Source organism: Amblyomma maculatum, chromosome 1, assembly GCF_055883805.1.
Source record: "Amblyomma maculatum isolate TAMU_Amacu chromosome 1, ASM5588380v1, whole genome shotgun sequence".
Lineage (NCBI taxonomy): Eukaryota > Metazoa > Arthropoda > Arachnida > Ixodida > Ixodidae > Amblyomma > Amblyomma maculatum.
The window spans coordinates 405,410,713-405,482,801 of NC_139344.1; the positions used below are offsets into that span (position 1 = coordinate 405,410,713).

General features: G+C 48.6%; 1 protein-coding gene across 2 annotated transcripts; it reads left to right on the forward strand.

Annotated features, from left to right (window-relative positions):
- The first annotated feature begins 11,867 nt into the window (after positions 1 to 11,867).
- MAPk-Ak2 (MAP kinase-activated protein kinase 2) lies at positions 11,868 to 44,974 on the forward strand. Of its 2 annotated transcripts, XM_084595990.1 has the most exons (11): positions 11,868 to 11,940; positions 13,087 to 13,405; positions 14,908 to 15,047; positions 17,227 to 17,291; positions 20,423 to 20,502; positions 30,184 to 30,310; positions 32,695 to 32,770; positions 36,748 to 36,872; positions 37,335 to 37,420; positions 43,624 to 43,704; positions 44,340 to 44,974. In XM_084595990.1, exons 2-11 carry the CDS (start codon positions 13,241 to 13,243, stop codon positions 44,460 to 44,462), a joined length of 1,068 nt encoding a protein of 355 aa, XP_084452116.1. In that variant the 5' UTR covers positions 11,868 to 11,940; positions 13,087 to 13,240; the 3' UTR covers positions 44,463 to 44,974. The 2 variants fall into 2 exon arrangements, with proteins under 2 accessions (XP_084452116.1, XP_084452110.1); XM_084595984.1 differs by lacking the exon at positions 11,868 to 11,940 and having other exon boundaries at positions 12,960 to 13,405.
- The last annotated feature ends 27,115 nt before the right edge of the window (positions 44,975 to 72,089 follow it).

A 72,089-nucleotide genomic window follows, 5' to 3' on the forward strand; every position in this document is an offset into this window, starting at 1 on the left:
ACCAAGGCCCATTCCTTGTCTCGACTAGCCTCCAATGCGTTCCTGTGTATTCCAAACCGATGGAGCTGCCTGAGTACGCGACGTTATTGCCTGAAATCGCTCGCCGGCGGTATGTTGAAAAGTTAGTAGTTGACGGGGGCCAATACCCCGACCCCTTCCTTTTGAAGGACTGAAAAAATGACCCCAAATTGTGGCCGAATGTTCGTTTTGGTGACATATGCGTGTATCTTGTTCAGACGCCCGCCCTAGCTACGCCACGGATGGCTTAAGTCCTATCGCTCGTTGAAGGCTTACGTTCTTGCAGCGGAAGGGCATGTGCGCCAAGTTTTCATTGCCGACGCTGGCTTAAAGTCTTGCTTTTTAAAAGCTAAAGCGGCGCCGTCGCAGAGGACCACCGGCAAGCTATATGAAGCCTGGACGCTTTTGCACAAGGACGGAATCGTACAAGCAGTCCATTGCACATGCATGGCCGGGTAAGCTGTGTTCGGTGTGACGTCGAGCAATAGCGTTTTAACAGGTTACTTTGATGGGCAGGAATATAAATGGATGCGGCAGATTGGAAGTGCAGTACACGCAAATCGTCCCGAATATATCCTTCACGCGTGAAATCAGGATCTCGTATTTTTTTATCGTGTTATAAGGTTTTCGACGTCGCTGGTTCGATCCCGGCCGCGGTTGCAGCGGCGGCAACTTATCGATGGGGCCAAAGTTGAAAGCGTGCTCTTGTGTTATGAAGTGTCAGGCCTTAGGTGGCCAAAATGCTCCGGATCCGTGTTATGCGACGTCCCTCACAACCCATGTGCCGCCTGAGCACTTCAGACCCTGCCTATCTAGCCTTTACGCTTGCAAGTCTAGCCTTTACACTTGTAAGTCGTACTATGCTACCAGTTTGCTGCAATTAAAATGCTTATTACCTTCTATCATCCCTGTGCACGCTGAACGTTTTCTAGAGGTTCTGGCACTTTAGTTGCTGCAATAGCTCGAATGGTAATCTTCAAGTTTCAAAGTGTGCGCGCTCTTGTAATGTTTGACATTTAATAGTAATAAACATTTATCTTTTAGTTTAGTCACACATGTAGCTTATTTACTCTTCAAAGTGGAAATGCTCGTTTAATCTGGACTCATTCGGTCCACTAGTTCACAGCTTTGTGAGTGGAACAATCAGTTCCGTGAAAGTGTACGTAACAATTTTTTATTCCCTCTAACTACTTGATCTTTATTACCTTAGTTTTAGCTTAAACTCTCCGACAACATACCTTACTAGTTGCTACTTACCATTGAGATGAGGTGCATATATATGAGCTAAACAGAGGTTGCGTTGAACACCCTTTTTGAGGAAACATGAAAAAATGTTAACGAAGAAGGTAAATAATGAGGTACGGCTTGCCTTCTCAAAGCCCCTACTTCTATGGGTACTAAACAACCTGCAGTCAAACAGTTTCATGTAAATCACCAGATAGTGTAATAAGTCCAGTGAATGATAAACTAGCTGAACTCTAGTACAAATCAGCATGGGCAAGTTCCGCAGATCCGGTCTGTGGGCTTCCATTTATCTCGGCGCAGTGCGTGCACACACGCTCTCAGACATTCGTCCCGTGGAAAACGAAAAAAGCGTATACCAGAGCCTTTCTTGGCGCGGTTGGTGCATCCCACTGCACAGCAGCTCGTAGGCATTACGATTCAGGGTCGAGGCAAAGGTCCCAATGCCCGCAATGAAGATTATTGTTGCTCGCGCAGCGAACCTCTATGCGAACGCATACATTCAGGCGACTGTTTTGCCCATCGGCGTCTGCGGCGCAAACCGGAAACGTCACCACCGTGACGTCACTCGCATCGCGTGACGTACCCGAGGAGAGGTCTATTAGCAGTGATGTTAGGTGAGTGGGGGGCGCTTGCATGAGTGGGGGCAACACACATGCTCGGATTTTTACGGTAGCCGCCTCCTGGGTGGTGATAAATTGTCACGTTCGTAAAGTGACCACGAAGACCTTCTAGCAGGTTTGACAGGCCAGTTCACGCAGCAAGCGGGACAGCAGCACAGGCACCACCAGACAAGGTCCAACGGAGCGCGCACCCCTCAAACTCCTCTTCTTTCTTTTGAACACTTTCCGTAACACTTCCCCCGCCGCAGACGAAGCCCTTAGGGCGCGTCACTCGTCAGGACGACGATGGCATGTTTTGAGTCTCGCAACGTGAATGACCTCGGTGCGGGCCGAGCATGGGGCACTTTTGATGAGGCGCGCAATCCAATAGGTAAGGTTTATCCAAGATCACATAGGAATCGGCATAGTGCACGAGCATTTTCTGGCTCAAACCACGCTTCCGTGTTGGGCGCCAAAGCCAGACCAACTCGCCAGGGAGATAGGTGACGTGTCGATAATGGGTGTCGTAGCAGGATTTCGAGCGTTGTTGGAGGCGAGCATTCTCAGGCGGACTATCCGGCGGGCTTCTTCAGCCCGGAAGATAACCTCGGCAACTCCAGGATCGGCGTCTTGGAAGAATGGAAGGATGCTGACGATGGTGTGTCGAGGAGACCGGGCATACAGAAGAAAAAACGGACTGTAATGTGTTGTTTCCTGTTGAGCGGTATTATTGTGTATGTTATGAATGGTAGTACGGAGCCCCAATTCTTGAAAGCATGCTGGGGATTGCCCGGTTGGTTCGCTCAGTGAGTCCATTTGTTTCAGGATGATGCGGTTAAGTGTGTCATAAATACGGTGTGCAGATGTGAAGGAGCTCTTCCACAATATCTGCGGTGAACTGGGGACCTCGATAGCTGATCAACACTCATGGTGGCCTATGACGAAGTACAGCGAAGTGTAAAAGGAAGAGGGAGACCTGGTGTGCTGTAACCGACGGAAGAGCTGCCGTTTCATAATAACGCATGTGATACTCAGTGCATATAACGATCCGGCGGTTACATCCATGAGATTTGGGAAAGGGCCCCAGTAAGCCTACGCTGACCTGCTCAAAAGGAAATCTTGGCGGTTTCACAATGTGTAGGAGACCAGGGAGGCAACTAATGGGATGCTTGTGACTGGAACACTGATCACAGCTCGCCACCTACTTCTCAGTGGTTTCTCGCATCCGTGGACAATAGAAACGTTCTTAGATGCGGTGGAGTATCCTTGCGGATCCCAGGTGTCCCGAATTGAGATCATGCATGGAGCGCACAACAGAGGATCGTAGGCTCTAGGGTACCACAATAAAGTAGCGGAGGCCAGTGCCACAATAGTCCTTGTACAAAACGCCGCCACGTACACAAAAAGGACGGGAAGCTGCGGAGTCCTCTGCGGCGGTAAAGAATGGCTTCAATTTCTCGTCCTGCCGCTGCTCAGTGCGAAACTTGCGGGCGTCGTGGAATGCAGATATTACAACGGCAATGTAGTCTTCAAAATTGTTGACGTCACATGTCACATTCTGTCGTCGCAACAGACAAACGTGGTGGACAGTCCGCATCAGCATGCCGGCGCCCGCTCTTGTATGACACCGTTAAATCAAATTCTTGCAAACTGACTGCCTACCGCGCAAGGCGGCCAGACGGGTGGCGGAGGTTGATCAGCCAACACAGGGAATGATGGCCAGTGATCACAGTGAATGGGTGTCCGCACAAATAGCACCGAAACCGCTGAACTACGAAAACTACTGCGAGGCACTCTTGCTCAGTAATTGTGTAACTGTGCGCCAGTTTATTAAGGAGCGACTGGCGTAAGCTATAAAATGTTCCTTGTCGCAATAACAGCACCGATGCCAACACCACTGGCGTCAGTATGCACTTCTGTGGGGCCAGAAGGTTTGAAATGCCGAAGCATTGGATGCGATGTTAGTAGAAACATTAGTTTGCGAAAAGGAGAGTCACAATCGTATTGTCCACTCATAAGGGGCGTCTTTGTGGAGACGGCACGTGCGCGTGTGAGTAATCTCAGCAAAACGCGGAATGGAGCGGCGAAAATATGAGCAAAGACTGAGGAAACGTCGAAGTTCCTTTACATTCTGAGGCGTGGAAATGACGCAACTACCGCGGTATTTTGTGGGTCAGGTCGGACGCCCTCACGTTCAGCAAGGTGGCCAAGAACCAAAGTCTGCCGTTCACCGAAGCGACGCTATTTCCCATTCAATACGAGACCAGCGTTTTTCAGACAGTCCAGTACAAGCGCAAGACGTTCATTGTGCTCACGGAATGTCCGGCCAAAATGGCATCGAGGTAGTCCATACATATATGCCATTTTCAGTCATGCAGGATGGCATCCATAAATCTCTGGAAAGTTCCAGGAGCATTGCGCAGCCCGAACGCTATTACATTAAATTCTTCTTGTCCTGAGGGTGCATAGGTGTCTGCCAATATTCCGACCGCAGATCAACGGGTGAAAAGTATGACGCGGAGTACACGCAGTCTCGAGCGCCATCGATACAGGGGAGAGGATAAACGTCTTTCTTAGTTACAGCATTCAAACGGCGATAGTCCATGCAAAAGCGCCATGTACCATCTTTTTTTCTTGAGTAGGATGACAGGAGCAGCCCAAGGACTGCATGACTTTTGTCCAGCATATCCCGAGCCTGTTCACTGATCACCTGGCGTTCTGTCGGTGACACTGTATACGGCTTCTGTCGAACTAGGTGTGAGTAACCTGTATCATTGCGATGTCGGGTATGTATCAGGGGAATGCACTGTGAACTACTAGTCTCCGAAAAGTTAAAGATGGACGAGTACTTGAAAAGTAAAGTTTCCAATGTCTCAGGCTGTTCGTGGGTTAGAGATTTGCTGACCATTCGGTGCCGTTGTGATCCAGGCGCTGGAGCAAAGTAACTCTGTTAGGCGCGTTTTTTATCAAAGCCACTGACGGAGCAGCATCTTGGCTACAAGTGACAATCTTCATATTCACGTGCAAAATCACCGTTTGCGAAGAGAAGTTGATGGCCCACAGACGTAAGCCTCCCTTAACCACCGACAGCACGCAGTGAGGAACAACAATCAGGTTCTTGGATCAATTGTAATGAAGCGGCGCCACCGTAGCATCGAAGGTGTCGGAAGCACGACTGGGGCACAAACCTGGGACGCACACCATAGAAAGGGCTGGACAATCGTATCCTGTGACACACAAAACACATCCTCCTGCTCTGGGGACTCTTATAAGAGCCCAGACGGAAGGAAACTGTCAATCCAGAGCTCTCCGGAGTGACAGTCTACCACAGCACCACACATTCGCAAAAATATCAATACCGAGAATCACGTCATGCGTACAACGCTTTCGCGATGTACGCATGACGTGATTATAGAAGACGACGTACACGACGACCATGTGTCTTGTGTTCAGCATCGACATAAATGGAAACAATGTCCGACGATCGACTTGTTACTCTTTGAAGCAGTTGGGAAATTGCCAAGGAGATCCGCCGCAATTCGGTGAACGGGCTTGGTCGCGGTAATATAGAATTCAGTTGCCCAGCTGGCCTGATCGGCGGCATCTTCGCTGACACTCGCGACACGATCCCATGTATTGTGCAAAGGCTGCAGCTAACTGCGGCTAGTAATATTTTTTTCTGCAGTTAACGTGCGTGGAAGTCCAAGATGTCCGTCGGCTCATCGTGGAACGGCGGCAGAATTCTCTCTGAGGTTTTTGGGAAAAGATGGGCGATCAATTGACTGCAACATTCTTCATGCGGATATCACTGTCTAAGCCCACGTGCGCCATCTGACGCCTGAATAGAGGAGGGGAAGCGGTCTTGCTTTCGAGGTAGTCGATTAGAGTTTGAAACTCGAGGTCCGGGTGTTGCCGTTGTGCAAACCTGCTGGTACTGAACGGACCCAAGAAAGCACCATCGTCATATCGTAACAGTTGTTGCGCAGAAGAGTAGCACAGAAGAACTACTGCAGCAGCTGAAAAAGGGCACCTGCACTTCTACGTCATCTACCTCTACTGCCTGTGGAGCCTTTCTTCTTTTACACACATAATAGACGTGTCACCGTCCCGTCCTCTGCAGCACCTCCCCGATGCGGTGTTACCGCCGGACAGAAGGGCGAAGAGAAAAAGCGCACAGGACTTGTCGCACATCACACAATGACCGCAGTCAGCGTGAAAGTCAGTCGGGAGGTCGCTCGTAATAGGATGTCTTTCGCACAACATGCACAACGTAGTTGCGCTGGCTGCTGTACAATGAGCGAGCTGGTCAGGTTGGTGCAACTTGGTACGTTACGTAGCTCAAGCGACGGACAAAAAGAAAGGGAGGAGGGGGTCTGGGGGGGGGGGGGGGGGCAAAATAGCAGCGCAGTAATGTTTCAAACAGCCCGCGGCGACGAACAGAAGTCCAGACCCCACATGGCCGTCTGATGTGTAGGTAACGAAGCGGAAGGTTGTAGCGATCAGTATCGATCTGCTGCCGACGGTGTATTCGTTGTCGAGCTAGTTGCCTCACTTCCTCCGCGCGCTTAACGCAAGTGACAGTATCGCGGTTAAGTTCAGTCTGACTGTCAGGGTCAGTCTCACTGTCAGGGTCAACGGGTAGCATAGCTCCCAGCGGAGTGGAAACCTGGCGAACAAAGACTAACTAGAACGGAGTGAGCCACGTCATCTCTTGCTATCCCGTATTATACGCTAATGTTACGTATGGAAGAATTCGATCCCATGTTTTGTGCTCTATATCAACATACATGGAAAGCATGTCGGTCATGGTCCTGTTGAGGCGTTCCACCACGCCATTTATCTACAGGTGGTGCGCCATTGTACAGGGTGAGTGAAGCGGGCTGTAAACGCAGCTCCACGGTCTATAATGATAGCTGCAGAAACGCCATAACGCTGGACGATGTTGTGCACAAATAATTTGGCAACTTCAGCTGCCGTGCCGCATGCTAGCGACATAGTCTCGGCGTACCATGTTAAGTAATCAGTCACGACAACATTCCACTGTTTTCCAGTGTACGACTTCCAAAAGGACCGAGGAGGTCCATGCCAATATACTGGAAAGAGATGTTTGGTGTCGCTATTGGCTGCAGAAAGCCGGGGCACCTTACACATTTTTTCAGACCGTCGGGTCTGCCACGAACGCCATTTTCTCACGGTCTCGCTCGTTCACCTTTATCTGCCAATATCCACTTCTCAGACTAAAAAGAAGACATTGACGTCGCATAGTCGGTCAAGCGCATCATCAATCCGGATGAGTGGGTATACATCCTTTTTAGTAACGTTATTCAGTTTCCTGTAATCAACAGAGAACCGCCGTTTTGTCTTTCTTTTCTAACATGACCACCGACGACGTCCAGTTTTGTTGGCGGCTGTATAACATCGTCTGGAAGCATTTCATCGACATATGTTCTAATAGCCTCAAGTTCGTTAGGCGAAGCACGGTATGGATGCTGGCAAACTGGTAGTGTGGCCACGTCGCTGACGTTGCGATGCTTGGCTACAGGTGTACGTCCGACCTTAGAGCCAGTCGCGAAACAATGCTCGAAATCAGCTAGCAGGGACGGCAGAAGATTCTTCTGATGCGATGGCAAGCCTGGATTAATTTTAAGGCAATAGCCTTTAATGGCGCATGCTCGCTAACTGCGTCCGTCTGTCCGTCCGTAATGCTTTAAGTGGGAGGCGGTAGCTAGCAGCTGACATGGCCGAGCACTAGCTGACTGGATGTAGGGATTCCTGCCATTGCATTTGGCAGCAGCTGCCAACTCGGGCCTCTCCTTTCATATGGGAGGGTAAAATCAGAATCATGCCTGACAAGACCCTTGCATTCATGTTATCTCTAGGCCACCCTGTCACGTTAATATGGCTCGGTTAAAGCAGGGCTCTATATATTGGCTGATAGCTTACGCTATCGCGTCATCGCAAAGGTGGGAGTGAAAACAAAGAGAAAGATGTGCCGTAGTGCAGAGCTTCGGCCTACCGCGTGATAGTGGCTTTCGCTTCATCGCAGTTTAGTAATCCAAAGTGCCCCTAGAATGTTTAACCTTATCAAGGGCTTTGCATGGTACAGCATCATCGTTAAATGTGTCTCTACGCAGCACATATTCGGCAACCTATCCACACCATAAAGGAAGGCGACAGCCGTTCCCTAGCATAGGGGCTGAATCTCATTGGTGATGTTCATCAGGAAAACACTCGCAACATCCATCATGCAGTTTGACAAGACTGCGTGCGATAGCTACTCCCTTCTCTAACAGCGAATGGTGGCTGTCCAGAATGCCTTCGTAGTCGTGAAACGAGACATTTTTCACTAGGACCAGCACACTGGACCGTAGTGGCAGCATTACGTCGTCTTCTCGACAATACGCAGAGCATTTATTCCTGGATCTTCTGTGCCACTATGCGCCACAGCCTGTTTCGTCGAGAACTTGACTCGTGCTTCCTGTAGGTCGATGACAGCACCGTTCGCTTGCGGAAAGTCGAGGCCTAGGATCAAATGCCTCGGACCCTCACGCAAGACGAGCTAACCGACGTAGAGAGACCGCGTGGATACGAATTCGGGCTATGCACCTTTTGGCCGGAGTGATGAGGTGACCTTCAGCCGTGCGAATGCTAGGGCCCAAAACTGGCATTAAAACTTTGCACAGAGCCTGGGCGAGGGCATGGCTCTTCCCTGAATAGTCTGCACCATGCAGTATCAAGTAAAGCGATCGCGTCAATTCTATCAATCGTCACACACAGATCAGAGGTAGCGCTTCGGATGCTGTCGCTACCCAGCCCCTGTGAGAAATCAGCGTATAGGCGGCGGAGGATCTTCAGTTTTCCCGACATCATCGGTCTTGCCTCCAGAGGCCGCTGGAATTAGTTTTCCCGGCGTAGACCGACAGAACGCCGCTCAGGTATGGCGGCTCGGCGAGGTATTGGAGAACGGTAACGCAGAGAAGACGAAGATCGAGAATCATAGCAGTCGATCGTATGTCACAGGATTCTGACTGGCCAATAGATGGGCTTCGATCTCTAGTGACCGTTCACCGTTCCACGAGCAAGGATTGTCGTGTGCGAAACCGAGCAGACCAACTCAGCGGTACGGGCACGCCCTGTAAATATGACCCGCCTCACCACAGTGGTAGCACAGGGGCCGAATGCCCGGTGCACGCCACACACTTCCGTGGCCGCCGATGGGCTCCAAGAGCAGGCACGCGGGCAAGATTGGGCTGCTGCACTGCTTGATTCGTGGTGTTCACGTCGTAGCCGGCTGCTGGTGCTGGTACCTGACAGCGGATAGATGTGCAGGTAGGGTTGACGTCAAGCTGGTGAGGAACGTCAGAGAACTGCTGCTGGACTGAACGCTTGTCCCGGATGACTTCAGACAGCGATATAATAGAAAACGCGCTGGAAGACAGCAGGAGGGCTTGCAGTTTTTCTCTGACGATCAACCCGATAGGTCACGTAAAACGGTCACATCGCTTTCTAGCAGCGTCGACAATACGCTTATGTCCCGATCGCACTGGCGGGTGATTTGCAAGAGTTGTTCCCATGATGATCTCGTTGGTGAGAAATTCCTCCGGACAGAGCCCGCGAACAGCTCTTGATTTACACCACGCATGAAGTGGCGAAATTTCTTCTCTGCCATGGAGGAGCGGCAGCTGGCTTGAACATTTGTGTCATGTCATCCACATACAAGCGGACGCTTTCGTTCGTCCACTGGTTAAGGGAGTGTAGCGTTGCTTCAGCTTTCTCCCAGCGGTCTGCGTTGGCGAATGTAGCTAAGCAATTTCGGCGAAACGTCTCCTAAGTAGACAGGGTGCTCTCGCGGTTCTTGAATCAAATCCTAGCAGAGTCCTCGAGGGCAAAGTTGACGCTATAGAGCTACGGTCGTCACTTCTGCCGCTGTAGTAGGCGATCCGCTCCACTGTGTCTAGCCAGTCTTCCGCATTTTCGTACTCGCCGTCGTGGAAAGATGGCATGTGTTCGCGGCGTGTAGTAGAAGATAGGCGCCGTGGACCTACTATATGTGGCCATTTTCAGTGTGACTGTCGGTCGAGGCTGAATCGTCCTCGGGGGGTTGGTTGGCAAGAGGTTTGAATTCAGGTGACTCACCACAGAGGCGGCCCAAAAGCTACAAGCTAGACCAAGCCTACCTTGCGGCATTTTGCACTTTTTAAAATAGCTCACCGTCTCAGTGATGATTTAATTAGATCACCACACGTTTTGGACTTTGTTTTCTTTGTTTCTAAAACTTGCTGCCTTGTTATTGTGCCTGCCCGCAAGGTTTCCGGCTGTTCTGAAGCCTCTGCAGAATAACTCTGAAACGAGAAACAACGACACATAAACTTATTGTATGCAATATCGCGAAAACAATCAATTCAGTAGTATGCAAATAATCATATATAAGCTATATACCTAGAGGTAGCCAATCACTTTTCATGCGCACGTTCGCTTTCGAGGCTGCAATCAGTAAACTGCTTCGCTACATAGCAAAAGTTTGGTTTTTATAACCATATATCTCAGCTGTTGGTTCTATCTGTGCTGTACAATAATAGATAAAAAAAAAGTGCTGGACAATGCTGGCATCTTTCTTTTCTTTTTTTTTAATTTGTGTTATCTGACATGAATTAGCTTTGGAGTCTGATTCTGGGCATTAAAAAATGCTGGTAAATGGCTAGTATCTCTTCCTAACGAGATCAGCTCGCCTGTAACCCCCTCTGTTCGTGCACAGAACATGAATAAACCTAACTGCACCATATCCGGGTCCGCACGAACAGGATACTTTATCTTAACACATCTTCCTTGTAATTTCTGCACACTTTCAACGCGCTCAAACTGGTTAATATATTGGTGAAACATCTTTCATTATTGGGCAATAAACTGGCGAATGAGCTATAACATTACAATGTATAACTCTTACAAGTGCTCATAAAGCACATTCGTTGACATCGCGGCTGCAATCACGCAACGCCTTAATTCCGCAGGATGCAGCTGATATTTCATAGGACTTGATTTCAGGAGCTCGCACGTAGCACAAATGTCTAACGAAAAAATATTTCACTGCTTATAATGTCTCATCACGCTGTACTGCTGTAGGCCGAATCATAGCCTCCTCTAGTATGGCCGAATACACACGCACATTTGCAAAGCTTTTCAAGACGAACGACCGCACGCGCGCTGCCTGCAGCGCATAGCCGATGTTAACCAGGCGATAACTTTTTGTACAATACTGAACAAAAGAAAACCTACTTTACGAAATTCGCTAGCCTTCACAGCACTGTTAAAACACAACGCTATCAAAACACTGGAAGCAAAAGAGTTGCCTGTGGAGCTAGCCGTCGGCGGTCTGCAAGCGGATCGAGGACGGCCTGTTGTTTCTGCCGCTCATTAATCAATGGCCTTCAGAATATCCTGTATCCCATTCCAGAGGAGTTACCGCAGCTTGAGGCAATGCACGACAACGTTTTTTCAGCGATATGAGCGCTATACTATTGACGAAATACAGGTTGAAACCGCACGCCAGCCAGGAACAGCTGCACAAACGAAACCATGCACGTACCACGTGCCGTGAACGAAACCACAGGCAGAAAATACCCGGAAATCTTGCCAGAGCTCGAAATTCGCCTGATAAAGAAAGCCACATCGCTCCATCCGTGATGCATAGTGATGCAATATCCACTGTCGTTTGCAATATACAGGGTCTTCAATATTTGAGGGCCGAGTTTTAGAACATTTCTATGCAAAATCTACTACCCCATTCGAGCTGAAATAACGTTCACAAAGTAGCAAAATATAGTAGCAAAAATACCTAGATTTTCCGGAATCGACGGAAAACTGCTCTCGGCGGCGTGCACAATTTTCGCAGAGTCGAAAAGCTTCTTTGACATGGTGCGTCATCTGTCGAATAGCGAGGCAAGCGCCATTCCGGCACTTGGCGCGCTTTCCTCGCTGTTCGACAGATAGCGCACAATGTCAAAGCAGCTTTTTTTACTTTCTTCTGCGAAAATTGTGCACGCCGCCGAGAGCAGTTTTCCTTCGATTCCGGAAAATCTAGGTAAGTACCGATGTTGAATCACTTATCAGATAACGTAGACCGTATTTTGCTACTTTGTGAACGTTATTGCAGCTCGAATGTGGTAGTATATTTTGCATAAGAATGTTTTTAAAACCCGGCCCCCAAATATTCAAGGCCCTGTACATATTCTAGTTTGCAAACTTGCACATTGTTGTTAAATGCTAACACGCTGGCAAATGAAATCAGTCGGAAAGTTGCAATAGCAAAAATTTTTCGCTGTAACTAAGATGAAAAAGAAGGACAAACAAAGTAATTTTTTTCAGAATGCAGTACCGGCACTGGCGGCATAGAGTTAATACACAAACATACCGGCAGTACCGGCCTAATCAGATGCATACCGAAACAAGTATCTTTTTGAAGCGGAGTTTCCCAACTGGTATGATAAAAAAAATTGTTCCTAACAGAATCCTCACAAATGCACTTTCATGCCTTAAAAGTGAACAATATATCCTTCTGTATTTGCGACGCATCGCGATTCAAAATGCTTTCAGTCAACGTTGTCTTCTTTTTTTTTTTTTTCTGCCTCTGTACAGCACGGGTTAAGTGCAGAAACAAGTACACTGATTTCACCAAAGAGAAGGTCTCCCGATCACTGCAGGCACCATGCAGGCAAAAATTTGCTTGTAAACCTTCCCTCCTGCAGCGAAACGGACCGTGCCATTGAAAACGAAACGGATCACAGCGCCCCTAATGTGTACGCGACCGCTGTAGCAAACCGAGGGGAGCCACGACACTTAAAACTGTCTAAAACGAAGAGTCTTATTCTTCGATAACAACATCATTCCTACGGAAAGTTTTGTTCTTCCCATAACTGAACGTGTATGGCCCTAAGAATAACCTCTTTGATTAAAATAATGGGGGGAATCACTTTTCGCAATAGGCATATACTAGCGCCACTACACCACTATTGTTTCTATCCTAGTGGCTAAAGGCATGAACTAAAATATACGCGCTGTAGTGCTATGTGTGGATCGTGGCTGTGCGATCTGCCTCACCCACATTCGAGAGAGAAGGTGCGGAGGGCACAGCGAAAAGTAGTGGTGGTAGTAGTAGCGTCAGCGTCTTTCGGATTTGTTGCATGGATTGGGGGATTTCACCTTTGCTCGACACTGGCTGTCACTTCAGGGTTTCTCCCGAGTACTGCTGCAGTCGTCGGCTGGGTGGCCCTCAGCTGTGTCCGCAGGCGCTTGACGAGCGCAACGCCGCCAATGTCATCGTTCTCCTGAGGCAGGTCGTCTTCTGTCTCCGCGCTCTACTCAGTACCGTGCTTGAGAGCAACATGAACGATTTCGCCAAGTTGGGCAACGCGCGGCCGCCGCTGCACCCCAAATCGTCGCCGATCACGCAGGATTACTCCATATCGGACCATGTGCTTGGACTCGGCATTAACGGCAAAGTGGTCCAGTGTCACGACAAGGCGAAAGGTTCCAAGTTCGCCCTCAAAGTGAGTGCCACGTCTATTTTTGTGCCTCCGAGGTTCGGCTCGTCGGTCGCCTCTCGGGCTGATAGCGGAAATCGTCATCTTGTGCTGCGATAACCGGCGGGCCCGCCGCGGCTTCTTTATGCTGGTGGAATGCAGATCGGGGGTAGATGCGTCGTAACCGTGGCTGTCGCTCTGCGCTCATCGCTTGACTAACCTTCCCGGCGTCGCGCATCGCTTCGCTGCGGATTGCGTCGCGCGCAGGCCAAACTCTGCGATCTCTGCCATTGTCGACCTTGTGCAGACCTGCACGGAAATATATGTGGATCTTTTCGGATGACTTTGGGCACTGCTTATCGCTGCTTGTATTGCTGCCGCGAGTTGGCAGTACCTCAATGCACTCCTGGCTGGCACCTTAGATAGCAGCGAGGACTGCACAAATGAGGACTCAAGTGCTTGTGTTGTAGCATTGTGCGCTGGTGACGCAGTTTTGTATTTCTAGGATCGCTGAGTTTCCGCCACCAGCATCAGTGCTCGTGCTTTTTCTTACTGTGTTTTCTTGGGCGTTGGTTTCTCTTAGATGCAAAAAAGAAAAAGCCGCTTCGTGACTATCTACTTTGGAATACTTTTGGATAGCTGGCAGTTTGGAGAATTAAATCGGCCAGTTTTGGCACTTGTTGTCATAATGGTCCAGCGACTGCTGTTGCTTCCATAAGAACCAATTCGTTGGAAGTTGACGGCGTTCAAAGCTGGAAAAAAAAAAAAAAAAAGAAGAAGAAGAAGAAGAAAAAAAAAGTAAAGAACGCGGCCTTGAATTCTCACTCGTCTGTTATCCTCTTGAGACCCAGGATGCATTGGGGTCACAGTTTTTCCTCACTCGTTCAAAATAAGTCGACAGGATTGCGTAGGTGAAAAGTGTTTTCTCCACTGTACTACTTGTTCCAGCCCAGTATGAGGTCCACTATACTAGGCTCAGAAATATATAAGGCTAAAGTAAGCGTGTGTATGAATTAGATTTTGGCTCCTGTGTGCTTGCTTAATTTTGATATAAAACCAAAGCTATGCTTTCAAACTATGTAAAAACATCAAAGACAATGCCTGCTTCTCAGGCAGATGCATCAATGCCGCCATGTTAAACATTGCAATTCTGCAACTTATTTCTCCAGTGTGTTTTGGTGGGAGTTTGTACAGTTTAGTTTCATCAGTGCTGCATAGTTGCCATCAAGAGATGTTTAGCATATTGGACAAATTGGTTTTGTAAGGATGAATGCCTTGGTGTAGGAATATTGGGGCAAAAGCGTATGCCCCACCTTTGGGACAAAATTCTCATAACCCAGTATTAGGTGATTGTGGTGCCTTCTAGTCCGTGTGGAATCGTTCCATTCTAGGATCGTGCTGGAAAAGTGCAGCTGAGGTCGCATTTTGCTTTGGCTAGAGCATTCCCTGTCATCAACAGGGTTCTGTTGCACTAGTGGTTGACGTACAAAGCTGGTTGAGAGTACTGTGGCTTGGCTTGAATGCGGCAGGTTCTTCGAGATAATGTGAAGGCTCGTCGCGAGGTGGACCTCCATTGGCGGGCCAGCAACTGCCGGCACATTGTGAACATCGTGGATGTCTATGAGAATGTCTACGGTGGAAACCGCTGCCTACTCGTGGTCATGGAGTGGTGAGTGAACCTTGTTCGTGTTTCAAAGAATTCACCATGGAACATGTTTTTAAATTTCACAATGAGGGATTTTTTTCAAGGCATTTGTATTGTTTAAGTAGTGCATTCATTTGACATTTGTTTTCCAAGACGTCACAGAATCCTTGGTCTGAGACAAGAAATCACATTTGTTTTTCAACTTACTCTGTTGTCTGCCTTCTAACATTATGCGAGTCATTTCCCATGCAGTCCAAGTTGAACCCTTTTCGTCAACCCCATAGCTCTCTTGTCTTGTTCATCCTTGCATTGCTGTGTGATAGTGTAGTGTTGATAGTACTTTAAGTAAACAAAGTTAAAATTCCTCAAGCAGCTTTAGCATTTTGCCCCATGCAGGAGGAGAGGGTTATTGCCAAGCTTTCAGAGTATCTTCGATTGCTTAGCGTGCTGTTTGACCTCTTTTGTAACAACATGGAGAATCAAAATACTTGATGCATGTCTTTTGCAAAGTGCAATTATTAATCACTGTTCAGTCCTGCGATTCACTGCATAAAATCATTCCGTCTGGGTCAGAGGCTGGTATGGCTGAGGGGAAGGGATTTCCTTGCGTGAATTCCGCATTCTAGTTGCGTTCCTCTTGACGGAGCAGAGAGCGAAAGCCTTTCAGAAGTGCGCATTTTGTATGAGCTGCTCAATTATAGCACACAATGGGGCCTTGTGACGGCGACACAGTTTTTCCCGCGCACTTGACTTTATGTGGGGAACAAAAACAGTGGGGTGACTAGCGAGCGTTTTAACCAAGAGGGAATGTTTATTTTTCCTTCTTCCGGTGCTTGAGGCCTTCACTCCAAGGACCACTTCTCAGACGCTGTGTGTAATTTCTCAGTCACAATAATGCGGCTCCTTGTAGCACAAGGAACAAAAAAAGAAAGTAATGCTTCAAGCACGTAAGGGTGAAGGAGGGCAATACATCACAATGCTGACTTCAGCTGGTTCTTCCATTTCCGAAAGGCAGACGTATATGCATGCACAGAAGGGAAGGGAGGTCAGCTGGAGAACTGCCAAGTTCGCATGCACAGCACACAACAAAATTACAAACACGGATCCAAAGGACGAGATAAACACAAACACATTAGGTGGAAGGAATACAGCCAAAAAGGCCATTATAAGGTTACAAAGAATAATACTAAAAGAAGCATGTCAGAGCCATAGGGGACAAATAAAAACATAATAGGCGTTAAAATCGTAGAAATGAAACAACCTTAAATGCCGTGAAGAGGTGCACGTGACAAAAGCACTAACTAAATGGAAGTATGATTAAGATGCATGTTTTGTTAGTACCATGGAGGGAGTGCTGATGCAGCTTGGGACAAAAATTTGCTGTCAGGCCCAAGAAATTGGCACTGAAACTTCTGGCCCCTGTCAGGCAAGTAGGCAGTCATGCTCCAGACTGAATTTGCTCAGAAGGTGGTCTCAAGTTTTTTTCTTGCGGTATAGCTTAGATGACAAACATTTATATAATTCCTTTGAAGCTTGTTGAAAACAACTGCCTGCAGAAGATTTACTGTTTGTTACGGGTTATTATTTTTGAAAATGGGTCTTTAGGGGCCTTTTAGGTAATTCAATTCATTTTATGTCGCCAAATACATGGTTGGAGCACTTGGGAAAAAGCCTGCTCAGTGCAGCTTTGATGAGAAATCAGTCCTACAGCTCCTTGCTTGACGTCTGTGAAAGCTGTTGAAATTTTGTGTTTTCACAGTTTGTCATACTGAGCAAGTGGAGCTTTGGATTAGTTATACAGGGAGGTGTCTAGTGCAGCGTCCCTCACTTGACTCATCCTGGCTGTTGCCTCTGCCATTGCGAACTCACCTCAACTGCTGGTTTGACTGTATGCAAATCTGGGATGACCTGCAGTGCTGCTATCAAGATAGCCACTAACACTGCCTGAGTGAAGCAGCTCCAAAAGACTGGCGTTATTATGAGGTCGTTTGCCCACCCTTTGTTTGCACAGGCAAATCTGGAAAATAGTGGGCAAGGTCTGTGTGTAATTACCCCGAATAAAAGGAACCAGCAGTTAAGGCTAGAAAACCGCTTAACGCGAAAGATTATTGAACTCTGTACATGCAGGAGACAGAAATTGAAGTGTTCACAGAAAGATGGTTGTCCAGTCGGGTGACCTCTCAATTTTTCTGTTCCCACACAGCATGGAAGGTGGCGAGTTGTTCCAGAGGATCCAGGAGCGAGCCGAGGGTGCCTTCACCGAACGAGGCAAGCATCAAAGCTTTTGCTATACAAAGCACACGTTGCTCTTTTTTTCTGCCGCATATTGTGGCGCTGGCTTACGAAGCAAGGTTTAGTTTTGGATCAGTCGACATCCGAAAACGCCATATTCTGTGCCCAGCTTTCTGAGTTCATTCATGAAGTTTGCGACATGTTATTGAATCGACAAAAATAATTTCCATTAATATTTGTAGGTAAAAAGTTTTTTCAAGTGATATCCCATTGAATTCTTTTCAGGCGAGTGTGAAAGTAAGCACCATTAAAAACATTGTAGAAAAATAATATGTTTTACTTTTACGCATCAAACTTTCTTATAATAAAAATTGCGCAATGCATTCTGCTTTTGTATGCAGAAAGAAAGTTGCAGCACCGAACATTTTGCACATTTTAATTAAGTATTTTAACCTGAAAACCATCATTTTTGCTATTCTTTCTAAAACTCTACGCAACAATTATGATCAATATAAAATTGTCAAGCGGCCCTTTGCAACATGTTGACTGGAAGGTAGCAAATATATTCCTGGAACAAAAATGCCCCAAGTTACAAATTTTAGTATTTGGCCACATTTTCAGCTATAAATTTCGTACAGTAGTGTTCCTAGTAAAAATGTAAAATGTGGCATGATTGTTAACTAGGTTTTTATGACGTTGGTCTTCTTCTTTTTGGGAGACAGAAAAAAACAAACTTGGAAGCTGCACCACTAGATGTGGTCGTTGTTCCATAGTGCTATGGACAGAGTTGCTGTGCCGCCGTTGCTCACAATCTGTCGGTTCGCCCATGTACCCACACCTTGAGCGTAGCCAACATTGGCTCTTCTCATGGGCTGTGTTCACAAGAGCAGTGGAAAAGCAAAGTCGCCTCTGCTTTCTCGTACCAACCTCTCTTCTGGAACCGACTCTGTCCACATAGTAAAGAAGACATAATGCAGTTGCAGCATATAGAAACAACCAAAAAACTCCGGCAAATATCTTTGAGTGACAATACAATGAAACTATATGCCATGCCACATTTTGCATTTTTACTAGAAATTTACGGCTGAAATCATGGTTTAACAAAACTTGAAGATGGGCTAGATGGTGCATCGCAATTTGATGAAAGGTAAAAGCGCACAGGAAGACACACACTCGAGTGAAGACAACACAGGGCATGCGCTTTTAAAGGGAGACATGCGCAGCACATATCAATAACACAAAGACAGAGTTAAAATAAAGAAAACAAAATATTACAAAACACGATCAAAAAAGCTGATATCTGCCTTCCAGAGCCGCACCGACGTATCGCTCTTACACTTATCTTCCCTTCCAAAAGTCCACACGCTGTCTTATCGGCCTCTGCCCAGGATCTTAATGTCACTCAGTCGCGGCTCGCACGCATTGCGGTTTGCGCATTCGGCTGCCAAATTTGTCCCTCCACCGCAAATGCCGTGTCCTGTGTCGTGAGCGTGTCCTGTGTTGTCTGCACTCGAGTGTGTGTCTTCCTGAACGCTTTTACCATTCGTCAAGTTGAAATCATGACAGAGCACTTTTCCGTAACTGCAAAGGAAGAGCAAGGATATGATGCTCCTTTGCCATGTTGAAACAGGGCAATGGAACAGGGAAGAATACACTCCATGGAGTGCATTGGAAATTGGGGAAGTATTTTTAAAGGCCCACTGTCCACCCTCTGGTCGAAAATATTTTCTTCCCTGGTGACTGTGAGACTTTGCCCCCAGAACGCAAGGCTGCAAAATGTTTTTGAAGAGTAATTAATAACGCAGTTACAGCCACCACAATCACCCGATTTTGTCATGCTACTCTCCTCCCATTCCCTCGCAGAGGTTTTTCATTCTCTTGCTCGGTCGTCTAGCCTCCGCAAGACAGATTCCCCTTCCTCCTCCGCGTTTGGCGGGAGGTGGGGTGTGGCACTCTGCGTGCTCGAAAAAAAGAAGGGCGAGGAAGTGCGCGCCTCTGTATTCAGTCCGGCCGTGGCGAGGCAAAAGCGCGCAGTGAGCTCGCCCATTCTTTACCCGTCAGTCAGCGAGATGGACCAATAGATGTCGTTTGCGACTCCAACGTCAGCGTTGCCGCTCATAAAAAAACGGGAAAGCTGGTTTTCTGAAGAGGAGGATGAGAGAGCTTTGATTTGTATTTTTGCTGCTTTGCGGCGTGCATATCGCCGTAGCATTTTGCACAGACTATCTCCTGTACCTGATCGAAGCGCTGGGCTTCTTTGCTTAAAAGGTCATTCCCTGGACAGTGGCCCTTAAAGGAAGTATGCCAGCAGTGCTCAAATGGCCTTTTCTCTTCCTCACACTTCTGGCCACTTCACCCACCAAGTTTTGCAGCCATGAAGCAATGCAGTGCTATGTGAACCACTCCTTAAAGTGTTCTATTTTTATGGGACAGGCGGTTTCTGCAGGCATATCACGAACATGATTTTGCCGTTATTCCACGTGATGAGCAAATTTTGTGCCTTCCGGAGTATTTTGTAAACATTGTGACCATTTCTAGTCTTGTGGTGTTGTTGCTGCATCAAGCAGAGCATTGCCCTTGGGCCAAAACCGAGTTTGGGTTTTGCTGTGGTGTTATTGTTTTGAAATGTTCTGCTTCACTCTCGGATAGGAGGGTTTTTATTCTAGACTCCAAGAAATGAGTGGTGATAATGAACTAATAATGATGGTGGGGGTAGGGGTTTTTTCTTTTTTCTTTTTTTTTTTTAATAATCAAAAAGAAGGAAAAGAGTATTGCCGGCCGTGGCAACTGCTATCTAAAAAACTGAAGCACTTGAGCGGCGGCCGGCGGGAAAGAACAGGGGATAGGGAGAGGATCGATAGCGAGGGGAAGTATAGAGGGGAGCGATAAGAAGAAAGGACAGGGGGAGCTTTGTACATCATTTACAAAGTACAGACGGTCAACGAATTCGCTTCGCTCGCGCTCAAGTGTCCGAGCACTGTCCAGAAATGCCGAACTAATATTGCCCCCAACTCTTCTGGTGCACGGAATGATGGTCAGCCCAGACAGCTGTAAAACCTATTTTCTGTCTGGGTTTTTTTCTTAACCTCTGCATTGTTCTTCAGTTTATGAAGAATAATGAAAAAAAAAAAAAAAAACACTGAAGGATCATGTGGGCCTATTTACAGAGGCGGCCGAAATCATCCGGGATATCTGCAAAGCTGTGGCCCACCTTCATCGCATGAACATTGCTCACAGGGACCTGAAGGTAATGGGATGTGCCATGTACATTTATTTATTTATTTACTATATATACAGTTAAACCTCTGCATAATAAACCTCTATGTAGCGAATTCCTCGAAGTCTTTCAAATCCCCAGTGTCGCCCTCATCGAAGCGCATTTATTTGAAAACTGCGTCTATCGAACATGTTGCGGCGGTTGACCTTGATAAAACGAACTCGGTACACCGGCTATTTCTTAGGTAGTGCTGAATTACTGTGCATTTGGCAGAACCGCTGAAGTTTCTGGAAGATAAAACACATATTGACATGAGAGGAATGTCTATGATCGCAACTAGCAAGTGCAGTTGATACAACACGCCACGTTCCAGCACCAATAGCGATCAATGTGGCAAACGTTACAGTCTCCGCTGCTTTCGCCTTTGAAGCTTAGCACTGCAGTAGTGCAACAAAAGCAGCAGAAAACAGCAGGACAAAGAAAAAAAAAAATTAAAAGGGTTCAACACTGCTGAACTGAACGAAGTGAAAGCTCTGGCTGCGGGCGACTGAGCGGTGCATCGAACAGAACCAGCATTCACTTGAACGCATCAAAATTCACTGGCGTTCTAGGCGGAATCTACTTTCATGTCCTGCACATGCGATGCGGGCGGACGCTTTCATGCTCTACTCGGTTAGCTCTTCGTGGCTGCATGCACATGCACAGTGCAGAAACTGCCTTTCTCAGTAGTGAGTGCAGTGGCAGAGCACCTGTGGAATGGCACAGCTGGTGACCGCATGGTGACCTTGGCTTTACATGGTGTAGTGAAGCTTTCGCTTCAATAAGACTTAAGGTCTATTCACACTTGGGACTCTCGAAGGACGCGCGACTGGCAGTCGCATGCGACCAGAGAGCAACCGATGTTCACACTTGCGAATGCGACTTGCGGGTTGCTTTCCACATCGTGTCTAACTTGACTGTTCACCACATAGTGTAAAGCTAACTTACTTTCACGTGAGCTGAGCTGCTGATTGGTTTAACAGTTGGCGACAGTTAACTTTCTTATATATATATATATAAATTATATAATATAATAAATATTATATTATATTATAATTATATAATATAATATAATATAATAAATTATATAATATATATATATATATATATATAGATCATGTGGTGTTCCAGATGGTCCGTTGATCCGGGGACACGTTTCAGGAAACGGACGGGACAACTTTTCGAGCGCTACGGGCCTTTATTGAACGGGTCAAAAACACATTTCGCTTTTGCGAACACAGTTCGCGACTTCCTGCCACAAGTCGTAAGTCGGCAGTCAGTCTGTCTAACACATTTCGCTTTTGCGAACACAGTTCGCGACTTCCTGCCACAAGTCGTAAGTCGGCAGTCAGTCTGTCTACCCGTCTCTCCGTCTCTGTCCCTCAAACACCCGTATTAAGTATACATTTTCAACATCCTGGTTACCGACTTCGTGGCCAATCGGAGAAAAAGAGCTTCTTCGAGCCAATCAGAATGACAAAGCCACATTTCAAATAGCCAATGCAACATCGGCACCTCCGAGATTGGTCCTTCGCGAGCCCCGCGTGCCTCCCACCAATCGTTCGCCCTTTCCCCCTGTGGAGACGACGCACAGATACTCTCTCAAAATCAGGGGCGAGACAAAACACATTAGCAAAGACACATGAACACCCTTTCACTTTCACCAGCAATGCATACACTTGAGAGGGCACACAGGGCTTCGCCCTTTCCCCCTGTGGAGACGACGCACAGATACTCTCAAAATCAGGGGCGGGACCAAACAAATTAGCAAAGACACGTGAACGCCACTTTCACTTTCACCAGCAATGCATACACGTGGGAGGGTACACAGGGCTTCGCCCTTTCCCCCTGTGGAAACGACACACTGATTCTCAAAATCAGGGGCGAGGCAAAACAAATTAGCAAAAACACGTGAACGCCACTTTCACTTTCACCAGCCATGCATACACGTGCAAGGGCACACAGGGCAGCAAGAAATACGAGGGTAGTGTCCGGACCCCGCTGGCCGTAAGAAGAGCGGTGAAAAAGAAGAGAATTTATTGCTACCACCTCATCAATACGGGCGCCGTTTGCTGCGGCGATGTTCCGTCAACCGACAGCACCGGATGTGCCCTCCTGTTCTCCCGCGTCTTGGCCGGCTGAGCGAGAGCGCCGCGGGGATATTTATGTTCACGCGAGAGTTGACAGTTCGACGACGCGGTGCGCGCCTTTCCGCTCAAATTCTACGAAGGCATCGCATTAGAAACGGCACCCTCGGCTCGCGCCGCGCAGCCAGAAACACCAGACCGCTTGTGTGTAAACGGCGCGCTTCCCGAGCGACCGTCCGTTTTCGTGTTGTGTTTTGACCGCTTACGGTTGCGTCGGTGCCGTCCCATCGGTAATGCGCTGAGCAGGGAAGTCATAAACCTTCGCCCGTTATTGGTCTGAGCTGACAGGTTAAACGACGACGCGGTTCGCTCTCCGCAGTCTCCGCGTCGCCGGCACGCCTGACTTGTACGGATCTGTTTTTGAAACTGAAACAATGTGTGCTACTCGTAAGACGACCCTGGGTTTCCCACGCGGCTGCAACAGCAACCAGCACACTCTTCCGGTCGCACAGGCCAAAGGTCACTGTAGCGTGCACATTTGCAGGCCCCTTAAGTGGTACGAGCGGCAGATGCGGCGCAGGTTGTTTTCCCCGAGAGTCATAATTCTCGCGTCTGGCGCCGAGATGCCTATTCTGTCTCACGGTCCGACCAAAACCTTCCAAGGTCTCAGCCCCGAACTCCCGGTCAAATAACCTTTCCTCGAGTATTTCAAGTTCAACGGGCGCCCGGACGCGGACTCATAAAAAACCCCTGACAACAAAGTTAACAACCAGAAATAAAAGACAAACAGAATAAGCGAGCCGGCTGTTTTGGAGTGCTCCCCTCCTCCACAACGGCCCAGCAACTTAACACCTTCCCACTAAGAATGTTGTGCGTACACTTGCTGTCCGCACAACACTTGTCCCGCGCTACGTGGGGAAACATCTTGGGCATACAGAGCAAAAGCGTAAACAAAGCAGCGCCCATCGACATGACCATGGGGTCTGAAGTAGAAATCTGAAAAATCTAGGAACTTTGCCACTGAAGCGCCACACAACTTCGTGCCTCACTGTACCGGCTGACTCACACATTACATTGCCGCTTACAGGGGTACAGCATAATTCACAATCACAGCTCTAACAAAAAAACAACAAAAACAAAAAAAAAGACTAACCTCAATAGTATCGGACACTGGTCACCACGACGCACACACAATACAGTCCAACACTCCGTGCAAGGACGTGCGTGCCCTGAACGAAAATATTTCGTGCGCGTTTGCAAACGGTAAATAAATTATACAGCAGACAATGCGACACAGCTTGACATACACAACACCAAACCAAGAAATAAACACAGCATGATCAAGCACAAAGAGCAGAAGTTCACACAATACACATGTGCCGCACAGGAATGCTTGTCCACTCCCTGTTCCAAGTCTATCAATAGTCCCGTTCCTCCCCTCTCAGTCACTGCCTCAGCGCGTGGTAGAGCCACAGGAGACATTTACGCCTGTCACAAACTGGCAGTGGCAGAGTGGGTTAAGGCTGCAAACATTCAGCGCACAGCGCTTGCCACCGGGATCAAATGCCTTGACTGCTCGCACGGCATAGACAAGCCGCAGCATGCAGGATACTCGCACGCGCCCTGCTTTCTGGCTGTGCTGTTCTCCTGCATCGCAGAAAACGCTAGCTGATTGCTTACTCGGCGCACACGCTTCCGCGAAAGCGCGAACCAGAATGCACCCAAAATTTGTCTCTGGGGCTATCTTGCCTGGCTCAAAGAGCTCACTCTCTGGAGGCTCCGCCTTAAAGATCCATCCTTTGAGCAGATGCGTAACGAGGTCCCAACACCGGTCGTGTTCCATCGCTAGCTGCGGCAATACTTTGCTGTTTTCAAAGCGTGGGACGCAATTTCCGTCGCCATCGCTCAGAGCATGCCTCGGACTCCGCTTATCTACATCTTTGCATGAACCCGTGTTTTCTGGGTCAGGATCGCCCCGTTTATCCAGCTGTTCGGCTTCTGGCTTCTCGGATGTTACTACTGAAGTCGCGATCACTGTCTTTGCTGTGCCGGTCTCGGCACATCCTGCCTGGCACACTGCTGCTCCGGTTGGGAACACAGGTTCCGCGCTCGCGCCAACCAAGCATTGCGCGTCTTTGCTCTCATTCGCGTTATTATCTATAGCATGGTGAGCACCTTCGGCTACTTCGCGAGACTCGACCTACACATTTCGATCAATGGCGGTCACTCTTGCAGGCGCCTCCGTAGAGCACACCTCTACCTCAGAGATAGGAGACTGCCTGTTTCTCTCAACACCGGTTGTTTCCACAACCCGAGGCTCCTCGACGCAAACATCTGCGCTCTCCGAATCACTGGAAGTAACAGCACTTTCTACAGGAATCTGGCATTCTTCTTTTACGTTCTCTGCACGAACGAACTTAATGCCCCTGCTGCTGCTAACCTCACCAACTGCCTCGATCAGCGTTTGATCAGGGCAGTTTACGCTAGTGTGCACCTGAATCTGCACCGGCTCCGGTAGCTCCCGCGCCGCTCTCCGTGAGCGCTCTTCTTCAAACCGTATCCTTTCCTGCCTGAGATCTTCCTCGGCTATGGCTAACTGCCGCAGCAGATCGCGTATATCCGCTTCGCTTCTCTCCTTTTCCTCTCTTTCCTTAGCTCGCTCAGTCTCTGACATTGGCGCATACCAAGCGTCGTGTGCACCGTCATATTCCGCCCACGAACAAAATGGAGCCATTCCGAGATGCTTCACATCAACCCTGCGGCTCACGTGCATACGCTGAGGCAAGTGAAGTGAGAGAGGAGAAACTCACTCAGTTGTTGGCGCTGTCATGAAGCCTTGGCTTCTGAGTCCTCTACTTTCGCCGATTCTTTGCGGTCGGTGGCATCGATCCACGGAGCACCTCAACTTCATTCTACCTTGTCGTTGCTCCGCGAGGGTCTGGTGGTCTCCTTCCAAGTTCCACCTCTTCGCTTCTTCGAGCTACGGAAGCCTTCTCGAAGATGTTCCTTGTTTCCACCGAACGCCCAGTCGCTGTGGTGTTCAGCTGTAGCTGTGAGGCCGCTCACCGGGATGTCGCCGCCGTTTGAACCGTGACTGCCGGACCTCTCTTCAGGGTGTCCTCCTCCTCAGCTCGTGCCCCGTAGCGCCGATGTCCTTGTCCGCTCCGCAGAAAGCCGCCGGATCGTCCTGCTCGACTGCGCCAGCTAACTTTCTTATATATATATATATATATATATATAGATGATGTGGTGTTCCAGATGGTCCGTTGATCCGGGGACACGTTGCAGGAAACGGACGGGACAACTTTTCGAGCGCTACGGGCACTTTATTGAACGGGTCAAAAACACATTTCGCTTTTGCGAACACAGTTCGCGACTTCCTGCCACAAGTCGTAAGTCGGCTGTCAGTCTGTCTACCCGTCTCTCCGTCTCTGTCCCTCAAACACCTGTATTAAGTATACATTTTCAACATCCTGGTTACCGACTTCGTGGCCAATCGGAGAAAAAGAGCTTCTTCGAGCCAATCAGAATGACAAAGCCGCATTTCAAATAGCCAATGCAACATCGGCACCTCCGAGATTGGTCCTTCGCGAGCCCCGCGTGCCTCCCACCAATCGTTCGCCCTTTCCCCCTGTGGAGACGACGCACAGATACTCTCTCAAAATCAGGGGCGAGACAAAACACATTAGCAAAGACACATGAACACCCTTTCACTTTCACCAGCAATGCATACACGTGAGAGGGCACACAGGGCTTCGCCCTTTCCCCCTGTGGAGACGACGCACAGATACTCTCAAAATCAGGGGCGGGACCAAACAAATTAGCAAAGACACGTGAACGCCACTTTCACTTTCACCAGCAATGCATACACGTGGGAGGGTACACAGGGCTTCGCCCTTTCCCCCTGTGGAGATGACACACTGATTCTCAAAATCAGGGGCGATGCAAAACAAATTAGCAAAAACACGTGAACGCCACTTTCACTTTCACCAGCCATGCATACACGTGCAAGGGCACACAGGGCAGCAAGAAATACGAGGGTAGTGTCCGGACCCCGCTGGCCATAAGAAGAGCGGTGAAAAAGAAGAGAATTTATTGCTACCATCTCATCAACACGGGCGCCGTTTGCTGCGGCGATGTTCCGTCAACCGACAGCACCGGATGTGCCCTCCTGTTCTCCCGCGTCTTGGCCGGCTGAGCGAGAGCGCCGCGGGGATATTTATGTTCACGCGAGAGTTGACAGTTCGACGGTGCGGTGCGCGCCTTTCCGCTCAAATTCTACGAAGGCATCGCATTAGAAACGGCACCCCCGGCTCGCGCCGCGCAGCCAGGAACACCAGACCGCTTGTGTGTAAACGGCGCGCTTCCCGAGTGACCGTCCGTTTTCGTGTTGTGTTTTGACCGCTTACGGTTGCGTCGGTGCCATCCCATCGGTAATGCGCTGAGTAGGGAAGTCATAAACCTTCGCCCGTTATTGGTCTGAGCTGACAGGTTAAACGACGACGCGGTTCGCTCTCCACAGTCTCCGCGTCGCCGGGACGCCTGACTTGTACGGATCTGTTTTTGAAACTGAAACAACGTGTGCTACTCGTAAGACGACCCTGGGTTTCCCACGTGGCTGCAACAGCAACCAGCACACTCTTCCGGTCGCACAGGCCAAAGGTCACTGTAGCGTGCACATTTGCAGGCCCTTTAAGTGGTACGAGCGGCAGATGCGGCGCAGGTTGTTTTCCCCGAGAGTCATAATTCTCGCGTCTGGCGCCGAGATGCCTATTCTGTCTCACGGTCCGACCAAAACCTTCCAAGGTCTCAGCCCCGAACTCCCGGTCAAATAACCTTTCCTCGAGTATTTCAAGTTCAACGGGCGCCCGGACGCGGACTCATAAAAAACCCCTGACAACAAAGTTAACAACCAGAAATAAAAGACAAACAGAATAAGCGAGCCGGCTGTTTTGGAGTGCTCCCCTCCTCCACAACGGCCCAGCAACTTAACAGCGACCAGCAGTCGTACGACTGGAAATCGAGTAGTGTCCAAACAGCCCACGGCAGTCGCTTTTCGATTGATGCAACCATTTGCGACTGTCGCTTTTCGTCCAAAACGGTCGCGCGACCGCTGCGAGTCGAGAGTGTGAATGGGCCTTCACAGCAGGGGAACTCATCGCAGTCACTTGGTTGCGCGCGAGGTGCCGGTGTGTGAAATCTCAACGCGTTGGTAGCAGAAATAGAGGAGTGGGCCAACAACCCGAGACGAATTGTCCATTTTCCGAGGTAGCAATGGCAATCGGACTCAGAGAGGGAGCATGGGAGAAGATGCAGGCACCCCCTACCCTGCAGCAGAGTGACCACGCGTGGTGTCCTCTAGCTTGGCCATAGTGCTTACACCACCTACCTTTACCCGCCCCTCTCATAGACACGTCATGTCAAGTAATAGAGATTTACTGTAAAGACTTACAAGGTAATTTTTCTTGCATTTAATATATATATTTTTTTTGCTCTTCATTGTCTTTTTCAGTCTTCATGCGAAAACTGCACATAACAAAAAAATCGCCAACTTACAATCTTGTTATAACCAGGTTTATTCATGTACTGCAGGCCCTAGCAGAAGGGCAATAATAACAGCATTGCAATCAAATTGCAATATGACTACACAGCCCTCCACAACAACACCCTTCATATCCTGGGTTGCTTTGGTGTTCAGTTCAGTTCAGGCGTTCAGTCGTGTCCGACTCTTCGTGACCCTATGGACCATGTCACGCCACGCTTTCCGGTCTCTCACTATCTTCTTAACATCACATAGCTTCATCTGCAACGCCTCGAGAATGCCATCTAACCATCGCGTTCGCGTTGGTGTTATAAGGTAATAAAATGAAATGAGAGCTATTGAAAGGAAGGTATACATTAAACATGTTGGTTCCAGATAAGTTTATTAGTTTTAGTAGCCCCAAGGTATGTATGCTCACTGACTTGAGTCAGAGGCTGCAATGGAAGACTGTACTTGAATGAATGTATCATTCTCTTGTTTGGTATTTTTACCAGGACTGTTTTTCAGGGCTCAGTTTCTTGTCCCACTCATTGGACCATGCATTAAGACTGTAGGTGTCCCAATTTTGCTGCACTTTCCACAGTAGTTCACGAAAGTATTATGCTGGCCGAATTGCGTGTAAAAGACTAAAGTGCATAAATGGTTTGCCTGCCATATATCTGTTGCATACTTCAACTCGTGTGCAAGATTGCGCTATCTCGTTAGAGAGCTTTAGTGTACCACGACCTGTTACCATGATCCACCAACGTCTTCCACTGTGCAAGGCTAGATCCCCTTGCCGCCGTTAGGTGGCGTCACAGGCTGGAAGCCAGCACACAGACCTGCCTTGTCAGGACCAATGAGCGCGTGCGCACCGCCCACTCTCAGTAGAGTGTCACGGTGATGGATCATGAATCACAGTATGCTAGAACTCTCTATTCAATGCTATGTTCAAGGGACTTGCATCTCTTGTCTGGCAGTGGCCACATGAAACTTCTAAGTTTGAAAAGGGGAAGAGAATTTGATTTTATGTCTTATTGTGCAAAGTTTCTTGAGTCAACTGTCACTGAATTAGAGAGGTAACGACGAAGCGTATGTACTTATAATTCCGACTACCACGCAGAGCTTTATACAGGATGTGTATGTCATCCAAGCTGGCACCGTTGTACCGCAAGTGTGTTGCCACCAAGTAGAGCAGAAAAGCCTAATAACTTTCAGCTTGGATTTACTTTGAACTCGCATTCACTGTCAATGGAGTGATTGTCAGAGGCAGACACTGGCAGCCTAATAGATGAAGGCAACTTCCAATCTGTTAGTTGGAGTGTCGCTGATTCTGCCTCATGCTAATGCAAAGGAGAAAAGAAGAAACGGGTCATCACAAATGCTGCAATCAACCACCACGATCACCTAGCATACAGGAAATGTGGCAAGCATGAGAAATGCGGTTCACTAAACCGAGCATGGCTGGTATGAAGCACGCCCAGGAAATTGCGCTACTTGCGTGAGAAACTTTGTGCAGTGCATTGGCTGCACCGGGAGGCCAGGTGCAAGCACTGCCTGTGCTGGTGCAGTCTGTCCGGACTCAAGATTAATCTCATAGAACAGAGTGCAAGACGCCTAGTTATCACATTGGCAATAACATTGATATATATGCGAAAAACGGAAGACTTTATGATCCACATGAACAGTAACTGCCTGCTCCTGTGCAGCTCAGGGTGTCCTCTTTACAAATCAACAGGAGCACACTACAAACCACAAAACAAACAAGAAGCGCACTAAGGAAGGTGGCAACTCTGCTCGAAAGAGCATTTCGTGGGGAGGTGACATATCCCCTTGGTTATTCTCTGTACCAGCCACTTTTCATTACGCCAGCCATGCACGGCGCTTGTTTCTTGTTTTCTGGGTAGCATGTGAGTTTGGACACACTCCCCAGAGGGCGGCACATGTTGCTGCTGCCGGTAAGGTGCTATTGCTGCATTTTGCTGCTCTGGTATGTAAAATGAGTGTCCCCTTTCTTTGCGTGTTTGTCTACAGGAGTGTTTTTTTTTTTTCCTTTTCTTACAGCCTGAAAATCTTCTGTACACCAAGCCGGGTGACAGTGCGGTTCTCAAGTTGACAGACTTTGGCTTTGCCAAGGAAACCACCAATTTCAATTCGTTACAGACGCCATGCTACACACCATATTATGTTGGTGAGTTGATGCATGGTAGTGAATTGTGGAAGGAACCTTGCTCAGGGTGAAAACATTTGGTTTAAACACGTGGGGGCATCACGGCACGTCGTTTAGGGACGTGTATAGCAGTGGATTGGTTTTGTTTTTTTTTTGGCGGGGTCTGACATGTGGCACACGAGAGATGGCCCAAAGAGAGCATTTGCCAGTACTGAAGGAAACATATGACTGGCAAGCATAGGATGACCGCAGCTGAGCTGGCATCTGGCTAGTCATATGACTAAGTGTAGCTGAATGACATTTTATTTATTTGTAGCATTCTTTCAGACACGGTCTTGGATGACAGGGCAAAAGGCAGATGCTTTCTGACTGACGAGGGCCCTGTCACCCATATACACAGGTCGGCAAGTGCAAGGGATGGATTAAATTGTTATACAAGTGGTAATGAAAACAGACACTACACAATTTCATGTTTTCTCACATGTATATACGTTTGTAAGAAGACGGAAAATACTCATGGCATTGAAAGCGGCAGCACGTAAGTTTTGAAGGACTTTTTAAAACTCCTAAGCGATATAAATTGCTACATGATACCTAGGAAAGATGGGTGGGTGTTCAGAAAGTTAGAGATTAAGTGCATCAGTTTGGGTACCATAACTCGTTCTTACAGGTGAGCAGTTTGAACAAGCTCGTAACGTGTATTACTGGGCAAGCGCAAGCTGGATATTCTAGATGAATCTAGTATAGTTTGGTTTCCGATATATGCGGCAAGCTTCAGCTCGTATAACTGGTTAGCTTTAAGCCCGTTGTGCCTTAGAAACACTGGGGCAGTGTGTTGCAGCTGCTCAAGGTTTTCAATGCAGTGCATGGCTCGTTTTTGGAGAACAGCCTATCTGTCAATGTTAGCCTTTGTGGTAGAAACCCAGATCAGTAAGCAGTAGTTAAGGTGAGACTGGGTAAGGGTATTAGTACAACTGACTCTTAACCAGATAGGGATTAAGTGCCTGATTTTGTGCAGCATGCCTGCGGATCTAGATGTGCTCGCATGTGTCTTGTTTATGTGAGGCTCCCAGCTCAAATGCTCCTCGAAGTGAACGCCTAAGAACTTAAATACAGTGTCAATAAATTTAATATTAGTTAATGCGTCATCAGGTTTATTTCTAGATTTAATGATAACACATTTCGTTTTATCAACATTTAGCTGTATTTGGTTTTCGCACAACCATGTGTTAGCTCGGCATGCAAGGCAGTCAGATTATTGCCTGAGAAAAACAAGCTGGTATCATCAGCGTAGATGATGATATCTGGGGGGAGTGGAAAATGTATAGCGTTGTTGATGTATATAATAAAAAGCAACGGCCCTAAGCTGAAGCCCTATGGAACGCCATATGTTATCCCTTTTAGCTGAGAATGAAAATTATTTCAGCATGTGTATTGAAATCTTCCGGATAAATAAGTGCAGATCAGCCGGAGCGCTTCGCCTCGAATGCCATGAAATGGGAATTTCCGGAACAGAATATGGTGCTTAATTGAATCAAAGGCCTTCTTGAAATCTGAAAACAATCCGACAGTAAAAAGATTATGCTCAAAATTATTCAGAAGTTTTTCTTTAGCATTAAGTAATGCCTTTTCGGTGGATCTTTTTGCACGAAAGCCATATTGCTCTTCAGCAAAGACTTCCTTTCCTTCAAGGAACTTGAGTAACCTTGTTTTTAGGAGAGGCTCTAAATCTTTTGAGAACACAGGCAAGACTAAGATGGGTCGGTAGTTGTTTGTGTCATTACGACGGCCTCCATTATATATTAACCACTACTTTTCCTGTCCTCATGCCATCAGGAAAATTCCCAGTAATTAAAGCCTCGTATTGCAAAGGAGCACATATATATCAGCGACGGCTATAACGGGCTCGGCTTTGAGGTCATCATCTCGAGCTGCTGTGTTTTTTTTTAAAGATATGAGGAAGGAAAAGATTTCAGCTTCCGAACAAGGGTCTAGAAAAATCGAGTTTTGGCTTTTGGCACATATGTATGTTTCTACTACTTGTCCAGCACCACAGAATTGCGTATGGTGCACATGTTCTTTTAGCCATGATGATGCAAGGCTGCCCAATTATTTTGAGTTGTTTCTAGTTCTGTTTACTCAGTGGTGACAAAGTACTGAACCAACCAACCTTCGGTACCCTTTTTTCATTTCATTTTATTACCTTAAAGACCCCTTTCGGGGTATTACCTACATTTTCATGCTCTACAAGGGAATCTAGGCCCTGCAAGGACATGCAAGGTGTGGTACTCATGCAGTAGTGCTTGCACCTCAGCACTGTCTGACCAGCAATGTCGAGCAGGAAGTGGGGCGTTCTAGTGTTATCCCTTTGACAAGGGCGTGCAATCTTTTTGTCTGTCTTGCAGCTCCCGAGGTCCTGGGTCCTGAGCGGTACGACAAGTCCTGCGACATGTGGTCTCTAGGTGTCATCATGTACATACTGTGAGTCCCGAGGACAGAGCTGTCCAGAATAATGGTGGTGATTCATCCCTCTGCATGTGTTTGTGCACGTGCTTCATGGTGGCATCTTTCATTCTTTGTAACCATGAGGGAAGTGTTTCAATGAACGTATGAACTAAGGGGCAAATGGTTTCGCATGATGGGGGCAAACGGGTGCAACATGGCACTTTTCCTATAGGAGCGTTGTCATACAGTGCCTCTTTATGTATGCAAATTTCATCCGCCCCAGGGCCTGCTTTCTTTAGCTTGTAAGCACCTCAAAATTTAGAGTGACAGTCAATAAGTGAAAGGGGGCTGCAGCTTCGTCAAGCTGTGTCTCACAGCTTTTATGGCAACTCCTGTGTCCTGCGTATGTTTATGCCAGGCAGAAATATTTGAATTTGGACACATTAAATTCTTAAATAAAGGAGGCAGCCAGGGCTCCATCACTATTTGCCAGTGCCCCCTTTCTACATGGAGAAATCTGAAAAACTTGTGCATTGTTTGTTTGCGTACATGTGGTACATATTAATCTCCCTTTCTGACTCCTCAACACTGTCACATTTGAAAAATATAAAATGGCCATGGTTAAAGATTCTAGAACTCCGTTATAGTAAATTCACTTATAATAAAAACTCTGATATTTGTAAAGACATTTTCAGTAAAAACTCTGTTATAGTAAAAATTAAAAATCTATTATGCATGCCGAATGCATACTACCAGCCAGACCAAATTCCAGGGGGCTTGAAATTATTAGTAACAACATTAGCGAAGACTGATTGCGCGTTTGGTAGTGGGATAACGGGTGGCTTGGGATTATCTTTTATTTACAAGGAAAAAGGGTCACCCTAAGCGGTGTCAAATGTTATGATGCATGCACCGTTTTCTTCGGTATGCAGCTGTCCGCATTCTCATTCGTGCCTGCTTACCTTACTTCCTCCAAAACTCTACCTTTGCAACATTTTACGAAGCATCCCCCACTGTGTTTTTCTTTTCTTCTTCAATATTTATTTATCCTGGCGGTGCAGTTTAGATTATAGTTCAAATTAACAAGGTTTTACCTTTTTAACAACGTAACATTGTAACATTACTGTTTTTGGCTAGCCAGTCACCGGCAGTCCAAGACAAGTCAGTGCCAGCTTCACGCCATCTTTATGTCATTGTGTTTATGTCATTGTGCTTGTGCCTTTTTGTGACCACGCGATGTCAAAATGCAAAATGCTGACATTGCTTGATAAGCAAATAGCTGCTTCATAAAGTAGATCTCAGCAATATGAAACATGAAGACATTGCCGAAAGGTACGGGATATTGGAAGCAACCATCTCGGTCATAGTGAAAAGCAGGGAGAAAGTGGAAGACGGCTTTGTCAACGGAGCTAGTGCAAATAGACATAAGTTAAGCTCCTGTACGCAAGAAGCCTCAAACGATTTGTTCGACTGATTTAAGCGGCAGAATGGCATTGCCTTTCACAAGCAGTGCGGTGAAGAAAGCGCAGTTTACGATACTGCTGTGGTGGAGTGGAACCATGAGCTGCCATCTATCCTGGAAGGCTTCACGCCCAAAAATGTGTTTAACTGCAATGAAACCAATTTTTTTCATGAATGGCTTCCTGAGAAAGCATGCTATTTCAATGGAAACAAAAGCAGCGGTGGCAAATGCAGCAACGAAAGGGTGACATTCCTTCTATGCTGCGATGCTACCGGCAGTGAAAGGCTGCCGCCTCTCATCATCAGAAAATCGCAAAGCCCTCAGCGTTTCAAGAACTTAAAGTCACTGCCTTGTCAGTACAAAAGTAAACCGAAAGTCTGGATGACCTCTGAAGTGTTTATTGAGTTCCTGTGCACTTGGGAAAAAGCTGAGAGTGAAGGACAGGCATGTGCTGCTGCTTCTTGATTGTTGTTCAGCACGTCCAGCCATGCAAACCCCTCCACTGACAAACGTCCAGCTGATCAAATACAACCAGCAAGCTGCAGCCTCTAGACCAGCCTCTAGTTATTCAAATGTCTGTGCAATGAGTCTACCCTGAAAATTTAATTCAGTTATCTCAAGGAACAAAAAAAGCTGGTATTCAAAGGTAGCCTCCCCCCTTAAGGCAGTCTGGCACCGAGCACATAGCCAAAGAGACGCCTCCGCAATAAGGGGGCATAGTTAGAGGCTGCGCACGTACAAGTTGGGGACAGAATGAAATGGGGTAAAACCATGGAAGAGTGGATAAAGCCCAAATGGCACTATATGACCGTTGAGGCGGCTGGTGGCACTAAAACGTGGGGGTTAGCGGCAACGGCTGCGGCTGCGTGCTCTTTTTTCCCGCGCAATCTCTGAAAGTGGTAACTAAATACTCGTTAATTTGAAAATATAGATAGGTATTTCTGTTGTCGGGGTTATAGCCAATGCCGATGAAAAGCTATGATGTCAGACGGGCGCTACGGGTCTCCAAATAACCAACATACTGAAAAGGAGGCTTGCATTGCACAACCGGAAGAGGGCTGACACTCTGCCAAGTTGCCCCCTTCCCCTTTCTGCTAGAGCTAACGTGAAAAGGTTAACACACCGTGATGTTATTCCAGTGGTGTGCTGCTAAGAAATGCACTGTGGAATGCGATGGCAATGGTGCAAAATGGAGGGAAGTGCTTTTTTATTTTTTATTTTTTTCAGATTCTCAGTGGCAAAAGTGAGGAGTGGGTTCATTATGCTAGGGGGTCATTATGCTAGTAAATACAGTAAATTTACTGTAATGCAAATGGTGCTAGTCACTTTTACGATCCATTCAATAATTTGAACATATAATTCGAACTTTTTCCCCGGTCTCATGAAGTTTGAACTAACAAGATTTTGCGGTATTTCTCAAGATTTGATGTTCTTCAATCGACATTCCCCTGCTCCAGTTGTATCTTGCCAATGTAAGTGCCCTTGCCTCTCCTCAACTGGCTCCTCCTCCTCTGGCAGCTCTTGCACATATGTTTCTTTCTGCTCAAAGAGAAAATCGTCGCTTGTGTGTTGTGAGCAGACTCCAGCTTCGGTTCCGTATAATACCATCTCATGTTAAAGCATTGTAGTCCAAGAAAATAATTTTTCTAAAGCACTATGGGAGGAAAAGTCCCATGCCAAGGAACTTGCACTCTTGTGACTGCTCTTGGCAGGCATCCCTCTTGTATTTTCTGACCTCTAACTGCATTGCGTGGATGTGCATCCTCATTGGATCTTAGAGGCAGTGCGTTTTGCTCATCTTCCTCAATGGCCAAAATGATGACGCTGAAGCTCCAGCAGAGCTCTGCAGCATGGCTAAGTGCTGCACTTGTTATTGATGCTGCTGAACAGAAAGCTGTGAGGATAGGCCAACTGTTCACTGGCTCTATGCTTTGATATGATGGCCACTATGTTCTAACCATTCACTGCACCTCCAAGATGTTGCATCACCTTTTGGCAACATCTGTGCTGTAATTGCTCCTTCTCCACTTGTAGGAGTTCTAGGAATTGCTCACCAAAAATAAATTGGAAGAAGCAATTACGAACAGAATAAGGAAAATGGTATTGCTTCAGTCTAATTTAGTTTGCTCTTGTCTGAATGTCAGCTGTGGGGTGATGAATGTGCAGATGAAAAAGGGGCAGAGAATTTTGGCTAACATTCTGACATCGTGCGAAAGCGGTGTTGTACAGGTCTTGCTCTTCTGTCACCTAGCCTTGCATGATTAGCTAGAATGAGACTCACATTTTGTCCCCAATTAAATCTCTTCTTTTATTGGTTAGCTGCGCGACCGCAGTGCCATACTTTGGGTCTTGCCGAGGGACCAACCGCAACCGCTGCTGCACAAGACGAGACTTAGAAATAGTAGCCTCCAGATTAGTGCTTTTGCAATAAAAGGCAGCCATTGCACAAAATTATAGCGAGTGGGATTGTAGTTCAATTCTGTGTGGCCGAGCTCTTCAGTCTTTTTGAGTGTTGGGAAGACGGCCAGTGCAATGATGTTACTTTGTGCAGGCTATGCGGATTTCCGCCCTTCTACAGCAACCATGGACTGGCCATCTCGCCCGGCATGAAGAAGCGCATCCGGGCCGGACAGTACGATTTCCCCAACCCCGAGTGGAAGAACGTCTCTCAGGACGGTGGGTGCCCTCATTTTTTTTTTTGCCTTATACTTGCACCACACAAACAGCAGCATGCTAACCAGGGCTTGGTCTCTCATTGGTGGCAGTCCGTGCTACTGCTGATAGCTAAGGAAGCCCAATTTGGCATGTTTCGTAACTAAATGTATTGACAGTTTTGTTCTCATTCGCAAGTATTTGCTATCTGCATTTTCTTCTGAGACCGCTTTCAAAGATGGCATCATCATCTGACCCATCCAGGCTGTTGCTACCTGCGCACTTTGTCTAGGACTGGCTCAGCACTATGATGTCTGGCCTTGCTTTTTTTTTTGGATGACAGTAGCAGTGCACATGTTTCTCTCCATGCACTGCAGTCGGGCCAAGTGCAAGAATAACTAGGCCTGGGCCGGTTTCATTGACTAGGAATGGTGGCATGTATCTACGTTTCGGCCCTTTGTAAGTCTTTGTTCCTCCTCCCCGCAGCCAAAGACCTAATCCGGGGCCTGCTGCGGACGGACCCTGCTCAGCGGCTCAACATCGAAGAAGTGCTGGCCCACAAGTGGATTGCGGTGAGGAAAGCTTCTTGCAGGCTACAGGAATGCTTAGATGATGTTTGGGGCTAGACTCTACTTTGGCATTGCAGGAGTGGATGAAGGAATGTGTTCTAGGGCACTCTTCTTTTTTCTGCCGAACCAGCATTGATGTCGATGAGGTCTGTTGTTGCTGGCCACGAACATGCGACACGTTTGCTTTCATACATAAGCACCGACTCCTATTTCCACATTCTGCCGGTGTCTCAGTCCAGTCCTTGTCATGGGAATCCCTCTGGCAGGTGGCATGTTTGGTCGAGGGGTTGTGCGATGCCACAAGGTCACATGTAATGGCCGAATAAGCACGAGTTGCCAACCTGGGCGTTACTTTTCAGATGGGAATCAACAGCCAACTGGGATCCTTGACTCCCGAGTCAGACACGCTTCTGCTAGGCCGTTCAGTAGTAATGCAAAACCCTCTACAGTTCTGTTGGTAGTATGAGACGTGTCCAAAATTTAATGCATCATTGTTGTTGTTTTTTTTAACACTTTTTTACTAAAATTTATACAATTCATGAAGAATGCAGCCACGTGTCTGTCTGACTGATGTTAATGTTCAATGTACTCTCGGACGATTTGTTTGACTTCACACCACCAGTGAGCAAGGGCATGCATGCCCTCTTTGTAGTAGCTTTTTTCCTTCTAGTACAGCCATGCTCTCACAATGCAAATGATGCTCTCGTTCTGAAAAATGGAAGTCTGATGGTGCCAAGCCAGGACTGTAAGGACGAGGGGGAGGTACAGTGCAGCCAAATTTGGCGTTCGCTTCTTTTGTTGTGATGCTGCTGTGAGGATGGGTGTTGTAGCCTGTGCTACTGCCATGAAGGAAAGGAACTGCCACAGAGAAGGCACGTGTGCCCATGTTCAGTAACCCTTTGAGTGTTTTGTCATATGTGTACCGCAGTCAAATTCCATCCTGCGGAGTCCTTGTCGTACGTGTACTGCACTGAGCATGTATTTGAAATTTTGCGCCCTTCTGCAAAGACGCGCTTACTGGGAAGTGCTGCCATCTTCTAGATCCTACAAGACATATTTATTAAAAATTGTCTATGCTACCATCCATCTTGCAGAAAAAAAAGAAAACTGACCGTAATCACCATGGTGCACACTGTTTGCGGTGGTGTGCCCCTGCGGTTTCGGTTTCTCTTCGTGATTGCAACATACACATGAACTTTGATCTCTCTCTTTGTTGGGATGCTAATGGAGGCTCGGCAAAGCATTCTAGAACTCACTAGAAGAGTTGCAAAATTGTTTACACTACCATCCTGTAGCAAAAAAAAAAAAATTGTGTTGTTTAAGCTTGGCTTGAAAATAGTGATAGAGCGAAAGCTGTGAGTGCTGCAGCGATAAGCTCTTTAACACCCCCTTTTCAACCTGCGATTTTTTCATAATTTTTATTTAAATTAGGTTTTGGGGATAGGAAAGAGCCTTATACTTTTGAGGGGATGCTACGGAATTGTGGACACTTACACCTAAGCAAGTCAAGATCATATCTCCATATTTTTTTCTCATATATTGTATGTTGATTATAAGAAAGGAAAGGTGCAGTATTTGTCTTTGACCTTCAAGGTTGTTAAAAGGGACATCATACAACCCAGGGCTGCCTCTAGGTTTTGGGGAAAGGAAGGCACAGTATAGATCGTTTTACCGAAAGCAAGCAGGAGAGGAGAAAAATACCCTCTAACCAGATTCATTGCGCCGGCCCATTGTTGTCAGCACCGAGTGGGCTGTGCAACTGCACGCTTCATGCAAAGCAGAGAGGCTTTGTACCTCGGTACACTGTCGTTTGAGAGACTTAAATACCTTTATTAGCGCCCCTTTTAGTAGTAATGTCATCGGGACAGCAATGTGTGTTTATGGACTGCACAATCAATCGCAGTACTCAGTCATTGCCTACCATCCTCAGCTTGGTGGAGGTGTCTCTGTCCTCGTAAAGTTTCTTACCCTGGAACTTCAAAACCGCATGTTAAGCTCTTTGGCTACCGTGAAAAGCTCTGAGCCAACCATCGGCCCCCATCCCTGCCATCATCCTGTGTTCCGGGGTACAATGCCAGCATGACCCATCTTTCTTCAACGGTATTGACGACCATAATGTTGATGATTGTCTGGCCTCCTTTCAGCACGTCAGCACTTAAAATTGGTGGAATTATTCTGTTAAACTAAACAACGTCCTCTTTTGCCTCGCTGGCATTGCGAGTCGATAATTTTTCAACCACAAAGCCGACCTTCCAACATAGTCTATATTCAAGAAGAGCTTCGTGAATCTTTGGTCATCCCGCAGTACATAAACTCTACGCTGAGCAACACCTCCATGCACGGGCTCAGCATCTGGCCGAAACTTATGCCAGCTATATTAAGGATGTGGGTCACCTCTTTAAGTGTGTCAATCTGTCTATGCCAGAGACTGAAAGAGTGAACCATATTCTTAAAGGGATTGCTGATGACGCATTCCAAATGCTCCTGGCCAGGAATATACTTCGGTACGTGGGCTCAGCTTCTGGCCGAAACTTATGCCAGGTATATCAAGGATGTGGGTCACCCCTGTAAGTGTGTCAATCTGTCTATGCCAGAGACTGAAAGAGTGAACCATATTCTTAAAGGGATTGCTGATGACGCATTCTAAATGCTTCTGTCCAGGAATATACTTCCGTACGTGACGTTATCACACTGTGCCAAAACTTTGATGAGCTACTCTAGCAACGCGCTTCTACGTGGCAGCATGGCGCACCTGCCGAGGGCATTGTTGGCCTGGCGCTTGCTCCATTGTCTCTGGATCAGTCCATGTTCAGCAGAACATAAGACTATATGTGAAGAAGCTGCTTGCCAGCTGTCCTTCATACACCCTGTTCAACGGCCGTCTGCCTCCACCCTTTACGCTGGCTATCTGACAAGTTATTGAAGACAAAGTCGCCGAAGTTCTGCCACCAACTGATCCACTTCCTCTTGTGCAAGCATCTCTTACTTATTCCGAAGTAACCTCTAGGACTCGAGGCCTGCTTCCCACTCAGTCTTACCAGAGCAGCCCTACTTTTTATACTCCACCCCCTACCACGCTGCTGCCATCAGCTTTTATACTCCACCCCGAAGAGCTATTATGAGCCCGTGGCGCACCGCTCACAATCGCTCCATCTGCTGCTCTTGTAGGCTTCCAGGCCACTTTGCCCGTCTTTGCCATTAGCATCTGCCTCGTCATGGGAATGACGTGCGCCTGTGCCAATACGATCCCAAGCCACCCTTGCCTAGTGTCTCTACTGGGTCATCTCCATCTCGTGCTCAATATGTCACACGACGCTTGCCTTCGCCTCACCGGCATTCCATTTCACCAACGCTCTGCCGAAAGGGTCCTCGCCAAGGGGAAAATTGAAAGCTTCCGCAATTGTGATTGTATTCTTCGTTGGAGGTGTTTCAGTTCTCATGTTCGTCATTACTGGTGCCCTTCACCGCAAAATTTGCAAAGACACAGCACCACTTTCTCTTTTTGTTTAGTACAGCAAGTTCTCGATGCATCAACCCCATGGCAGCTCGCACGATGCAAGTTTGTATGCGAGGCGTTGCATATTTCATCGAGATAGCGGTGCTGTGTGACTGCTGTCACAGTATCAACCTCGGCTATGACTTCCTCTCGACCCACAGCGCTGTGATTGTGCCTGTGCTGAAGTTGCTTTTTCCCCTGTGTGTAATGTCTCCTTGAGGGATCCGCTTATGCACCCTGCTAAACTCCTCGTAGCTGAAGACACCGACATCCCTGTTTTATTCTGCTCTCATTCCCTTTAATTCCGCTTCTGCCCTTGCTAGTCCTGTCCTGCTTATGCCTACCGTTGCCGTTACTCACCATCACCGCCTCCTTCCTTTCGCCGTTCTTACGACTGCGATCTGTGCCGAACCTCGTGCTTTTCCCCACGTCGCTGCCCTGAAGTCTTGGGCAACTACAACTGATAAGCTTCCTGTTGATGCCATTCATAGAGCCATCGCTACTGACCTTCCGTCAGCTCAACATGACCAAATAGTGGCCCTGCTTCAGTGCTTCATTTGGTGTTTCCCAGCCTTCCTTGGAAGGCATGTTGGCTGTCTTATGAAATTGACACTGGTACACACACCACTTCCTTTTGCCAGCAACCGTACCATGTATCGCTTGCTAGCGCCACGTCATCCGTGACAGTGTCGACGACATGCTTCAATGGGGAATCATACAACCATCTCACAGCCCTTCGGCCTCCCCCATTGTCCTGGTGATGAAGAAGGAGGGCACGTTCCGCTTCTGCGTGGGCTAGCGGCGTCTGAATAAGATAACCGTAAAGATGTTTATCCACTACCAAAAATTGACGACTCACTACATTGCTTGCAGGGAGCGGAGTTCCTTTCATCGCTAAATTTATGCCCCGACTATTAGCAAGTACTGATGGCTTCTGCTGACCGCCCGAAAACAGCCTGCCTTCATCATCCCCAACAGCATGAATTTAACATAATGCCGTTCAGCCTGTGCAATGCCCTAGCCACCTTCGAGAGAATGATGCATAATATTCTCAGTGGGCTCAAATGGGAAGCAGTCTTCGTTATCTTGATGACATTGTCATTTTCTCAAGGTTTCCTACCCACCTCCTGTGCCTTCAGCGCATACTCACGTGCCTTACTGAAGCCGGCACGATACTAGGCCATGTCATCACCAGGGATAATGTTCTGCGGGACCCTAGAAACCTTCGTGCTGTCATAGATACAAAGTATTACACAGTATTGAGCATTTGTGTCGTTTTCATTTATGCTGTAATGCTCTCCCTTGAGGAGCAAAAGTAGTTAGCTCCTCCAGGACTGTCATACAGTTATGAAGTATTACACCTTTCTTGTCATTGTTTTTTGTATTCTGTGACTGTAATACTCTCCTAACATATTTTTACCTATTTATCAGGACTTTGCCAGTTGCATTTGGTCTTCAATGACTGTCACTTCCGAAGTATTGCATTTTTTTTTTATCATTTTTATTGATGTCACTTATTGATCATACTCTAGTACATATTTTTTGCCTGTTTATCTGTACTTTGAAAATCTTATTTGTTTAATATCACCAAGAAAGAAATTCGACACAGGTAATTTTTTTCCTAAAATATTCGACACTCGTAGGGTTAATGACACGAAGCAAACTATTTGACAGTGACTTCATTGAAAATTACTGCAAGTCCTTCAGATATGTGGCACTAAAATTTGTGAATCTCATAAATTCCTAATGAACAGTTCTCAAGAAAAAAGGAGAGGCATTGCTTTTCTTATACTTTTGATAGTTAAATACTTAGACAGATAGCACTATCGATGGTACTGCTGATAACATCAAATTAGCTACATGAACTCACTGTAGCATAAATATGCTTCTCTGATTGTGCACATGGCATGGAGGTTGTCGTAAGTATGACAGGATGACCCTTCATTTTTGCAGTCTGTGCGTCCCGCCGTGGTGGTGCAGTGGTTAGGGATGCGTGGTTAGGGTTAGGGCTCAAGGATGCGGGATTGAATCCCGGCCGCGGCAGCTGCTTTTCAATGGAGGCGAAAAGCTAGATGTCCATGTGCTGTGCGATGTCAGTGCATGTTAAAGAACCCCAGGTGGTCGAAATTTCCGGAGCCCTCCACTACGGCGTCTCATAGCTTGAGTTGCTTTGGTACGTTAAACCCACAAACCAAACCATCTTGCAATCTGCATATTTCTGAGCTCTGCAGGAGTATTCTACACATAGTTGTTGCAAATGGTAACTGTCACGAATCACCTCGTTGCACTGGCAACAATAGCTGGTGACACACCACTTGGCATGCCTGCGTCTGAGCCTGTGAAGCAAATGGTGGTTTCAGTCAGTGCGCTGGTTCGTTGAAATGCAGCATAAACTAGCCCGTTGAAGGTGGTCTTTCAGTCGGAGATTGTAAAACTAGCGTCAGCTGGTGCTCTTCGTCGTCAGTATATGTAGAAATTGCATTTCTACAATAAAGCATAAGTGGTTCACAGGAAAGGAAAGGAGCACTATCTGTCACACTTGTTTCAGTGGACACCTGACCCGTGCCAACCATGTTCTTCTGCCTTTGCATACACTGGGCCTGCGTGGACTGCACTGAGCATGAATGAGCTTAAATTCATACTTTCTACTTTGTACAGTGTTGCACCACAAGAGAGTCGTTGTTGCTTAATGTCTTTGTTCTGTGTGCAGAAATACACAGAGGTTCCCCAGACACCCCTGTACTCTGTGAGAGTCCTCCGTGAAGAAGAGGACCAGTGGCCCGAAGTGCAGGTGGGTCTTCTAAATGGCCATTGGCTGTGCTAGGCATGTTCATTGTTGGGTTTGAGAAATGGGTATACAGCAGATGTAAGTTTTAGATAAAGCTAATTACCTCTATAATGCTTACCACCTCTATGGGTTTCTAGATGCAAGTTTTGGATAATGCTACTACCTCTATAATGCTTACCACCTCTATGGGTTTCTTGCATTAGAATAATTATCTCAACTGCCATTTCAGGGGCGCACGACATCCCCCTTCCCCAATTTTTTCCCCCTATCTTTGCTCATTTTGTTTATTAAAAATCTAAAGTACAATAATTTCACAATTGAGAAAACTGTGTTGTTTTTTTTCTTGGTCGATGGGCTTCATTTTGTCACTCATTTTGCACGACCGCATTGCAGGTTGCGTACTGTTCTGCTGTCAAACGAAGGAGTGTCATATTTCTGTGCAGGTCAAAGTTTTTTTTTTTTTACGTGGTAGTTGAATTTTGGTTATAACACATTTCACTGATTTGAAGGGAAGGAAAAGCAAATTGGTTTTGACCCGTATGCTTTTTTATGAAGAGACATTGGCGTACAGTGCAAAAGAACCACGTCTGAGGTGGGGAATCCATCTGTGATGGCTGAGTTGTGTGCCCTTTGCCCAGGAGGAAATGACCCAAGCCCTGGCCACCATGCGGGTGGACTACGACACAGTGCAGCTGAAAAAACTGGCAGACACCAACAACCGACTGCTGAGCAAACGGCGGCAGCAGCCACACACCAACTGACACCATCGCCATCGCACGAGGAGTGTGTCCGTGAAGGACTTGTTCTTGCATCCAGAGAATTCTTCCAGGAGTGCGTGAAGCATTTGTTGTCGTTAGGCGGTAGATAGTCAAGGCCAGCTATATCCAGTCTGAAAGGGGGTTCGACTCGTGTTTGGCACGCCATAAGTGGTGGGAACCAGGTCCCCAGATGTTCTTTTCGTCTTGTTGGAAGTGAGTTTGGGACCCGAACTCAAGTGCAGCCCAGTTTGGGTGCTGAAGACAGAGTTTCCTAGCTTGAATGAAGCAAGAGAGATGTGCATTTGGCACAGTTGTGGTGGCCAGAAAGAATGGCCGCAGGTTGCCGTCCGCGGACTGGCGCGTCTGACGACGACACAGTGCACCAATAACAATAACGGGGGGGGGGGGGGGGGGGGGGGAGTCACAGCTACTACAGCCACAAAGTTACTACGAAACAGCACACTGCGAATGGAGCGTCAAAGAGGAGAAAAACTTTTTTTATCTCCATTTTTTTTGCTACACCTCGTTTACATGGCAGAAGCATGATGCAATGGAAGAATGCTCCAGCTTGCTGCAACATCTTGGCATGTTTATGCCAACATCAGTCATTGGACACCACTTCTGCCTGGCCGACAGTGGCTGGTGCTCTCATGGAAAGCAAGTTGGTGCAACTTGGAAGACCACTCGCGAGAGGCACACACACACGACAACTGATTTTTCTGTTGAAATACAAGCAGTGTGTATAGGTAGGCACTGTGCACCTCAGTGGCAGGAAACGTCGCCGACGTATAAAAAGCCATGAAAGCAATAAAAAGAATGAAACATGTTTTGATTGGGTCAGAAGCTAATGGGGCTTAAACCCTTTCAGTGTCATCGGCATATAGGTACGTCCATGTGTTTCTGTCTCGCAGCATCACTGGCATACAGCTGCACCAACGATAAACTACTCACTGGACACTTCAGCACAGTAAAGCATCCTCAAAACATTTCTGTTTTGTGAAGAGGCACCACTGCTACTGCATCCCACTGTGAAAGGGGTAGCAGAAGCACTTCTCGATTTTGGAGCAGGTTTTGAATGTTCCCAACAGACAAAACCAGAAAAAACCTTCGTTCTCTCTTAGGTTGTATATAAAATGCCAACAATCATGTAGGCGTTCATTAGATAAATTTACTGTAGTAGGATGGTCATTTGGGCTAGTTAGTGATTCATAGCGCTTGTCTATGTGCATCTTGGTCTTTTGTTCATCGTCCGTTTGCGCTTTGTTCTATCAAATACACAATTACTGCAATGCAAACAGTTTTCAGCACTTTCTTGAGGCCCATTCTATAATTCGTGCCTTCATAACTCATTCTTTTTGCTCCCTTGAACTAAAGATTACTGTAGTTTCAGTTAACTCAGCATCAACAGCATGTTTAACGCTGTTCTCCAAGAATTTAGCCAAAAATAAACAATTTCAGGTTTGTTTATTTTTGCTAAACAAAATATAACCACACTGGCTGTGCACCAGGTGAGAAAAAAACTTGACACTGAAACCATTTCAAAGCAAGAGATGAACATTTAAAGATAGTAAAAAGTAATATATCACATATTGTAAGGTGTCTAGTGGCACATCTGAAGGGAGGACAAGGGAACAAGATGCATTACAGATGAGGTAAACAAGCACGAAGCTGTATAAGCTTCCAAGATCAGTTTTATCATGTTGTCCATTAGATTCCTCTCAGCCCTGTTGCAGTGGCTTGTCATGGTTTTCATCTGCCGAGCTGGGGTACCATGGTTCGATCCCAGCCACAAGACACCTGTGTGCACTAGCTGGCCGATTTCACTTTCTCCAATAATTCAGACTTGTGCAACGTTTTAAACATTACTGAGGACCCATTCATGCAGCATTGCAACAAGCATATATTTGCAACTGATATTTCTTACTTGAGAGTCAAGAGTAAGATTTTTCGAGCTGAAATAGAGGTCAGCAATAGCTATGGTGATCATATGTCGGATCTAGAGTTGGTCCAAACTGCTTACACTGGGTTTTAAACCCACAATAAGCACGAACGAAGTGGAGAAATATGGGAGAGGCCTTTGCCCTGCAGTGGGTATAATCAGGCTGATGATGATGATAATGATGAAGCACGAACGAGCTTTGCTTCACAACCAACTGGCCAGCTGTTGCCATGAATGGCACAATCTTGGATCTAAATGGAGTCTGTCGGCTGGACTGGCTTGGATGGGTTTGGCTATTGCTCCCCATTGTCATTCGAGCTCAGGCACTCTTCCATTGAGGGCGCCATGCAAAAAAGGCTGTGAGAGACAGAGCAGCGATTGCATTGAAAAAGGGGCAACAGAAGCATTGCTGGCCAGTTAGGTGACGTATGGCGATGCCCATGTGTAGGGTAGATTAGGGGAGGGTGTTGCTATTGGAGGCACTCGCTTGTGCATACTTATCATGGGTTCTCGCTCTGTCTTCAGCGCCGTTCCCCTGCTCAACACCGTTCCTGCTAACATTTGGATGGTAGCTTTGCAGTCTGGTGAAAGTAACTCAAGGTGGTGCAGACGTGGTGAAAGCATGACTGGCTCATATACGACTGACTATTGTCACTTGCAGACGGAACACGAGGAGCAAATTTCACAACTTTTAAGGCCAAATTGCATTTGGGTGATTTCTTGGAGCACTAAGTCCAATGAAATCAGCCAGCAGTGATGTCAGTGCACTTAGAGCCACAGGTGGTTGAAATTGTTGTCACTACGGCATCCCTCATAACCCGAGTCGCATTAGGATGTAAAACCCCATATAAAGTGGCCAGATGCCTCTCAGGAGGCTGTAAATTGTTGACACTGGGCAAATGTGCTGCTTTTTGAAGGAGCATTTGCAATGAGCATGTGTAATTGATTGAGTGTGGCATGTGATTATATTTTCTATTTCATTGTAGAGAGTGTGAAGACTGTGTATATCCATTTCTGAAAAAGCTGTTAACTTGGATGAAAGTGATGACCAATGTTGCCCATAAACTGTAAGCACCTTTCTTCACAGGGAAAAGGGGACTGAACTGTGTTAGCAATGCATTGTTCTCATTGTATAAGAGTGGCCAATTTTTTAGGATAATTTTGATAAACAAAATTGTGCGTACCTGACTAAACAGCCTGCGCAGGTGTTGGCTGTCATTTTTTAATGCATCTTGTTCATGTTTTTTGCGTTCAGGCTCTTTACGACTAAGATATGTTCTTGGTCTTTTACACCATCCTCTATTACCTTTTAGTTACAATTGTTTCATCTTATCGCCATTAGCCTCTGACTCTGTCAAAGTATATTCCTTTCTTTTTACCACTTTTATGGCTTGATTTGTGACACTTTCCACCTCTGATAAACACAGTGCCCGCTTGTATTTCTGGGTCAGTTGTCCGTGGCACTCTGTCCATGAGCATGTCACCACCTGACCTAGTTTTATTTAGATTTTAGATTAGTTGAAGTTAAGTTTCGGACTGCCCTTCCCTCTGCCACGTGGATGGATCAATGCAGCTTGTGAAGGATCAGACCAGAAACACGTAGGAAGACTTCATTCTGGCCGGATGGGGCCTGGAGCTATTTTATATTAAATAGTGCTGTTAGCTGCCAGCAGCTCTGTCTGCAGTCACTATTCTTTTGGCGTGCCTTCAAAGGCGTCCTAGCTTATAATAACTGCATGAGCTAGGTGGCGCTGTTGCTCAGGTTTTCTCAAATCAACCCATCAAGGAATTAGCATCTAGTGTGGTATCGGGGAACAAGCTCCCTATGTTCGCTGTATTGTGTCCCATAATCAAGTTCACTGAAAGCCTGGTCAGAATAGTGGAGGACGCATTGTGTCATTCTTTGCAGTAGCAGTGCTGAAATGTGACTGTGTTTCAAGCCCACATATTTTACTGAGTCTGTTATGCTGCTGCCCCCATTTCATGTGGTTATGCTTTTAAACGAACTAAAGTGCCAATGTAGGAAAACGGAAAGCCCAACTTGTGGTCTTATGTCCCTGCTTCATATGACGCCTCTGTGTTGTCTTGAGATGCATGCGTTGGAATGTTCACAGAAAAGCTGGGGCAGGTGGTGCTAAGCTGTAGCAAAAGAGGGTATTAATATGATCACATTAAAGGCTTCGTTCCCCAAAAAATCCGGTCATGCCCCTGATAGGTGGTAGTTGGCTGGTGACATGGCTGTGCACTGACTGAGGTTGTGTGACGTCACGAGACCGCATGACATGGGCAGTTCGGCAGGTGCTACCAAATTAAGCTTTGCCTTTAAATTGAGAGGGCAAGATCAGAATCCAGCCTTTCAGCACCCGTGCTAGACACACTGCCCCTAGGCTGCACAGCACGCTTAAGCAGCTTGGCTAAAGTGGGGCTTTATATCCCTCTTGGGTGGCGTTTCATGTAATCTGGCAGCTTACAATTGATTTTATGGTAATTATTATGTGTGCGATATTAGAAAAATAATTGAAATATTGATGTTATACAAATATTAAGTGCATATACATGATGAGGATCGGCAAGCGAAGAAAGGCAGAGTTGATGCATTAACAGTGTCATGAATTCTGGAAATATCAATATTAATAAGACCCTAAAGGCCAAGTTGGGATGTTACATGAAGGGTCGATTAATATATATAGAAACTTGTGCTAAGTGAATACAATCAAGAAAATAACATTGAAACAGTTTTATAAATATTTAAGAACAGAACAATGCAATATCAAAGAACTAAGAATAACATAAGCTCATTATAACGTAATAACAGAAATAACAAGTCATGCATACATAAGAAAGGCAATTATTGCATTTAATTCTTCAGTTGTACTGATAAGATTTATTTGTTTTCGGTGATTTGAGGTGCATTCTGCTTGAAAACAGAGACAGGCAATTAAAATGGGCAGTGTGCAGTGACGGCTGTAAGAAGGAGTTTGGTCGATATAGGTTGAGCAATAATGGCAGCGTTTGGGCGAGTTGGTTAGACATGTTAAACCTGGAAAGCGCATAAAAAACACACGGACAACAGCAAGAGACAGACACACGAGCGCTCGTGTGTCTGTCTCTTGCTGTTGTCCGTGTGTTGTTTATGCGCTTTCCAGGTTTAATAGGTTGAGCACAGTTTCAGATTTCTGGTAGTGTTCTTTGTACTAGTTGCACCGAGACGCTGGTAATACTGGGATGCGCAATTTTGAATAGCTTCCAGAGTATTACCATATAGCTGTACCCTTCACATTGCAACAGCCAAGGTCATTCACTTCATGCGCGTCTGATCCTGAGCTTTCGAAGCGGGCCTTACGCGAGTGGTGCTCCCCGCACCACTCTCCATTTCTTCGTCTTCCTTGTCCCTAGCTGTACCCCGGGCCACTGAGCGATCATGTCCATCGTGGTCAGCCCTGGTACCACGTGACTAGGGGAAAGGTTTAACAACTGCTTCACTGGTGCTTGTTTGCTCAGTCTCGCCATGAATGAGGGGTGTGCTGGTCCAAGTGAGTCAACGCTTCGGGCATAGGCATCACCTAGGCAAAGTCTGATCAACCGACATAGCTCGCCAAAAAGCAGCAGAGAAGAGAAAGTGTGATTGGCTCGAGGCAGAGACCGATGAAGAGCAAGAAGCTTGGATAAATAAACGGCCAGTATGACAGTGTCGCGATGCTTGGCAGAGCTTATGCTTAGATAACTAAATTTAACCGGGATAAGCCTGCATTTTATTTTTATCGAGACGTTTGCCATCAGGCATAGTGAAAAAGGGAGTGGGGAGTAGGAGAAAGTTAGGAGTGTGAACAGGCCTCTCTTAAAAATTCGCATTCGTTGCCGATAAACTGATTGTTTAGCGTCCTCTTGTGGTAGTCGCAGTCACAGATGCCGTTGCTGGGCAGGTGCACAGCAGATGCTTCGCATCGCACAGTGCCGTTGAGACACCCAATTGCCGAAAAATATTCGATCATCCAGTGAAACTGAGCGACTGGAGACAGGCTAAGCTGCTTCACGAGTGAGAAATGTAATAGTGCAATGAAAAGGAAAGGGAACAGTGGAGCATGCAAACTCAGTGCAACAGATAATCTCGTAACAAACAACTTGGCAACACACAAAATGAGTAGATACACCAAAACAGGAAATTATTGCATTTATTCTCCAAATGAGCTGATAAGATTTGTGCTGCATTCAGTTATTTGGGGTTCTTACCACTTGACAAAAAGACAGTGCAGACAGTTAAAATGTGCAGTGGAGGCTGTGAAAGGGATTTGGTCGACATGGAATAAAGACATTTTGAATTTCGAATGGTAGTCTCGATACCAGTTGCTGAGGTGCCTGTTGTACGGGACACGTGATTTTGAATTGGTTCCAGAGTATGGTGGTCTGCGGTTCCAAGAGTATTCATGTTTTCTACGGATCAGTTTTGCAGGGAACAAAAAGGGGAGGGATTATCTGATGAAACTGAGTACAAGGGCTATGCTAAGCTGCTGCAAGAGTGTGAAAAGCTCACAATGAAAAAAGAAAAAATGGAGTGCACAGCTTTAATCAGCACAGCCTAGCATTGCCAGCTAGTTCAATGGTGTATTCCGACATCAATGCCTTGGCAGTTGCTTGGCTAGCAGGTGCTTTCTATCGGAGCTGCAGTAGCACCACGATCTTGTTCTGGCGGATACTATTCCACCTTATGCGTGTCAGGAGCATCGGAACTAATCATCATGATTAGCTTTGCTTGTCTATAGACCTTTGCATTTTGGGCTTCCTGGGAGGTGGAACTAACGCAGTCTCCAGGGATGCTTTCATTTCTGCTGGCGTAAAGAACGCCGTTGCAGCCGGTGCCGGAGCGGCAGTTGTACATTCTTCCTTAACCTCACCTACAACCTAGTATATCGTTGCAGCCACGGCACTCCTTGCCTCGCTACTAGTTATGCATAACCACAACCTAGTATATCGTTGCAGCCACGGCACTCCTTGCCTCGCTACTAGTTATACATAGAATAACCAGGTAGCACCCCGCAATAAACAATAGTTGAACCATATGTCATGGCCAGAGTGAATCACTGCATAACCATAAGCATAACCACAAGCACCACAACCAGCTACACCACCAGCTGAACCTAGGCATAGCCATAGCTATCGCTTTCGCAATTACCAAGCTTAACCAAGCTAAGCCATTTAATGGGGAAGCGTCGCACACCTCTTAAGCGTCGCTAGGCAACGCTGGCAGATCTTGGCGAGGGGGTTGCGCAGCTGGCCTTGGCTATGACGTCACGCGCATGCGCAGAACTAGGCTATGTGGAGCCACGTGAAGCTATACGGTCTGACACGGGTAGTGAGGCTTTCGCTTCTATAAACGACCCAACACACAACCAGGCGCGCAGTCTGCGCGTGTGACGAACGCCTGGCCCGTAGTGTACAGAAAACATACGTCTCACGAGGCGCCACTGAACAGTCAAATACTACATGTCAGATTGTTTCCGTCTCTTCGCAGCTGGGAAAACTGTCGTTAGGCACGACGCCCCATGACGCTAGACGCTGACGCGTGGGCAGAATCCCCCCAGCGCCATCGCCACTCAGTCTCTGACAACAAAATTCACTAATTACAGCCCTGGAGACTGTTGGCCTCTTCGTAAAGCGGGACAAGTGCTAACCCTAACAGCCGTGGAGACGCAGGGTAGCGACTGCGGATGCGCGGCGTGGAGTTCGCGCAAAGCTGAGCAGCGTTCGCTCAAAGCCAGCCTGTAGCTCTGCCAATGGAGCCTTCCGGGGCGTCTCGCGGCAGGGCTCGCAAAAGCAAGGCTGAGGTCACCACAGCCAGGAGAGCCCTGAGCGCGTGCCGCCCGGCGATTGAAGAGTGCTCCGATCTGCTTCAGCAGTTCCTTGTCGCTGCCCAACGGAAGATGCTGGCGACCCAGTCAGCGGAGGCCGCCAAGAACGCACTCCGCTCTTTGCGCTCGTCCAACATCCCGTCTGCTATCGTCACGCGACACGGGCTAAGTGTATGCGCCCCCGATCAAGCCTTGCGCGGCGCACCAGAAACAGAAAAGGCACAACCAGACACTGTAGTTCCCACTTCAGTGCACAACATGGCGTCCCAAGACGAAGACGCAGGTTCCGCAATGGATACTTCCGTGTTGCGCAAGAGGCGGCGTTCGCCCAGCCCCAGACGAAGCGACACTGACAGTCTAGAGGCAGCAGGTGGCAAGAAGGAGGCCCACCGGCCCCCTGATTCTGGCTCCTTCTCCCGCTTTACCCCACCGGAGGGACTTGCAGGCCCAGTAGAAGCCGCTCCAGTCATGGGCATATCCAGCACCCTGCCTGCTGGAGCGATGCCTTTGGTGCAGCAGGAGCGACCGGCAACCTCCAGCACCTGCTCCACGGCGGAGACCAGCACAGAACGGCAGCTGCCTAGCGCGTGTGCCCAGGCAGCAGTGGACCCCACCAACCTGGTGCCTTGGACAATCAAGACAACCAAGGCCCAGCGGCGCCGTCAGGCGGCCCTCCGTAGGGCTGCGTCGGCTGTGGTGGCCCCCACCGCGCTGCCACACAAGACGGTGCTTTTCCGCCCTGCAGTCCGAGGTACTGGGTTCACCAGAGAACAAGGCTGGGACCTGGCGGAGGAGCTTCATCCACGTTCTGGCGTGCTAGCAGTGCGCGTGAACACGCGTCGCAACGTAGTGGCCGTGGACGTGGCCGACGAGGGCAATTTCAATGCCCTCTTGGCCACAACGGTCATCCGTGGCCTGCCCGTGCGGGCCAAGGAACCAGCCCCGCTCAACGAGTGCAGCGGGCTGGTATTTGGTGTCGACACCCGCCGCACGGCCGAACAGCTCCTTGCAGCGGTGGACTCTGCTGTGACAGTGAAAGCGGCCTCATTGGACGGCAGCACCCTGAGGCTCAGGTTCGCCGCTACTGCCCCGCCGCCACATATATCCATCCACGGCCGGGTCTTGCCGGTCCGACCATGTCGTCCTCGCCCACTACAGTGTGCTCGGTGTTTTAGCCTGGCCCACGCAACCGAAGCCTGTCTCGCCATGGAGCGTTGTGCCCGTTGCGGCGGGCCACATCCAAGTGCGGAATGTGCCAGAGCCAAGCCACGGTGCTCAAACTGTGGAGGCCGCCATGCTGCCACGAATCCAGTCTGCCCTGCGTGGCAGAGAGAGAGGCACGTGGCCACTATCCTCGCGACGTCAGAAGTGCCCCTCTCCCGGCGGGCCGTTCGCGCGGTTGTCTGTGAGGGAACTACTCCTTCGGGTGGCCAGAAGCACCAGCGTGCTCCCAGCTATGCGCAAATGGCCTCCCGTGGCGTGCACCAGCGCCCGCCCCAGCAGCCCCGACAGGACCAGGGACCGCGCCAGCAGCAGGGGCGTCAGCAGCGGCCATGCCAGCAGCAACGCCAGCAGCACCCCGGGGGCTCCCAGACCACAGCTCGCACCGCACAACCCATTTTCGGTGCGGGCAACATCCACACCACCTCTCCGGACGAGCGAGATAAAAAGATCGAGCAGCTGATGGCTGCAATTCGCGTCCTCGCCCGGTATATCCCGGAGGACTCTCCCGACAGGCGCGTCTGCTTAGAAGCAGCAGGCGCCTCCTTACAGGATGTCCAACATCATGGCTAGTCGCCGGACACCTCCCCGAATTCCTTCCATCCTGCAGTGGAACGTACGTTCTCTTGCCGCGCGCTATTCAGAGCTGCGCTTACGAGTGTCTAACGAGTCTCCTGAGGTTGTAGCGCTGCAGGAGACGTACGTTCGTGCACAAGAGGGGGACCCTCAAATGCGGCTGCCCGGCTACGTCGGATACCACTCCCCGACAACCTGTGAGGAGGTTACATGTGCTGCAGTGCCGTGCAGTGATCCCCAGCACAAACCAGGGAAATCTCGGTGCGCGGTTTATGTGCGGCGCGATGTCCAACATGTCCTCGTTGACTCGGCGGCGGCGACGAGTGATGTGCAGGAGTGTGTTGTTGTTACAGTCCGCATACGTGGTGTGGACACATCTGTGGCTAGTGTTTACGTGCGTCCAGCTGTGCAGTGGAATGCCCAGTGGTTCAGTGCAGTCTCTTCGTGTTGTGCCACCCGACAAATCATCCTCGGAGATTTCAATGCCCATCATTGTGCGTGGGGAAGTGCCCGAAACACCGCGCGAGGAGACGACCTACACGCCATGGTAACACAGCTGGGACTCACACCGCTGAACACCGGCGAGCCCACCTTCCGGCGACGCGGCACACCCGGCTCCTGCATAGACGTCGCGTTCGCGTCCAGCGGCATCGAGGCGACCTGGAATCGCGCACCATCACTTTGGGGCTCTGATCACTTCTCTATCCTCATTGAGCCCACTGCCAAGGAAGCTCGCGCCACGCGCACTTACTCCATTGTCAACTGGAACCGCTTCCGCAGCGAAGTAGAAGCCGCAGCTACGTCCGGCGCGGATTTCTTCTCCAGTCTCGTCCGTAGCGCGTTCGCAGCCACTCGCCGCGTAGAGGTTCGGGCAGGGCAACCAACGCCCGACAACAAGCTGCTCGACCTGAGACAAAAACGCGACAAAGCTGAGCGACGAGCACGGCGGACGGACCGACCAACTGACTGGACAGTATACAATCGGCTGGACGCAGCAGCGAGGCGGCATTCCAACAAACTCTACCGCCGGCAGTGGGCATCGCTCTGCAGGAAGATGGAGGAGGACTGTAGCTCGCGGCGGCTCTTTACCACCCTGCGACGCATCACAACGCCACAAGCGAACCCGCAGCCGCTGGCCGCTCTCGCCATCTCTAGCGGCCTTAGCTACGAGGAGCTAGCTGAGCGGTTCGCGGACCGCTTTGCGCCGCAAAGCCCCGTAAACGCAGGCAGCCAAACTTCACCTCTGAGTCCCGGAGACAGAGCCAGCGCTCCTACCCCTGGTGACCCTTGTGATGCCCTCTTCACAGTGACAGAGCTCAACAATGCGCTACAGCGCTGCCACCGTCGCTCGGCGCCAGGGCCGGATGGGGTGACCTACCAGATGCTGCGCAACCTGGACGCAGATCAACGGCTGGTTCTCCTGCAGCAGATCAACCTAGTGTGGGAACGCGGGACCCTCCCGGAGGACTGGCGCACGGCAGTCGTCTGCCCCATCCTCAAGCCAGGACGCCCACCAACCCAGCTCGCGGGATACCGTCCAGTGGCGCTAACATCTGCGGCTGGTAAGCTCATGGAACACATGGCTTTACATCGCCTTAACGAGCAGGCTGCGGCGGCGGATTTGTTTGATGAGCGGCAGACGGGCTTTCGCGGAATGCGGTGCACTGCGGATTCCATCTCCGATGTTGTCAGCGCGCTCGAGCACGCGAAGGCAGTGAGGCAGGTTGCGTTGCTTCTACTGCTGGACGTGTCGGGCGCGTTTGATAACGTCTGCCGCGCTCCCATTCTCGCGACGCTTGAGAGGGCTGGCGTGGGCGGACGCTTGCTACAATACATTCGGAGCTTTTTCCAGGCGCGCTCCATGCGCGTTCGCGTGGGGGGTGCTCTCTCGGCGCCTCGCCCGGTCGGGCTAGGCGTGCCGCAGGGCTCTGTCCTGTCACCTTTTCTGTTCAATGTGGCGATGTCGGTGGTGCCGGGCTGCCTGCCTGCAGGCTGCCGGCATCATGTGTACATCTCCATATACGCAGATGACATTGCTCTGTGGTGCCTGGGACCGCCGGGCGAGACAGCACGGGTGCGCGCGTGCCTGCAGGCAGCTCTGACGGCGGTGAGCGACTGTTTGCGCGGCCTAGGTCTCTCGCTCAGCGCGGACAAATCCGTCGCAATGGCCTGTGTTCCGAGCTCGCGCAAACGACCACCGCCGCTCACACTGGACGGGACCCTCTTGCCGTGGCGACGTTCGGTGCGGTACCTGGGGTTGGACATAGACCAGCGCCTTTCCTTCCGACCCGCGGCGATCAAGGCCTGCCTGCAGATGAAGAGAACCACCGCCGCCGTACACAGGCTCACTGCTCGAGGCCAGGGCATCTCCCAGCAAGCAGCGTTACGGCTGTACAACTCCGCGGCTCTGGGGGCAATACTCTACGCGCTACCGCTCGTCACACTTCGCAAACCATGCTGGAAGAAGCTAGAGGTCGAGCATCGCAAGGCGCTCCGCATTTGCCTCGGCCTTCCTCAGAACTCTCAATGCGCAGCTACTTTGGCCGAGGCAGGTGCGTGGCCTTTACAACTTCAGGCCACGCGGCGGGCGCTCCGACACATCGATCGCCTACAGCGCGCAAAGGACGGCGGCCCGCTATTACATCGGTTGCGACATCATCGCCACTCACGCATGGGAGCGGCGCTGCTCGAGTACGAGCAGCTCACCAATGCAACGCCCCCCTACGACCTCTTCTCGCCCTGGCCCGCTGCTACGGAGGTTCAGCGAGAGATTGTGGGAATCGCGGGGAAACGCACCACACCGCCCTGTGCAGTGCAGCAGCTGACCAGAGCCGTCATCTACGAGGAACTCCAACACCACCTCCTCGTTTACACCGACGGCTCCGTGGCCAGAGACAGTTGCTCGCTAGCAGCGGCGGCTACCATCCCCGCCCTGCAACTGCACAGACAGCTGCACCTGTCATACCTGGGTTCTTCCACCACGGCGGAGCTGCTGGGCCTACGCCTAGGCCTGGATCTACTGCTTGAACTGACTCCGCCGCCACCCAGGTGTGCCGTGCTATGTGACTCCCGCGCTGCCCTCAGCCGCCTTCGAACCACCGGCCGGGGAACTCCGCTGCTGTGCCAGATTCGCGCACGTCTCAAGCACTTGGCGGAGCGTGGCTGCGCTATACGGGCACAGTGGATCCCCGGGCACTGCGGCATAGAGGGAAACGAACGTGCCGACGAGCTCGCGACCGCAGCACATGAACTCCCTCCTAGCGACGAGCAACTCGCTTTGGAGGTTGTGCGTGCGGTAATCGACGATCACCTCCGGACGCAGCACCCCGACCCACGCATCGCAAGAGGTGAGCGCATTCACAGTGTCAGCGGCCGCTCGCTGACTCGGCTGCAACGCGCGATGATCCTCCGTGCACGCATTGGATGTGTGTGGCCTGGGGAACGACGGATGCGCCACGGACTTGCCAATAGTGACGTGTGTGACGGCTGTGGCGAGGTAGAAACTCTCGAACATCTTCTACTGCGCTGCACCGCGCTAGCCGAACCACGACGTGAGTTGCTGGCGGCTTACAGAGCGCAGGGGGTAATCCCGGACAGCGTAGCTGTGCTCCTGTGGCCGCCGGGCTGTGCGCGCGCCCGCGAGCGAGCTCACGTGAGCTTGTGTGAGTACATCGAACAGGCGGGCTTGATGACCCGCCTATTTCACCTCGCCAGATAGTGCGCGCTGGGACTGAACGCTCCACGTGTGCTATTTCCCACAATAACGGCTGATCGCCCACGACAGCCGTCAGTGTTTTGTACAGTGTGCAAGTGCGTGCGTAGTGAACAGTTGCCTGGACGTGGAGCTATTGCGGAGGCCCGCCCGACGTGCCGAGTACTCAGTGACCTAAGACATTTGCGGGTGGGCCTCATGCAAACTACTGTATACTGTACCATAGTGTATATATTTCTTTTATTTTTACCTACTCTTTTCTTTCTCCCTATCACTCACCTCTTTGATTTCCTCTACCTTCTCCTCGCTATCCCTTTATTTCCGCCGCCCCAGTTCAGGTGCTTCAGATATAAGATAGCAGATACCGGGGCTGGCAAACATCTTTTCTTTCCTTTTGTACATACAATAAATAACCACTACAACAACAACAACAGCCCTGGAGAAGCTGACACAAAACAAACACTAGTTTCAAACAGCTTTAGAAGATTGTAGTTGCGTGTTATGCTGCCTATGTATGTCATGACAGAAAACGTAACTAGCTAGATAAAGACAGTTGTTCACAATGCGCTCCTTTAGAATAAAATCAATCTAAATTAGTATATGCACTTGGTTTGTTACTTCTCTTGCTGTTATCCTACGAAAGCATATTTTAAAGTATTTTAATATATTCGCGTAAATAAATTAGATGGGTTCAACGCAGCTGAGCCAAATGTAAAGCGAAAGCTTTGGCTGTGGATGATCGTTGCATCCAACACAACCAGCGTTCCGCTAAACGCAACAAAGTTCACGGGCATGCTATGCACAATCCACATTCATGCCCTGCACCTGTGATGCCGGCGAACGCTTCCCCGCTCCACTCGATCAGCTGTCCGCGGCGGTGCGCGCTCGCGGAGTGCGAAAACTAACCTCCAGGCATGGAGAAAGGCCTTCCTCCATGCCTCCAGGCATGCGCACCTGGGATGCCGCTACCCTTCTGCTCCCTGTGAGCACCACGTACTACCTGACGAGCTTGGAGGAAGGAAACAACTAAACAGATGCCCTTGCTATTCCCAATGTATGAATGAATAAATAGGTAAATCAAAACTATTTCCACCGAAAAGGAGCCCTTCGTCTCCCGCCCCCGGCACGTAGGTCGGGCGGCGGGTCAGGAAGGCCCCGCAGGATGAGGTCACGTGAGGTTACAAAACTATTCACGGCCTCAGCCGCCAGGCGGGTCGCGTGCCGCTGGCGATGGGATCTCCGCTCCGCAGCCAAACCTCCCAGGCTTCTCAACTGTCAATGTTAATGACGGCGCCTTGGGAGTCGGCGCTTTCTCATTTTATAGGATCTAGCGTGCCTTCTTGGCCGCAATATCTACATTTAGAATCTTCTTCCTCCCCGTGCCTTCTTGGCCGCAATATTTACATTTAGAATCTTCTTCCTCCCCGGTCTGTGTTGAGAAAACCCAGACCGGGCACTGAGGTCGTACTACCAGATGGCGCGAGCATCGTCCCGCCTCGTCCGCCATGTCGGAGGTCGCCGGTGGCATCGGCGCGCGTCGGCTCGCGCTGTTTCAGGTTCGCTGTCAGGTGCCCGCCGTATATTGGAAGTGATCCGCAAAGTTTTATCAAGCTGGTAAATACATCCACATACACTTTTCTTTGTTGAGCCCTTTATGGGCACGGAGTTTGCAGCGATATTTTGATGCTCCGGGACATAACACGCTGTTCAGTGTTGCACCAGGCATCACCCGTGCAACAGCTCGACAGCAAAAGTGGCCGGTTACCCATTTAGCGAAAAACGACTTGCAGCTCGTTAAACCCGTTGTTGGCTGCCACTGAGGCAGAGAACATCGTGAAAAGATAGCGAGCGCATTAAATTCTCCAATTCCAAAGCTGGCATGGCAGCGAAACATACACTTTTAGTGGCGGTAGTCGGCAAACTGGCGAAGCTTCCACAGGCGCTGTTCCAGCAGTAAAGCGAATCAATGCAGTTGCTTAATTTGGGTGACAGAAGGTCGAGAAAAAAAAGTACTGTCATGTCCTCGCAGGATAAACGGCCCACCTAGAGAGCATGTTTTACAAATTTAGTATCGGCTACGTAGCGCTCTGCTCGAAATGCACATAACCCATGGAACCTAGGTTCGCAACAACGCGATGTACAGCGATAACGCTTGATAAAGTTGTAACTTGTTACTTGCAAGTCGGAGGAGGACAGACACGTCGCAATGTGCTTACCTCTAAAAACGACACGCCGGTCATCGACACCCTCACGCACGTGTGGCTCTTGGCCTCGCTTTCTTGCCAAAAATTAAAACACATTCGTGGCTTAGTACGTTTTAATTTCTTCATCTGTCGCAAAACTTCAGACCGCACATCACGTGGCAGGCACCGATGTCAGGGAATTCAACGCGAAGCAGTGGTCTTGTAGTACACGACACACCTCGACGAAGTTACCGCGGTCGTACGAGCCGGTGTTTTCACGAAGTCAAACATTTTGTCCAGACAGTCGTTTTTCTTGTTCCACGAAGTCCACGGGTGTATCCACTCGCTCGCATGGTTTTCGCTGGCGCACGCAGAAATTCTGTAAAGGCGCGAAAGGCTTACCCCACGGATCAGAACGAGTTGAATACTGCGGCTGGGTGCGGCGCCCACACACACGACCCATGCACGACCACGCGTATGGCGAATTCTGAGCTGGCCGCTAGCGCCCCTAGCGGATGACGTCACGTGAATACCTCCTATAGTTACCGGCTTGTAATCGCCTCGATGCGTGCTTCATTGTTAGAGACCGATCTGGGGGAGGGTGGACTTGTCGATCTAGTTTGTAAGATTCAGTGATCTCATTGTATTGTGATAGCGCAATCTTTAATCCCCTTGCATTCGCCGTGGTGGCGCAGTGGTTACGGCGCTCGACTACTGTTCCCAAGGGCGCGGGATCGAATCCCGTCCTCTGCGGCAGCTTTTCGGTGGAGGCGAAAAGCAAGGCGCCCGTGTGCTGTGCGATGTCAGTGCACGTTAAAGAACCCCAGGTGGTCGAAATTTCCGGAGTCCTCCACTACGGCGTCTCTCATAGCCTGAGTCGCTTTGGGACGTTAAACCCCACAAACCAACCAACCAACCATGCGGGCTGTTTTACCGCTGCCCGGTTGGTACAGATCTCGGGCCAGCAGGGGCGCAGCTTCTTTGCCAGGGGCAGACTGGTGTGATGGATATAGTTCTAGTAATGGTATTTGTGAGAAGAATCTTTTAATTGCGAAAGCAATATTACTCTAGGTTTCTAGCCTTCAGCGTAGCGTGACCGGTAGATACGTCTTACCCACGTGACGCTGTGACGCCACACCCCACGTGACACTACGGCCAATTCAAGCGGTAGGCAGGAGCTGCCAATTTGGGTTTCTTAGATGTCTGTTAAGAAGAGAATGGCGAAAGCCAACCTTCCTATCCTATAATTTGCCTCCCATCGTTAGCCTCTTGTAGGCATTCGTTCCAGTGCTACATATAATTATAAGTGGTTTACAGGAAAGGAAAGGCGTAGTATCTATCACACTTTCTCCGAAAAGTGTGCGTTTGGACGGTACATCATCGCTCCTGTCGCATGGCGTTCCTTGGCCCCGCGTCTGGAACGATTGTATGGGCTCCAGCTCACATAGGCATCGAAGGCAATGAAACGGCCGACGCCGCCGCCCGCGCGCTCACTCTCCGGGCAACGCCTTCAGACCCTTTTATGATACGGATCTCTAACTCAATCCGGCTCTCACTTTTCGAGAAATTACTGAATTATTTCAATTCGGCCATGCAATTTATCCTAAGCCTAAGGGCCTTACAAAGGTAGAGGAACGCACACTCCTCCGCCTTTACACCAAAACGCTGCTGTGCCCGGCAGTTTTAAAACACTTTGATCCTGCCTGTACAGGAAATTGCCCGCACTGTGCGGAGAAGTCTTCGGACATCTCCACATAGTGTGGGCATGTCAGTCAACCCCGAACCTCACCCCCAAACCCAACCCCACCCGGGAGGACTGGGAGGCAGCCCTGCTCGGCTGCTCCGACCTGGCAAGCCAGAAGGCCCTGGTCCACCGAGCCCGAGCCGCAGCGGTCGCCAATGGGCTCCTGTAATGAGGAGCCCACCAAGTGTTTGCGTGAGGTTGCCCCGGCTACCTCAAGCTTCCTCCGAATAAAGTTTTTGCACACACACAAGGCGCAGTATCTGTCACACTTTCTCCGACAATTGCGTTTGTACGTACTCGTTGACCGTCTTTACTTTGTAAATAATGTACAAAGTTCCCCCTGTCCTTTCTTCCTATCGCTCCCCCCTCTCCTTCCCCTCGCTATCCTCTCCCTATCCCCTTTTCCTTCCCGTCGGCCGCAGCCCAAGTGCTTCAGTTTTTTGATAGCAGTTGCCGCTGCCGGCAATACTCTTTTTCTTCTTTTTGATTACTTAAAAAAAATCAACCACTATACACCACCACCACGGTACACCATCGCTCCTGTCGCGTGGCGTTCCTTGGCGCGCGTTCAAGTGTGGCATTGCAGATTGCTTTTCTTGCGGTGCTACATATTATAATTGGGTTACAGGAAAGGAAAGGCACAGTATCTGTCACACTTTCTCCGACAAGTGCATTTGGACGGTACACCATCGCTCCTGTCGCGTGGCGTTCCTAATTGGCGTGCGTTCAAGTGTGGCATTGCAGATGGCAGGAACACTACTTCTTTTATCGGCTTTCCTTGCAGTGGTACATATTATAATTGGTTTACAGGAAAGGAAAGGCGCCGTATCTGTCACACTTTCTCTGACAAGTGCATTTGGACGGTACACCATCGCTCCTGTCGCGTGGCGTTCCTTGGCGCGCGTTCAAGTGTGGCATTGCAGATGGCAGGAACGCTACTTCTTTTATCGGCTTTCCTTGCAGTGGTACATATTATAATTGGTTTACAGGAAAGGAAAGGCGCAGTATCTGTCACACTTTCTCCGACAAGTGCATTTGGACGGTATACCATCGCTCCTGTCGCGTGGCGTTCCTTGGCGCGCGTTCACGTGCGGCATTGCAGATGGCAGCCCAAGCAAAAAAAAGTGTGTGCCAAAAGGTAGGGCCGACCTTTCTCTCCGACCAAAAAGTGGCCGGCCGACCTTCGGCACCCGAATGAGGGCCGGCGTCGGGGATTGTCACTGACCTAACGTCGGCCGATTTTCGGCAATCGACGACGGCCCGACCTTTTGGCCCGACGTGATCGACCACCTGCCGCACGTGGGCCTGCCGTCTGCCAGCGTTACTGAATGGTCGGCCGCTCGTCTGCCCTAGCATTTTGCTGACGAAAGACCGTACGTCGGCCGGTTGCTTCCCGACGCCGATTAGTGGCCGGCATCGCCCCTCGTGCAGGTATCATGCCATGCATTTAATATATCGTGGCCCATGCATATATAACGGGGTAGCACATACAAATGCATCAAGAAAATCAGTAGCTTTTCTGATGCCATGAAGAAACAAAAGCTGCAGTATTTGGTGAAAAATTTATTTGTCAACAGCGTTCAGAAAAAGCTCGCGATTTGCTTTTTAATAAGCGTGGATATACATATGACGGCGCGTGTGCCACATATGGAAGATCTTGAGGCTTGAATGAATGAATGAATGAATTGTTAGCGACCGTTTTTTTTTACTACTGCGCAATTTCTTCCCCTGGGTGGTGGCCATGAGTGGTGCGCCGACCCGACCGCCGCTTCACGTGCTTGGATGTCGATGCGCGCTTGCAACCTGATTGATTTACAGGAAGGGAAAGGCGCGGTAACTGTCTCACTTGTTTTCTGTGGACACCTTAACCGCGCCGTAAGGGGAGGTAGGAAGGTGGGAGTGGAAGTGTAAAGAGAGAAAGTGGAACCGTATTGGAGGGCTGCGGAGTAATTTCGACCACTTGGGGATCTCTAACGTGCGCTGACATCGCACAGCACACGGACGCCTCTTCGTTGCGCCTCCATCAAAACGCAGCCGCCGAGGTCGGGTTCGAACCCGGGTACTCCGGCACAGTAGCCGGGCGTCTTACCACTGCACCACCCCGGCGGGGCACACTTCGGACCTTGCTCGCATCGCATGTGGTGAAAGAGTGACAGTGCTATCCTGCAAGGCATTCAAGAGCTGCAGCTAGGGCCTAAGGCCCATAAGTATATCAGGGCCTTCCTGAACGGACGCACCGCCTTCCTGCATATAAATGATATACAGACCCCCCCCCCCTTTCACACTTGGTAACATTGGCACCCCGCAAGGCGCAGTGTTGTCGCCATTCCTTTTTAATATTACCATGATCCCGCTGGCAAAGGCTTTAAGCAGTATCCCACACTTTGGGACACATCATTTACGCGGATGATATCACGGTTTGGACCACATACGGCTCGAATGGAGACATAGAATCTACACTTCAAGAAGCGGCCACAGCTATATCTACCCACACGGAAAAAATTGGCCTTGAATGCTCCCCGACAAAGTCAGCACTCTTTCTACTCCGGCCGCAGCGTGTTCCTACCGCCCCCATAACAATTTATCAGCACGATACTCCCATACCACAAACCCCCAACCTCCGCATTCTTGGTCTGAACTTACAGGACAAGGGCAAAAACGACCTTACCCTGAAGGCACTAAAACAGTCTACTTACTCCTTCATCCATCTTTTGAGAAGGGTTTCACACTCACGAGCCGGCCTAGATGAAGCTGACAATTTAAAGGTACTACTAGCCCAGCAATTCGGTTTACTTGAAACTAGGGACAGCTAAACTTGTCTTTTGAAGTGATATCTCCTGTAATGCCACTTTTTTCAATCGGCGCTTTTTTTAGGATTCCAGAAATTCGATCACCTCGGTTTCTTTCACGTGCACTGACATCGCACGGCACAGGACCCCACTCCGTTTCGCCTCCATCGAAACGCAGCCGTCGGCGGTCGGTTTCGAACTCGGGCCCTCCTGTTCAGTAGCCGGGTGTCATAACTACTACGCCGCCACTTTTTTATTGCCGACTTCGAAGTTCAGCAGACATCAGAAGCACATCCAATACAGACGCCCACTGTGGTGGATCAGGCAGTGCTTGGTATGCAATTTTATGCCAAGCATATTAACGTAGGTTTCGGGCCTTCGAGCGACGCCCGGCGGTGGCCACCATTGACCCTGAAGTAGGGTCACGTGACATGACGTCACGTGATGACGTCACACCGGCTGCAGATGGGGCCTCATATCGCGCCGTGTAAAGCCCCTGACTTTACGCCGTCGGTCGCCTCCCGGCGGTGGTCACCATTGACCTTGAAGTGAGATCACATGATGTGACGTCACGTGATGATGTCACACCGGCTGCAGATGGGGCCTCATATCGCGCCGTCGGACGTAGCCCGGCAGCCCGGCGGAGGCCTCCACGCTTCGGTTCGCGCCGTCGCGCGCGCCGTGGCGGCGGCGCCACCATCGCTGCATCACGTGATATGTGACGTCACGCCAGGGATGTAGCGGCGCGCGCCCGCCGTCTCGTCAGTCTGTGCCCGCAACCGCGCCAGCGTCTTTGCGCCGGGCGTGTATGCGGTCAAGATGCCTCCAAACGCTAAGGACGTTAATAATAGGAATGCGAAACGAAGGCTGCAGCGTGCTACGGAAACCGATGAAGAACGCGAAGAACGCCTAACCAAGCGGCGCATTTACGGACACTTGAGCATTCGGCGGCGAGAGCGAGCGAAATTCGCCGCCGCCGACAGGCTCCTTCGTTCTCACTTCACAGCAAACACATCGCCGCCGACGCGATATCGATGTTGGCGCCATCTGACGACAGCCCATCAAAGCTGTCCTTTTCGCGCGTTTTCGCACGCGCGCTCTTGAGCTGCGGGTCGATCTGTTTTCGTTGACGCGCTCGAGTTTTGTGCAAGTTGTGCGCACTGTAATAAAACATGGGGAATTCAGACGAGGAGGAGGTTCTTCTGGTTCTTCTGGCGAACTCGCTGTGTGCTGCACGTCAACGGCAACGCGTGCTGGACGCTCCGAAGAAAAGACGGCGACAGCGGCGTTGGTGGGTACGACCCGCGCTGCAACAACGTGAGGAGCTCGGCCACGCCAGCAAGCTACTGCCGCTTCTTCGTTCTCGCGACGTGGAATACTACCGAGTGTAAGTCTGGGCAGCCCTTTGTACATTCTGTTAGTTCTCAGGTTACGTTCAGTGTAGTAGTATCGTGAATAGGCTGCTAAAATAGCATGAGTCGCAGTGGTGGCTCGTGGGTTTGGTGTTCGTCTGCTAACGAAAAGGCCGTTCGGTCTTGGCTGTTGTGGCTGTATTACTAGATTTGGCGCTAGACAAAGAAACAGGTTGAGCGTTATAAAAACAAATAAGGCATTTCTACGCCCATCTTCACTTCCATCTCCACCCCGCTTCAGTTGTCATCAAAGTGTACGCTAACTACTGTAGCTTTCCTTTCCATCAAGAAGTGATTGTTCATTCATTATAATTATGTTGAATGGTGAATACATGTTTGCTCCTATTTTTTTTAGTTACCTAAGAATGCCTCCATGTGTATTTGACACCCTCCTGGAGCTGGTTGGGCCTCACATCCGCAAAAAGGACACAAAGTTCAGAAAAGCAATCTCGTCAGAGCACCGACTTGCCCAAACTGTCAGGTAAAACACTTTCTTAAAGAAGTGCATGAGTCCGTACACCATAACTGAAGACTGCTGATGTTTACATAAACACATCATCTGATTCCTCAACTATATATTTGTACGAAGTGTCTAAAGGTACGTCCGACGTATCCATTCGATTCCTGTAAAGATACGGCGGACGTCGATATACAGGCTCATGGCTATATGCACGTCGAACGCGGCCACATTCCGCTTGCTACGCGTGAATGATCTTATCCTCTATGATATCAGCTAGCCGGACTCTCGATGAGGTGCTACGAAGAGTGCATCCGTTCTAACATAGAATACGGTCTTCACTTAGGGTTGTGTACGGCAAGCATCGCTGTCACGCACATAGCTGCAGGCGATGCTACGTACTGCACCAGCTCCACCAGCTGGCATCGAGATACGCACATTCACGAGCAGCTTTCGCTTCGCACTAAACTATCACCTCGATCTGCCCGTAATGCGAGCGAGCTATTCCTAGCATTTACGCTGTCTTAGGTCGTGCATCGACCTCCGAAGATCTAGCGCTGGCACAACACACACGCACCTCGCCGTGCAGAACATTCAGCAGTCCAAAGTATGTATGTGAAATGGCATTATGCTTGTTCCTCACATGCAGACCGAGGAAACAGGATGTTTCTAGCTAAATTCTTCGTTTAAATTCTACCTCAGAGTCGTGGCAGAAGACATGCCGAATCTACTAGAGGCCTGCGCTGCTACTGCGGCGAGCTGCACATCGACTCGTCGAGGCGAAGACCTACTGCACCGCACCGCAAGAGTGCACAACCGGAAAGACGGAAGCGCGAATGACCCGATTTCCATGTGAACAGCAATGTTCTTTGTGCTTAGCCTGCATCTTTTTCTTGTCGTTGAATTTTGCGTACATGTAGTTTAAACCCCCGCATGCTCGAGGTTAGCATGACCCGACTGAACGGCCGCGCAGCTTTGAAACGATCGGGATCGATATGCATGCATCGGCGGACTTGGGTACGCGTTAGAAAATGTGCGCTGCACATTTCGTTGCAGAAGCTGACTCTTGGAATTTTGCAGAGTGCGCCACGCAAGTGATCGTTGCTACAACCACGCATCCATATTCCAACGGCTGGCCTACCCCGAGGCGCATAAATGTTCAACCGTGGACGTATCAATGATCGAAGAGAGGACAGATTTTCACAATATTGGGCGTGAAATCGATAGCTACCAGTGCTAGAGAAATTCTGCCTTGATCATGCGCAATTCAGTGTTTCAGGTGTGGTCAGTAGCTGTAAGTTTGAACAGTTCGCCTGTCAAGTCAGCTGCGCCAGCGATGGACCGGCGGAGCGATTTTCCACGCTACACCGCTGTCTTGCTAGAAAGCCTACCTAGGCGGCGTTTGACATTCAGCTGCTTTTTGTGGGCCCCGTAATTGAAAGCAACGCCTTCAGAAACGCGTTAAATGTTAAAAAATGTATTCTCTTCAACAGTTTCACTCCAGGCTGTCAAAGCAGGCGGACGTTGATAAAACAGTTGAGCACTCCAGTCTTTAGAAATCTGTAGAATCGTCTTCAGTTTGTAGAATTATTGGAATAGGTCACTTTCCGATCGCTGGGACATAGACCCTCATGACAGCGCTGTCACGTGAATAAGGACCACACCAGACCGAAAGCTTGTCTCATATAACATAGCTAACCAAGGTATACCTTACAGCATTGTATTGATTTTTATGGTGCATAAGCAACTAATGCTGCCATGCACCAAGAACAAGGTGTAATGTATTTATTTTGTGTGTAATGACTAAAATGTTCTTTAGGATGTAGCTTGTTTAGGAACATTTTAGGAAACCAAAAATGCAGGAAATTTTCACGTCTCTCCTAGAATCATGCTGGTATGGAAAAGGATCTGTTGCAAAATTGTACAAAATGTTTCCTCTTATTTTCTCGACTCTGGCGCACGTGTAAGATATGGTTTATTGTTAGTTCATCTTCACACTCCTTGCATATTGGTTTGTCCTCTTTCATAAGTATGAAGCTGTGTGTGTGAGTGTGGATATGCGTTTTGTGAAGATGACCTAAAATGGCCTCTATGTTGTGTTTTTGATTACTGCATGATTTCCATTCCTTAATGACAGGTTTGACAAGTATAGTTTGTAGTTTATTTCATTGTTTCAAAAATCCTGCCATTTCACTCTCACTTTTCTTTGTACAAGCTTCTTGGTATCTTCATGCAGCATAGTCACCCTCTGTAATTTAGCATTGCGTCAAGGTAACCTAGTTATTTCTTTTCATCACCTTTCAAGACAACTGTCCCGATTTCATAAAGTGTAGAGTTTCTGACGACAGGAACTCCTTGGAAGTCGTAGAAATAAATGAGATCCACAATCATGAGCTATCTAGGGTGTGCATATACATGTCCATCGCTCAGTGGAATGGTGTCAGTACGCTGCTAGAATAGGTCTTGTGGTAACAACAACCATTGTCTGAGGTGGTCCTTTAATGGGCATTGAAATGCTATGTAACTACAGGTACTGATAGAACTCTTGATCATGTTATGTGATGGTGCGATCCTTGCATGCATATTAGGTATACATTTCAGAATCTGCAGTGCACCACTTGACCATTTGCCACCAGTTTGTGTGAAAATGTATTTGTCATGCATGTTAACCAGTATTTAACAGATGACCCCTGTGCACAAGCCAAAAGTGCCACGAGCCAAATGTCACGAGGCCACACGACATGGCAGGAGCTGTTAAGTCAAGCTTACAAAGTTATATTTGAAATATGTTCTGCGACGTTTCAGCTCCAATTAAGAAAGGTTGAGGCTTACAGAGGTCTATGCCAGGTTGTCTATCACCTAACAGGGCAGCCTACGACCGTATGCTAATGAGTATATCTGAGATAACAGAGACATGAATTAAGGAATTAGTAATTATGTTTGTAGCAAAGGGCATGTAAATTAACGGGAATCCACAGTGGGATCTGCAGACAAGAACCATTAATGCTGGCACACCATACCTTTAAAGGTGGAGATTAGGAGTCTCCCTAATTTTTTTTCTGCTCAACGCTTGTCATTTCCTTCGTTCTTCCAGATGAGGAAGATGTGAAAATGATAGCATCGAAAATTCCAGAGACCATCGTTAACAAGGATGCTGATCCCAACAGCGTAAAAAAGGAATTTCAGAAAAGATGGGTAACTAGTAATGCTGGCAACAGTTGAAGCTAAGTGGAAAGGCATGAAATTGAAATGTAACATATGCAGAGATATGTTGCGAGACGACCAGTCTGTGGTGTGCGACATCTGTCTCCGTTAGTTTCATCAAGTGATTGGCCAAAGCAGATGGGGCTTGTGGTTTTGTGATAAGTGCAGTGTAGTAGCATAGATGCAACCTTGCCCATTAATAATTGGAGTGGAGTAAGTGCATTGTTTTGTTTTTGTAAGATGTTCATGGTTTCCATGCAAACATTATGAGAAATTTTTTCCTAGAGAATGTTTGCTGAAATGTGAATATAATGTGCAATAAAACTAATGTTTTATTGCTATTTACTTTTTCTTGTATACATTAGTTCTGTGAAGAAAACCACAGGCTAGAAGGAAATGTAATGGCATGCATTTTGATACTTGGCCCCCGTTGTGCTGGCTCAGTAGTTAGAGTGCTTGGCTGCTGAACCCAAAGATGCAGATTTGGTTCCAGCCACAGCAGAGGCATTTCAATAGAGGCGAAACAATAGGCTGTCATGCACCGTGCGGTGTCAGTGCATATAAAAGAACCCCAGGTGGTCGAAATTATACCGGAGCCCTCAACTATTGTGTTCCTCATAGCCGTAGTTATTTTGGGATGCTAAACCAGATATATATCACATCATACTCTGAGTAAGATGCTATTCATGGTCAGTTAATCATACACTAAATGATCAATTTTTTTCTGCATGGTACAGCAGCTGTTGTACAATTTTACTTTAGCCTTCATGAAGAATATCACACTGGCTCCACATGGCTTTCTGTTGACCCTTGATATGCGTCACAATCACACACCCGAGTATGTATTTGTCTAAAGGCACCTATGCATGCAAGGAGGGGACCATTACTTTCCACTTGTCAGAACTGAAATGCATGATCCACATCATTTCTGTAATTCAACTGCTTGCTATTTGAACTGTCCAGCATTGATGCAAGTTTCAAAGAACTGCAATTAGAAAATTAATCTAAGCAGCAAACCATGCCAAGAACTGCTTCAGTTTCATCTTTAGCAACTGTTTGGGAACTAAAATTAGCCAAATGTTGCAAAACATAGATGAGAGGTTACAAAATCTAAAAACAATGCAGCCTACCTGTGGCATGTAGGGTTTCACATCCTGAAGTGACATATGTAGCTATGAAGAATACCGTAGTGGAGAGCTCCAGACTAATTTGACTGCCCAGGCTTTGTACTTTGCATTGACATCTTGCAGAAAACAGAAGCATTTGCATTTCACCTGCACCAAAGTGCGACTGCCATCACTGGTATTAAACATCACGACCTTGGGGCAAGTAGCCGAACGTGCCACTAAGATGTCGCAGCGTGTACGTACATGCTATACATGTCAACCTTTCTAGCATTAAAGCTGTCACATGCATGGCAGATATTCATGTTCAGCTTTGGACTGACAAGTTTAAAAGTGTACTATTTGTGTTTTTCTAGCATGAAAAACAAAGGAAATTAAGGAAAAGCGAAAAAAAATGAACATAATATGTTGAAAAAACACTAGTCATTAACACATAAAGCATATTCGTTCCTTTATTAATGATAAAGTGGCCTTCAACAATAGTACAAAGCCTGAAAATTTCGAAAGGTGCTGTGCCAGGCAGCTATTTTACAGAAACCTGAACCATTTCACCTGTAGGAATGCGCATTCCGGCGGTGTGGGCTGGGCACTTATTTTTCGGTCCACTCCAACATGCGAAAACTGCATCATGTGCATTCCCATTTTCCGAGTTTTGAGCTCTGTAGTACAGGCTAACAAATTGTCGATGACTTATTTTCGTCTGACTGTTGCAGAGCGCGTGTAAATAAATTACTACTGCACCTAATAAACACTGACATGCACGTGCAACATCGCCGATCATAAACGGACACACTGATGTCCGTCCGGGCATCGGCGCACTCATCACAGCACTCTTCGTAGTCTCACACAGCACTCTAGTAGGACGTAATCCGTAATCACAGCATCTCACGGTAAGCACAAACCACACCTCCAGTTGTACAACAAACACGAATGACGCGATGCTTGGGCTAGAGACACGCCGGCGGTGCCCAGCTTTTTCAGCGCCGCTTGTACTACGTAGAACTTGCAGCACCAAACCTCAATGCGAGCAGAAAGCGATGCGTTACGTGACGCATCTCATCACATATGGAAGTGAGGAAACTTTGAAGAATCAAAACTACATAATTACATAACGACCGTCGTAGACGTTAATACACATGATAACGAGGACCAAATGAGCGGGCGTGCGGGCCGCGGGCTGGCCGTCAACACCGCGATTACATGCGCTTGCGCTCTGGTCGTGCTTGCCACCCTGCCGCGGTCCAACTCACTTAAACCTATCATCATGCCATCACGTAGTATATCACCCATTCTAGGCACTATTCTTGCCACTGTACTATTCTTTGTAATTTCACATTTCACGCATGCAGTATGTATACATACTTCTTGCACCTCGTACGTATGTACACCATGCGTACACCTCATACCAACTTCGATTTGGCTA

What these genes read in the sequence shown, in the direction of transcription:
- MAPk-Ak2 (XM_084595984.1), top strand. Translation starts at nt 13,040, where the DNA reads ATGGATTGGGGGATTTCACCTTTGCTCGACACTGGCTGTCACTTCAGG. An exon ending in GGTGTCATCATGTACATACT is followed by an intron (nt 32,771 to 36,747) that starts GTGAGTCCCGAG and finishes TACTTTGTGCAG; the next exon opens with GCTATGCGGATTTCCGCCCT. An exon ending in GAAGAACGTCTCTCAGGACG is followed by an intron (nt 36,873 to 37,334) that starts GTGGGTGCCCTC and finishes TCCTCCCCGCAG; the next exon opens with CCAAAGACCTAATCCGGGGC.